Source organism: Protomyctophum parallelum (assembly GCF_964188405.1).
Source record: "Protomyctophum parallelum genome assembly, chromosome: 11".
Classification (NCBI taxonomy): domain Eukaryota; kingdom Metazoa; phylum Chordata; class Actinopteri; order Myctophiformes; family Myctophidae; genus Protomyctophum; species Protomyctophum parallelum.
The window spans coordinates 17318818-17371962 of record NC_139707.1 but is presented as its reverse complement, the minus strand read 5'-3'; the positions used below and the strand labels follow the sequence as shown (position 1 = coordinate 17371962).

Here is a 53145-nt window from a genome sequence, read left to right as displayed (position 1 = left end):
TTCAGTCTTGTCATGTTATTCTACAATACAAATTCACCATAGCCCTAACTTCCATGGGCTTTGACTAGATTCTAAAATGAAAATGCAGGCCTTGCAGTAGGCTACTGTTGCAGTAATTGCAACATCTTGATATGATATAGGGAAAGCTGAAAGAAAATAATCAATTTTCAATGTGATTGAACGGTTTGAATACAAGGGCTGGTGTGTTTAATTTAATAATACAGCATAGAAAAAGTAAACATGGGAGAAGCTCGCTTCTTCACACAGGAAGGAACAAACTCCCAAATGACAATACATCTGCAAATATCGTTAAATTTAATACAAACAATTGGAATTAGATCTCGAGTAAAATAGCATAGTAAGACAAAACTGTTATTTTAGGATAGTAAATACACATGTTTAGAATGTGTTTATAATTACTAATCATCTTTGTAGTCAAATTTAATTTGATTACATTTGGTATTTGTGTAAAAATGTGTACTGTAGTGATACTGTAGTGATTATTATCACCATGGCATTTTGTCCTTGCTCAAGCTTACCCAGTTGGGTAAGCTTGAGCAAGGACAAAATGCCATGTTTATCATTTTTTAGGTAGAGAGAGAGAGAGAGAGAGAGAGAGAGAGAGAGAGAGACTGCATCCTATGATATGCATCCTATGATATGATGCTGCCTGCCCTCTAAGCAGCAAGGTTGCAGGTTAACCCATTGGTCAAAAGTAGATACAGCTTTAGCTTACGCTGATTGGTTGACTGCCATATAACCCCATACGAATACAAAGTCACAGAGGTGACCAAGCAATGCAAGCGTATCACTCTCTCAGTCCTTTCGTCACCCTGCACATTATAATATAGTTGGCATGTCACTGCCCTTTACTATCTGCCTGCCTACTAGCCTACTAGCCAAGACTCCAGGACTGCTGAGGGAACAAGTGGTATTAAAGACTTTAATCCTGATGGATTAAGTATGAATATGCAGAATTGTGTAAAAATGTGTTAAATTAATGCCACCATATTCATGTTTTGAGCAGATGTCAGATATAAAGAAATCGCCTGCATGAGTTCTATTAGTGCTGTGTTCCCTGGTTCCAAAAATAATGTCCAATTCATTCACCTTTGACCTTCCAGTGTCCTCCTCATGGTACAGAGCAGTGGTTCTCAAACATTATCCGGGACAGCCAAATTGATATTTGAAAAGATCTTGTTCAACACTGAAACATTTTTGTTTCAACATTTTCAGAAAATACAATTTTTGCTGCAGGGAACCCAATGGAACCCCCTCTAGAACCCTTGGACGTCCCCAGACCCCACCTTGAGAACCAATGCTAGTATACAGAGTAGACCCTGATAGGCCCATGAAAAGAGAACTGCTGCAGATAACTGCCAAGGGATCATCTTACATCTGCCCGGGTTGTGCAGATAAGATGGGGGAAAAGATTGCGGCTGATCGTTTGCTGTCAAGAATTGAGAATAGAGTGACTGGGCTCTGTCTTCCTACAGTATACCTACATTATATTTACATTTTTCAATCATAGCCAATCTACAAGCTCACACTGCACCACATATAGTGGTGTAAGCTTGTCGATCTTCTACTTTTGCTTCTGTTTTGTTTTTCCTTTGAACATCTTTTGATTGATTTTCGCCTATAATGACATGCCCAAAATAGGAATGTCGGGTTGAAAGCGGATACTGAAAACGCCTGGCCCACAAAAGCACTTAGAAAGTTGAAGGGGAGTGCGTGTAGGTACTGGGCAGAATGTTTTACTTTACTGGAGTATTTTAAAAGTTCTGTACTTTTCCTTCTACTCCACTACATCTCAGAGGCAAATATTGTAATTTTACGCACTACAATTATTTTAAAACTTTAGTTACTACGGTAGTTACTATGTAGATTAAATCACAAACACTTCAGCCCTATACATATTTGCCAATTTAAAATAGCCGATCTACAAGTTCACAATGTGTCACGACGCGACCCATTGTGAGCTTGTAGATCTGCTATTTTGTAAAGGATTTGTATACATTTGAAAAACTTGTGAAATGAGCACTTTTACTTTTGTTCCTTTAAGTAAATTTTTATACCAATAGGCCTGCTTTTGTACTTTTACTCAATTAGCCTACATTTTGAACTTTTACTTTTAACGGAATATTTCTACATTGCAGTATGTAGAAAGGACATTGCAGAAGGGGGGTGTGTGTGTGTGTAGGCACTAGGCAGTATGTAGAAAGGACATTGCAGAAGGGGGGGGTGTGTGTGTGTAGGCACTAGGCAGTATAGCAGTATGTAGAAAGGACATTGCAGAAGGGGGGGGTGTGTGTGTGTGTGTGTAGGCACTAGGCAGTCGGCTCCATTCTGTGGTGAAAGGACATTGCAGAAGGGGGGGGTGTGTGTGTGTGTGTAGGCACTAGGCAGTCGGCTCCGTTCTGTGGTGCAGATGGAGAAGGGGAGGTAAACAGCTCTGTGGCTGTTCTTCCCTATAAAACACATCCAGACATCCTGTTCTGTCTCCTTGGTCTAGTCACAGTCGAACTGTATGGTGGCCTAAGACAAGCTACACAGCCCACACAGTAGAGAGCCAGATATGGCCCACTAAGTTTAACCACATTTCTCAGTGTTGAGGAAATCCCCTGACTTTGTCTAACACGAGGAGGGTTTTGTTAACACGGTGGGAGAGATTACTTCCCAAATGTAATGTAATGATTCCTGTTATTCATAACAATAATAATGATCATCATCATCTCTTAATAAAATATTGGGTAGGTCTACCTATACAACAAATAACAGAAGTGCCCATTCTGGAAATCTGATGCAACAGCTAGGTGATATTTTTGTTTAAAATTATTTTAGCATTTGTTTCACCTATACAGGATCAATCCAGCACTTTTCACTGACTTTTTGCCTGATAATTATGAGTATGACACATAAGACACCTGGCTATTTACAAAATATTTAGCAAGAGACTTTTCTTACCGTTCCAGCCACAATTCCTTAGCTCATGCTGCCCTCTAATGGTCAGTTCTGGTTATCGTCTTAATGTAAGTCTTTCATAGACCAACACTAGAAATGAATACTGGTATGCACAGTAGCAATCCTGCAAACAGGCAAAACATACAACATACATATTTAAACATACATATCTCCCCCATAAATAATATCTATCTCCCCCACACACACACACCACCCATTGACTTTAACCACTTAAAGAAAATGGGTCAAAGTCAACCACTTTGTTAACGGGGATCTCCTGCGAGTTTGTACTTTTACTCCTTTTCCTTTTTTCTCTTAAGTCTTTGCTGAAAATAGACATTCTACTGCAGCTTGTGACACAGCATGTACAGCAGCTATTTTCACCAAACATTTACTTTTATTTTCGGAGACTGTTTGTTAATTAAGAAATGCAGCCTATAGGAATGCTAGGTTCATGTGGTTAAAACATAACTAGGCCTATTGATTAAACCCTACTGATGTCATTTGTTGGAACATTTGGCAGTGATCTGAGATGTGGTCAACTTCGAGGAGGTAGAATGGGGTCTAATAGGAAGTCAGAGAGATAAACATCCTGCATTTCATTACTGTTTGAAACCACAAAGAAAGACTAAAGCTTAACCATGAAAACACTCTCTTGACTTAGTAAATTGGACCTGAGTTGGGTCTTGGACTGATGCTTTCCCTCTACAGTACACCACTGTTTTGCCAAATTAGCTGATCTATAAGCTCACAAGTCACAACACAATGCGATCTGTTGACATATCTCAGATGCAGTTAAAATACCTGGTGGACTGGTAGATTTAGCCCAGGGCATTTTTCAAAGCTTTTGTTTACCAAGGAAGCCAATGTATTCCATAATTCATGCTTGCATAGATCGGCAAAAAATGGATGCTGCTTACGCCATGAGTGTCGAACACCGAAAACAGCCATGAGTGTCAAACACCGAAAACAGATCTACAAGCTCACAATATGTCAAATCATTGCTCTCAACAGTCAACACACCAAGTGCATCCAACCAAAACTAATTTTTAAATTAATGTTTCTCGAATTAGGGAGATTAATTGTGCAAAATATCATACAATTAATTACTTGATTGCTTCCTCTTTGTTTTAAAAGAAAGCCAAAGCTTAACAAATAAATTCTGATGTCGCCGAGCTTAAGGAAATAAGACATCACAAACAGAGTAATGTAATGATTAAATAAAAAAAGTTCAAACAGCCTGTCTCTGTGGAGGCCATCAAAGGCCAATATCATTGTTTATGAATAGATTAAAAGCCACATTGTATGCCTTTGGAAGAAAATATGGCAGGAAATGATTACTGTCTTTGAAAAACCATAACCATTCCTGCATAGCAAGCATACAAAGCACAAAGTGGGTTCAAATGTAATAGTTGAGCCAATTTTGTTCCAATCATCAGTTACATCTGACTGTATTACACTGAATAACACTCAAGATGTATCATCCAGTTTGCCCTCTGAAAATGTTTAGTTAACCAGATATATACTTCGTCATACAAAGTATAATAGCTGAATATAGGAGTGTCACTTCACGACACATGAGCCTGTAGATCTGTTATTTTGTGAGCTTGTAGATCTGTTATTTTCTGTTGAAAGTGGTTAAAATGGCACAATGGACTCTGTTGAAAGGCCTACGTACTGGGATCAGCTGCTTCAAATCGTCTATGAAGAAGCGGGCCTTGGCAGATTATCGGCACCATGCGAGTGTGGCGATCCTGAGCAGACTTCCAAACACACAATCTCCTCCACCTGCTCCCTGTACAGAGTCTACAGACCATGTTCAGAGGCCGGCTTCTTCCAAGTGGGACCAGAGACGAGGGCGTGGCTGCGTTGGACATTTGAAGATGATGCAATATACATGTATCATGATTCATGAACTGCTAAGATGAGCTGCTACACCAAAATGCAACCGAGGTTTACTGATTCGGCAATAGCTCAATCATGGCTTTCAAAGTACACTATAAAATCATTAATATCAAAGTCTGATTATAATGTTTTATGTCTTTTGAATGACTGCTGACTTGTAAGGACGTTATCCAACATTACATTCGGATACAGTAGATATACAGTAAAGAAGGGAAAACATAATGGTTTTGTACCAATAACCTCTGTATACATTCAATTGTTCTACAAACCATAGACGTTATATTCTACTGAAGGCTTAGTTGTCAATCTTCTTTTGGGTACAGTATGCAGTCCAATAAGTTAAATATATTTAGAGGACACATTCAATGCAACATCATACTTTTTGTTAGATACCTGTTGTTATGCAAGTTTTTTGTTGTTATTCAGGAGACAGTAGGAGTAAAGTCCCATGGTTAAACTGCTGTACATGAACGAGATATAAACATGGCCTACTGTAGCATGAATACAGACAAAAACAAGAGACATTCCCTTCTGTTGACATATCTCAGATGCAGTTAAAATACCTGGTGGACTGGTAGATTTAGCCCAAGGCATTTTTCAAAGCATAAGGTAGTTCTTTTGTTTTCCAAAGAAGCCAATGTATTCCATTTCATTTCAATACAGTATCAAAAGTGAACCTGCTTAACTTAAACCCTATACACTCAATTGACTATATTTCCCCCCTTAATGTTTCCCTCCGCACCAAATCTCTTCACCGAAAACAGAAGACAGACAAGCTCACAACACGTCAAATAGCAACACGTCAAAATGAGTTGAAATGTTAATTGATAAAAAATAAAAATAAATAAAAACTAGGCCATGTTTTAAACACTAAATTAAAACAACAAACAACTTCTTAACGGTCAGCCAGTGAGTGAAGCAGAGAATTTCATGACGGTAAATATTAGATTATGAATTGGCTGAAAAAAGTGAAACACACAAAAAGAAATAAATTCACAATATGTGAAACATATTCAGGGATTTACTTCCTTGGCCTATTGGCAGCATCCACAAGAAATATGGACAAAGTCAAAGACCTTCTACACCGTAAAAACTGTAAGTCGAGCAATGAGGCCAGAGCCTATCTCCTGTTTCTGCAGCGTAAGGCAGCTTTGATGTACACCCCCTGGACATGACGCTAGTCTGTCGCAGGGAGTCATTGGGTCCCATTTTTCAAGTCTTTGGTATGACCCGGCCAGGGATCGAACACCCAACATCGCAGTCTCAGGGCGGACAGTCTAACCACAAGGCCACTGTGCTGGTAGCGTAAAAACTGTGAAATCTGGTAACTATTCCAAAATCAAACAAACGGCAGTATGCTTTGGAAAATGGTCGGCAGCAATGTCAAGCATACTGTTAGTTGTGGACAAGACAGACTGTCAGTATGGTGCTTTAAATAGAGTCACGGGTACATGACTCACACCAGAGTTTCTGTCAGGATATCTGTATTAACTGTTGATCTCAGTTGCCATATATGCCACTTCTCACTCTGGCACTGATCAGTGTCAAGGCCAGTCCTTTCTTCTGCCCCAGACACAGCCACAGGGTCCACAGTGTGGGAAGCGGGACTGCTCCTCTGAAGTGGCTGTTCAGGAACTTGTGGGCTCAGACCTCCAGGCTGGTGCATGACAAGGGACGGGTTAGAGTTAGACATACGTCTCTCTCTGAGAGGTTCGGTGTATTGAGGGTCTGTCTCGCCCTTGAGGGGAGCACTGTACGGGTGTCTCTCCCTCTCCGCTATGTCCTCCGAGCTGAAGGCTCCCCATAGGCTGTGTAGTCGCTGAAGTAACGAGGAATCTGACTTGCGCTGTCCTCCTCTCCGTTCTTGAGGCGTACTGCTGCTGCGCATCACCGGGAGGTGAGTCCGGTGTCCTGACACTGCCGGCGACGTCCGGGCTCGCCCGAGAGACAGCTTGCTGTGACTTTGGTGCCTGTTGAGCCCCTCTGACCGTCCATAGCACTGACTTTCCGACACATTGCCATGGGAACCTGAGCAAGACCATTCGTTTACTATCCTACCATCTCTACATTACCATCTACAACAACATGAAAGGAGGATTCTATTACCGGTGAAGCTGTGCTGGTCCACAAAGTCTTGGCTGACATGCCAGGACCCCCAGAAACTGTCATTGTGGTCCTCTTAACAGTCAGAAACAAAAGGGAAGAAGAGACAGAACAAGTGATGCGTCAACATATTTAGCAATATACATATTTCAATACATTATATATCTTCTGTCTAATGCAAAATCATTCTGAGCTCACCCTTACCAATGGTCGGAGAGGTGCATGTATCTCCAGGTCTGTCTGTGGAATGGCCACTGTGTTTGTACTGCGCACGCAGTTTGAAGAGCCTGTCGGAGCTACTGTCAGGGCTACTGTCTCCTTGACACTTGTACAGCAGGCGGTCTGACAGGACAGGAGAGCTGTTGTCATAAGGAGATACCTCTCCACTCGAGACTTTGTTGGAGTCACTTGATAAGCGTCTGTCGTCACTGAGAGAAAAGGACTCTTCTGTTTTCAGAGAGCCTGGGCTTCTGTAAAGATAGACAGACACACACGAAGGGTTCCATGATGCTGTACTGTAGGTACAGTAGGTACTCCTATATGATTAGGGGTTTGGAATTGGCATTCTGACTTACGAAAGCATACCACAAGGGGGCAGTCACAAGGTATAACCACTGACTTCTTTTAGACCAGTGGTTCTAAAAGTGGGGTCCACTTGACCCCAGGGGTCCTTGAGGGGGTTGCCAGCAAAATGTATTAATATAGCAATTTAAGCACTTTGACCTTATAAACACTGGCTATGCTAGCAGATCTACAAGCTCAAAACAATGATCTTGTTGTGATCTTGTACTGTAAATCTATTTTTCTTTTAAATATATCATTTTTTTAAACATTTTAACAACACAAATCTTGTATTTTGAAAGGGGGGTTCCATCTGAAATTCTTAATTTCGGGTTTGACATCAAAAAGTCTGAGAACCACTGTCAAAGACATGTATGCATGCAGCACAGACAGACAGACAGACAGACAGACAGACAGACAGACAGACAGACAGACAGACAGACAGACAGACAAAGGGCAAAACTCACGAGTACTGAGAATCCTTCCTCCTCAGTAAGTAATCCACCACATCAGGATCGGTTTCCAGCAAGCTCATCAGAACCTCATTCTGCAGGTCAGCAGGCACCTGGAGAGGCCAGGAGAGAAATTCCATTGAACCTCGTAACAAGGGCAGACTGCAGCAAGGTTTGATTCCATGCCTTAATTGAGAATCAGACATCAAATGATGACAGGGGTGTCAAATACACTTGGTCCTTGATCCGGACCTTCTAAGCGAACTTTAGGTGTGGAAGTGCCCTAAGTTTCAGCTAATGTCTAAGTACAGTACCTCTGTATGCAACAGAGACAAAATGATTCTGTGCCAATGCTGAATGAAATAATTTTTTTGCCAACACCAATTTCTTCCTCTGGATTTTCTGGTGAAGAGCAGAAACACATATACAGCCCTAGCTAAGGTCACAGACAAACATTGAAATGACTCACTATTTATCTGACACAGCCTGGGAGGAAGCCAGGCCCACTCACTGAGCTCAACTTTACAAGGCTCAGTGGTGAAAAACAAATTGTGGGGATATATTAGCTTTACCGTAATGGAGCTTTGTATTATGGGAGACTATCTGAATGAGCTTAGTCCTTCTCGAAACTTATAAAGCCAATGTTGACATTTCATTACGTGGCTCCGCTCCATTAAGCTTGAGAATTCCCCATAAACGCTTTGTGAGATTTTATGCAAGGGAGAGGAGGAATGGCTATTGAATGCCTGTGTTCCCTCGTGTGTTCTGTGATTCTAATTCAAATGCAATTCATTTGGCACTCCACGGCGCTCATTAAAGATAGCTTACCATAAAAAGAGTCCCGTGGGTGGAGATCATCCTTTGGACCACGCTGATAATGGCTGTGCTCTCCTCCGCGCGGGCAAAACTCTGGACCACAAACTCTTTGTCCGAGTTCTTTTGCTTGCGTAAAAGGTTAGGCCCAAAGATGGTGGCCAAGTTGAGAGATGTCATCTTGTTTCCGGAGTTCTAAACACAACAGGGTGGCAGGTTGACATGTTTGCTATGCACCCCTTCCATGGTGTGCTGCGGGATAGGAAGAGCACCTTCAGCCGTAGACTCACACTCCCCCCGAGGATGCACACGGAACGTTACAGACTTTCTTTTATGCCAACTGCTATCAGCCTACACAATGCGAATGCATAAAAACTGCCTCCCCCCAAATGGTATATGGTCCTTGGTGGTCCTGGTCTTGTGTGATTATGTCCATTTGTGTCTGTTTTGTATTCTTCTGTCTGTCCAGTAGTTTTAGCTTTTATGCGTCACATTATGCTGTTGTAACACTTCAATTTCCCCTCAGGGATTAATAAAGTATATCTCATCTCATCTCACATGTTCACACAAACACTACAGTACAACACAAAACACTAACTCATGAAATTTATTATTAGACAGGTCATGAGTTAGTGTTTTGTGTATGGTTGCGTTGTATGAATGGTGTATGTAATCTATCCATAAATGCATGTCTGTCTGTGTGTGTAATCCTGGCCTGCAGGGAGAATCTCTGGCGCATGCCCGAAGTGCACCCGAATTTCAGCACAGCTTCTAGACACTAAGCTAACAATAGAAATTATTACGCTTGAATTTAGCTAACTTTGATGTTAGAGCAAACATTTCTGGGGTTACCCTCAAATTATGTTGAAGGACAATAATTAGGAAGCTTACTAAAGGTGGCTTTGAACATTTTATTTTTTAAACAATGCTCTATTTTTCTGTCAATTTGAACAAATAGCATAAAAACTGAAATGCAGCCAAAAACAACTCTACAGTATGCGAACATTCAACGAATAATTACAATATTATTGTTGCTGAATTGTTCACCTATTATGACATGCCCAGAATAGGGACACTAGGGTTGGTTAAGAGTCTGAGTGGACAATAGTCTTTCAGGACGCCACAGACCGCCTTCTCTTTTTATCACCAGGCTGCAGCCTGTACTGTAGCCTATATTTCCGTTCGCGCTGATGAAACACCAAGGGATTATAATGCCAACATTCAACACAAGCTGTAAAGCTAACCCAGGTAATGTTGGCCTAATGCGTCACTCTGTCTAAGTGTAAATAAAGTTAAAAAAAAGATTAGCCTGATGAGTGATGGCCATGTTTGAAACAACCTTGGATCAAGACGGTCGACTCATCAGGCTAATCTTTTTTTTATCATCCTCTCCTTGTTGATATATTATACCAATATGCCATTTAGGTCAAAATCATGATATAACTTTATGTTGTGATAATAAGCAGCAGTAGCCTCAGTCAACTACATGTCTTCCGTTCCGTGTGCAACACACTGCCGCCGCCCACCACCACCACCACCACACCACATGCGGTGTTGGATGAAATAAAGTCAATGATAGCTATCGGTGTCTGTGATACGGGTAACGGGTAAATCTTTTGACGGGCGGGACGGATCTGGTTTCGAGCTTTATATAAATCACGGGTAACGGGCGGGTTGCGGAACTGATGATTGACGGGCGGGGCGGGTACGAGTATCGAAAATTGGACCCGTGCAGGATTGATGTGCACCGTCATGGCCCTGTCCCCATGTCCCTTCAGGGACCCCACAATACAACTTTCATTCACTGCTCCAGTAATCCTACACACAAGAGTTTGTAAGCGATCAAAGAGTAATTGACACTAGGGCTGCAAGGGATGCACACGCAGATCCGACACACCAAAGATCCGACATGTGGGAACAACGGTCGGACATGCGGTCGAACATGCGCTGCTCCATGCTTGCGGTTAGGGTTAGGTTAGGGTTTGAGGTAGGTTGTTGGTTTGGTTGACACTCGGACCAATAGTATGTCGGAACTAAAGCCTGTACCTGGGCTTCAACTATCGATTATCTTCTTAGCGAATATTATATCGATTACTTTTTCAATAATCTAATAATCTAGTTATACTTCGTCTTACAACGCAGTGTTTTTGATAATTGATTATAATTATTTTGTATAATCAATTAAATTGATTGGTTTGATTAACTGTCGCCCACCTCTTGTCCGTCGCTGTCGAAGCTATCCTGGGCGTGCGCGGCCACGGTGGACAGGAAGTGCAGGAGACGCTGCAGCGTGTCGCTGTTGCAAGGTGGAAGCAGGTACATCAGCAGCTGGAGCGCCATCTCCTGGTCAGACCAATCCAGCACTGCAGAGGAAGAAGAACCCCATCAATACTAATATAAGCCAGACACAAACAATGTCAATGGGCTCTATGCACACACGCCGTTTTGGAAAGAACTTCGGCCCCCTTCCCTACTTCCTTCACAGGTCAAACAGGCCTGTTGTGGCGCTCTGCGCCTTTAACACTCTCCTGCCCGTGCACTTCGAGAATGAATGGACAGAACGGGAGCACGCTTCGAGGAGTTTGCTGTTGACACTGACAGCTGTCAACTCGGCTGTCCGCTGGTCGTGTCTGTGTGTAGCCTACCTCTGGCTTGTGAGAGACAAACAGTCCGTAGTTTGTAGCCCGCTGTGGGACTAGTCAACACTCAACACCACACCTTCCAAGAAGTGAGTGTTAGTAATTTCCCCGACGGAGTGTGGCTGCTCGTCCGACGCCCGGTTTCCGCTGGCGACGCTGACAACACTGTGTGGTTCATCCCGGATGGTTCGATGAGGAAACGCTAACCGTCATCAACTGTCAGTAAGGGATTACACAGCGCTCTGACCGTGACTGTCTGTCGTTCTGACTGACTTGTTCTTTTATTTGTTTGGGGGAACATTCATTAAACTGTCTGATACTGGTGTTGCATGCCTGAACATTATTTGTGCGTCATATTGGTTCACACGTGAGTGACGTGGGAACTGAACATTGTCTTCAAGAAAACATTTGAACATTTATTATTTGATTTTGGGTTTGGTTTCACTGTTGAACATACAATACACTGCTCACTGGTAAATGAAGTCCTCTGTCTGTTTGTGTTTCCTTTATGATTCTGTATGGAATTATTGTGTGTCTACTGTTTGTTCCAGGGGTTGATATATTTATTTATCTATCTATCCCTTGTACGGTGGTTGGGGCTGTTATTATTTTACCTAATTTGTCAGACTGGGTCTCTGACTGGCACCCCGACGCAAGCTCGCCCCAACAAACCGCTACACTGTAGTGTGCGACTCTGAGAGTGTAAGGGTCCATTTGGTTCCATTTGTACACTCTCAGAGTTATTGGGGTCCTTGAAATTAAAAAAGTTTAAGAACCACTGCACACTAAATGGAACAGAGCCTTTATTAGTATCATCGTTAACACCTGTAGGGAAGTGGTCGGAAGTAGGAAGAGTTATTCTGTGTGCACATAGCCCATTCATAGTACAATATGTGTATATATGTTTGTTGTAAAGATAAATGTCTAAACAAGTAAAAAATAAAATAAATTATATTATCACTGCAAAATCGACAGAGAGAAATTTGGTCAAAATTACCGCAATATATGTGGTCCTATCACCCAGCCTTGTGTGTATGAATGTGTCTGTGCGTGTGTGCAGAGATGGGCAAAATACATTGAAAATGTATTTTGATACAAAATACAAATACTGGGTCAAAAAATGTATCTAAATACAAAATACAAAATACATCTTCCATCCCCATCGAAATACAAATTACAAAATACAAAAAAGTATTTCAAATACGTATTTCAAATACATGTATTTCAAACACTGCCCATCTCTGATGGGCAAAATATATTGAAAATGTATTTTGATACAAAATACAAATACTGGGTCAAAAAATGTATTTAAATACAAAATACATCTCATTTCTTCCATCTCAGCGAAATACAAATTACAAAATACAAAAAAGTATTTCAAATACGTATTTCAAATACATGTATTTCAAATACTGCCCATCTCTGCGTGTGTGAATGTGTGTGCGTGCTCACTGCTCACTCATGGTGTTGATGAAGGCAGTATACAGCTCTCTGGTCAGCAGTGGGTCCGCCATGTCCCTGAGGAACTCTTTGAGCAGCGAGGCCACATCGTGGACACTGTGCTCCTCGTCCAGATGGACGTCCAATCCCTGGTCAAACTCCTCACGGAGCTGTGGTCAACACATTAAGTACAAATGGTTAAATGCACAACTGGTATGATCCCTTTAAATACTGTATACGGTTTACATACTGAATGCAACTCAGGGGTGGACAACCTTATAATAGGTAAAAGTAAATAGGTAAAATGTAAAAGTAATGCAAAAATAATGTATGGGATTTTAAAATGCTGATGACAGCACTTGATCCAGTTTCATGTAGGGTAAACATATACAGAATACTGCTGTCTGGTCCCATCTTGTCAACTGTGGTTGAAAAGTAGCAGTGGCCTAGTAATGCATGTGGATCAGTGATATGCTGCCAGGGTCATTCCTGTTAATTCACACTGCTCCACTCCACATATGATTCATTCACATTCAGGCCACAGTATACTATGAAAGGTTGTTTTTGTCTATGTTTTCAAATTGCTACACGATCAACCAAAAAGCCCCTCAATATCCACCGATTGATCTTAAACACCTGGTTGCCCACACCCCTGAAATAAGAGTATGTCAGCAGGAAACCTACCTGTCGCACTCTCTTCTTAGAACTCCCAACACGGAAAATGCCAACCGTCTGCAGGCCTAGGGACAGTGTACATACACAGTATACTATTTAGGTGGTGATGCCGTTTCAAAATGCGTATGATGAACAACACCACACGCCCATTAGCCACATTAACCCTGGCATCCCTATTTTGGGCATGTCATTATAGGCAAAATTCAAGAATGTTCAGTTAGCAAAATTGCAAATGTATAAGCTTGTGGGAGCATTTTCCATGTGAGTTTGTAGATTGGCAATTTTTGCTGTGCAACACCATCGTACAACAGAGGCATAATCAGGCTTAAGTGGTTAATGTTGAACATACTGTACAAACTACACATTTGTTATTGAATTATATGTTATCCTGCGGGTGCCAGCTGCAATAGACGGCAGGCTAGACGTCATTAAACAGGGCTAGTCTAGGGCGAATGTAGTATTCTTACAGACGCTTAGTCATTTTCAACTTTGATGATGCGTACCGTATTTCTCCAGGTGCTGACAGCAGTTGTCCACCACGCGGGGCACCTGTCTATAAATGGGGTTGAGGCTCAGCTTCTTGTCGCGGCGCTTGTTCCTGTTGCCGGCCGCCTCGGCGGGGAGCGACAGCTGGAGGGCCTCCAGGAGCCGAGACTGGTTATCATCGAGGTCGGTGATGCAATCCACAGACACCCCGCCCTGCCAGAAACAGACGGGTGAAGACGGTACAGTCACGCAGACCTGGTAAACAGTCATGCGGCTGCAAGTGATAACACATGCTGCAGCGGTGTGTGTGACGGCCGAGTGAGCTTCCAGTAACAAGATGAACACAGTATATGTGCCAAAGCCGTCACAAATAATCACAGGGAACCAGTAGCCTCTGCCACCTGGATCCCAATCCAATCCAATCCAATTTACTTTATTTTTTAAAGCACATTTAAAACAACAGTGTTGAACCAAAGTGCTGTACCAAAAAGAGAAAGAAAATCACACCTGTGTGAACTGAGCGGTGAAACTATACATTTCAACATCAAGACATCAATACACTCACTGTCCTACGTGACTTACAGCAATGAATAATAGGATGGCCCAAAACCTCCTACAGCTCAAGATTAGTCATAGGCTTTGAAAGTATTGCCATTCGGCTCTCTCTAGGCCCATTGGCCTCTAATATAAATTACTCCGCTAGAACTCTGGGTGTCTTCTTTGACAACCACATGGACCTTGAGTCCCATGTAAAGAAAGTCACCCAGTCCTGTTTCTTTCACCTACGCAACATTTCACAAATCAAACCAACCCTCACTTCCCAAGACCTCGAAAAAAATCATTCATGCTTTCATCTCTGTCTGTCTTGATTATTGTAATGGATTCTACACCACCCTCGGCCCCTCCTCAATTCATACACTACAATTAGTACAGAATACAGCCGCCAGGATTCTCACAAACACAAACCGCAGATCTCACATTACACCAGTGCTTGCTGCACTCCATTGGTTGCTCGTTAAATCCAGGATCGATTTCAAAATTCTTCTAATAACAGTATAAGCTATAAGGCATTACACGGGCTGGCTCCACTATACATCTCCGAACTACTGCATGCAAAGCCAAATACGAGATCTCTCAGGTCATCTGATGAAGGCCTTCTGATTATTCCTGCAATAAGTCTGTCGACTGTTTTAACAGTTTCCGTGCCTTGAATGGATTACTCCAGGTTAATGTCGCTGCCGTATCGGACATACCCGCCTTTTGTTTTATGTGTTTAATCCGCCGTAATGTAATGAATCAAAAGAAAATCCGTCTTCGTCGCGGAGTATGGACTGGATGCCTTCGCTGTGAATGACGAAACCGGAAATCGTCACATGCTGTGGGCTGCTAGGGCTTCTGGGAAATTGAGGCCAATGGAAATGCATTGGATGCAACGCCTCATTGAAACCAATCTTGTGTGCGTCTTCCGGGTGCACCAAGATGGTGGATGCTACACACAGATCATAACAAACCACGGGAGCTTTTTTTGATGGATTTTCGCGGATTAAAAGCCCAAATAATTCAGCGTATGCTCTAAAGGTAATACAACAATCTCGGCAGTGAAGGGGGGTTGATTAAAATGCGGGTTAATCGTAAAAAACAGTCAAACTGTTAAGAACTTGGTAAAAACGTACTTATTTCGTAAGGATTTTGATGTGTTTTACTGTTGACCACTGTACAGCACTTTGTAACATTGTATTGAAAGGTGCTTTATGAATAAAATGTACGTACTTACTTTACATTTATTGTTATAGTTACTGTACTGTACTCTGATTATTTTTGGAAAGAATCTTCGAGAAATGACAGAGTTACTGCATGGGGGTGGAGGCACCACTCAAAAATACTAAATCAAAATACACCGCTCAAAAATACTAAATCCCTGGAGCTGCGTTGCAGCTTAAGTCTAAGATCTCAGATCTTCTACAGGGGGGACTGGGGGCAGCAAAAAGCCTACAGTATGTTACCCTTCTGCGGGTCCTCGGTGCTGCCTCCGGCGTGCTGGGCAGGGGTGAGTCGTTGGGGGTCTCGGAGGTGGAGCTGAGGGAGGAGTTGCTGCTGGAGAGGTCCTTGTTGTTGTTGGCCCTCTTGGAGGCAGACGTGAGCTGCAGGAAGGACAGCATCAGGTCACTGGGGTCCCTGTGGCCCTCCCGCTGGTGCTCGTGGCGCTGCTTGTGCGCACAGTCATTGGATATGACCTGTGAGAGCGCTATTCCAAACGCCTGAGGCAAAGTGTCTGTTGTGGGGGAGCGCAGGGAGACAAGAAGAGTTCATAGCACTGCATCTGTTGACCAGTGGTGGAAAGTACATTTACTTAAGTACTATACCATGTACAATTTTTTGATATTTGTGCTTTACTTGAGTATTTCCAATTTCCAAAGAAATGTACTTTTACACTACATTTATTTGAAAACTTTAGTTACTCGTTACTTTGTAGATTGTGATTATTATAACAAAACATACATTCAATTTGATGACCTATCAAATTAAAACGCTTGGTGCTCAGGACGAGTATAGTTGTTCTAAGACGTTTAGGCCCCGCTATTTTCCATTTCTAGAATCGGCCCGGTTGCTAGGCCCGGTTATTAGGGCACCGCCCTGCTAGTTGATCTTGCAGATCTGCTACTTTCAAAAGATTCTTATACATTCTGCGTAATGTAAAAGATTCTTAGACATTCTGCGTAATTAATAGTACTTTTAATTTTGGTACTTTAAGTACATTTCGATGCCAATACTTTTGTGCTTTTACTCTATTAAATTTTACTTGTCACAGAGTATTCTATATATTGTAGTATTGATACATACATTTGAGTTAGTACTTTTTCCACCTCTGCTATTGAGCATCTTACACTGTGCATAAGGTCAATGCCAACTTAGATAGATAAGAATAAAATAAAAAAAACGTTTGGCTGGATGCAGGAAACATGTTTAAACATGTTTATTATTATATGTGTGGTTTGTGAGAACCCTAAAGTGAGAATGAACGATATGCCCCCTTAACATCGCCGGCAACAACTGCACAGCCGAACAAAAACAATATGATCCGACCGCCGCATATCCAATTTCCAGCGTCAGAGGGAACACACATACTTTCTGATATGTGTCTCTGTAAACACAGAGCAAAGAGGAAGGGGGCTGACCATGCCTTGAGGACAGGACTATGACGACGGGGCCACCTCTCAAGATTGTTTTTGTTATTCCCTCGACCGCCCCCCCCGCTGACAGAGAAACCCCCACATTCCTGCCCGCGTTGCATTGTCGCCAGTGGGCTGAGGAGCGTGGTAGCTCCGGCCAGGCCAGCATGCAGCCTCTGAAGGATACTTGACTGTATGTTTTCACTCTGTGGGTATAAACAGCGGAGTGCGTCTGCTCCAGTGAGCGCCACACACAGTTCCCTCCGGACGGATCAAAGAGCGCCTTTTCCCACTGTCAACGGCTTGACCAGGCGGAGAGTGTGAGAAAACAAAACCCAGCTGGACGGGGGGAAACAAGCAGTGGCGGAAAGTAACTGAGTACATATACCTAAGTACTGTACTTAAGTACAATTTTGAGGTATTTGTACTTGCGTACTTGAGTATTTCCAATTGCCAGTATTTTTTACTTCTACTCCACTACATCTCAGAGGCAAATATTGTACTTTCACTCCACTACATTTATTTGAAAACTTAAGTTACTAGTTAATTTGTATATTTTCATTATTATTGCAAAACATACAGTAACCACTTCAGTCCCATATACATTTCGGCCGATCTACAAGCTCACAATGTGTTGTGATGCGACGCAAGCTCACAATGCATTGTGAGCTTGTAGATACGGTAGGCAATTTTCTAATTATTTTGATACATTTGAAAACTTTAAATGAGTCATTCTGCATAAAGAGTACTGTCTACTTTTGGTACTTTAATTACATTTTGTACTTTTACTACAGTAAAACGTACACATTTTGTACTTAGTACAAAAGTACATTTAGAATTTTGGACTTTTACTTGTAGTACAAAATGTGAGTACTTTTTCCACCACTCTGCCTGAACAAGACCCAGCTGGACGGGGGACACAAGGGTCCGGCAGGACCTTGTCGCTATCCCACCATCCTAAAAGCGGCTGTGTTTATCTTCACTGGGTTGGAAAGACTAACAATAATATTATCACGGACTGCGTCGTGTAGGCCAGTCTTATCGGTCCGTGAGGAAAAGTAGCACAAAAGATTTCTCATCACTGTCATTACATCATGGTGTAAACATGACGATGATGAATGTCATATTGAGATGCACCGTGGGCATATTGGTGTAAAGGAGTCACACCAAGATTCCCATTACCTTTGTCTTTGCTCTTCTCTTTGGATAATGAATCCAACTTTCTCCGAAGTGACTTCTTACGCTTGTGGCAATCTGAAAAGAGATAAACGGCTTTAATAAAACATGCATACACAGCTGTAAATAACGACACTATTATCTTGTCCTACCTTACCAAACTGTAACACAGAAAGCAAGCCAAAGCAGGCAATGTAATTCATGTCAAGAGATGAAAACCTGGAATGTGAATCCTAATTTATAGTGTATTTATATAATGTTAGTACCTGAATAAAGGCATGCCCGTGCATACCTTGACCTAGATCCTTATTCAATAGGAATCCACATGTACTGTAATTCTGCAAACTGTTAATAAATATTTCAATCAATCAATCAAAATGGTTAAGTTATGAAACCTACAACTGCTGTTTCAAAAGACACTGGAAGAGAAAGTACACACAGCCCCCGCACCCCCCCCCCCCCCCCCCTCCCCCGCACCTCCTACCTCCTACCCACCCACCCAGACCACACGCACGCACGCATGCACCACACACATGTTTTTGAGCAGTGCCTAACAGCTCCAATGACCGGCCGCGTGTGTGCATGTCTGCATGTCTGTCAGTCTGTTTAGAGTACAAACAGCTGTAATACCACTGGCAGCCAGCCAGCCTGCACTGCTCAGTTCACATAGGTGTGATATATATATTTTTTTTAATCACAAAAAAAAATCACAAATCACAAAAAGCTGATCTACAAGCTCACAATGAGTTGTAGATTGGCTAGTTTGGGCTGGTTTCAGCATTCACCGCCAACGATCGCACGGCGAATTATGGACCAGGCTTAAATGAGGTTTCATGTATCATGTGAACAGCAGAAAGCGAAGCTCTCGCCAGATGAGGAAACGTGATGACTGAGGAAAAGGCTGACATGAAACAGATCACAGTGAAGAAAGACAACCTCACTCCATGAAAATAGGGCTGAGACACAAGGGTTCAGCAATGCAATCTATCGTCTATCGCCCAGCGAATAATGTGCCTTTCAAGGTGGAAAACAATTCCAAATTTGCAAATTTCACAATAAAACCAGCAGGACTGGAAGAGTTTCACTCAGGTTTGTCAAGGCGTGCTGTGACAAGCTCGTGAAACACTGACATGCACTAAATGGAAAATGGTTGTATAGGGAAGGGGACAAGTGACAGGGGTGTGCTTTGTTTGTATGTGTCTGTGCACAGTAGAACTGTGAGTGTAAGAATAAACCCACATGGGTCTATACTGGGGTCTCTCAGGGTAAAAGCTGCAATCCTATTATGTCCTACCGGGAATTTCGAAACGTTGTCTCCCGGAAAACAGAACAAATCTCTACCCCTCAGCCAAGAGGCAGTCCCTGCTTGGCATGGGGGGATATTTCACTTATGAGCTTGAGGCAGTACTGCTTTACAACCAGTAGGTATCCTATCTATCTGACAGCAGGGTCTAAAGTTTTCAATGGAAGAGTAGGGAGGGAGACCACCTCCAGCCACTGCAGATGTGCTAGCTGTATTAACAATACTCTACCATATATAGATTGTTTAAAATAACAATGCGTTCATTCAAATAAGCTTCTAGGGGTTTTCAAACTGGTCGTCCGTGGACCACTGGTGGTCCATGTTGGATGTATTGATTGATTGAAAGGATAAAGCCATAAAAAGCACTAAGACCATTTTCAATTCATCAAAACATTCCTAAGCCATTCATTCAATGATGACCAGCTGGGTGGCTGACTCAATTGAGTCTCCTGCTGGAGACTCCACCTCATCTAATTGGCTTTTTGTCACATTCCTAAAAGTGCTTCATGGGGTGTGTAATTGATAGAAAATAAGGCATTTTCATTTTTGGGTGAACTGGTTAAATTAACAATGTGGATTTTACAGTGAGTGAGTTGGCTACAGTATATGTGAGTGCATGAGTGGGTGCATAAGTTCACCATGCACGCACACTCGCGCACACACACACAGACACAAACAAACAACCTTTAGGAAAGGTGATCTGGCAGCCCAGGTCGCAATCCTGGAGCAAGCGGCTGAAGGCGACATCCTGGAGACGAACTCGCTCCAGCTCAGAGAGGCTCTGCAGTGGGACCGGCTTCAGGCCCACAGTACGTCCTGACACGCTGTTCCACGTGAAATCACCCTGAGGACACACACACACACACACACACACACACACACACACACACACACACACACACACACACACACACACACACACACACACACACACACACACACACACACACACACACACACACACACACACACACACACACACACACACACACACACACACACACACACACACACACACACACACACACACACACACACACACACACACACACACACACACACACACACGTTAATTTGCATTTTGGGGACATTGCAATAGCTTACATTCATTCCATATCTCCCTAACCTTCACCATAACCAGCTAGCGCTAAGCCTTATCCTATCCATCTTAAACCTAGCAGGTATACATACTGTATAGTTCTTAATCCTATTCAACTGGAATAAAATCAAATTTCGATCACCAATTTCCGCTCGGCGCAAGATTGCGCAAATGGGCAGCGCCGTTATAATTGCTATCTTCCAACCCGACACAGTTGCCATTTTTGGACACAGCGCCCACGTTGTCTACTCTAAAGTCTAAATACCAAGTAATCTTGCACCTATTTAGCACCAATGGGCGTGTTGGTCTTAAAATTAGGTGTGGTCTGGGGCTATTAGGGCACAAACACTGTATCTTAAGCATAGATTTAGCGTTTGGCATTTACACCAGCTTTTAGTTAGTCTTAACTCACACAGTGCACAGTGACAACACAGCCATTTCCTTACAGACGGTGCATTATTGAGATTAAGATGCGCCGCCTACGAGGTTCACAGTGCGCGTACATATTGGTTTAATTAATGCAAGGCCCAAAACACACCCATGACTTAATACCGTTCGCTAGCGCTGGTCATAACATGCCACCTAACTTCCATGGACACACCACCAACGCATCTTGCGCCTTGCGTTCTGCTCTGTGCACCATAGATCCTTAGTTTAAATAGTCCATTGATGTTAGCCTGCCACCTTTGTACTGTACAGTACATCATCTTGTTTATGTAATCTAACAAATGTTTTCTGTTTCTGAAACTGTAAAACATGTATTATTGTCATTATTGTTATTATTGAAACAAGCCAAGTTTATTTTAGCAAACCTTGTATTCTATTGTACTCTACTTCCATGTGTTTGTCTATAGTGTAGCAGATCTCCCCAAGTCCATAGGGATATCCCTTTGGTCTAGTGGTTAAGATGTTGGACTTCCACGTGGGAGAGTTCAAATCCAAGGCGATACATATGCAAAATGAAGTATTCAATCATGAGAATGATTTTCCATGGCATCATTTTGTGTGTGTGGAAGTTATAATATATAGTAACAAAAGCAAAAGCATAATCTGGTCAGATGTTTTGTGGGAGAACTGATCTCACCCATCACCCATCTTCCAATGCAGCAAACAGATGGACGCAATATACAGTACACAGATTGAATGGAAATTGTAAAGATAAAAGAAATAAATAAAATAACAAACAAAAAAAGCAGAATGATAAATGTATTAACTGATTAATTCATTATATGAGCTAAAGCTAAAGTTTTTGGGCAGAACTGGTTACAAGAATCGCAGAGTTCACTTGTGTGTTCACTTGTTGTGTACTGTGTTGCCATCTTCTATTGTTTCTTGAGTGATTGATCACTCTGCAAATTGAAGAGCAAACAAACTTTCAAACCATAGACTAGAGGGCAAACATCTAAGAAACAAGTTATGCAGCATTACAAAGGACTAGAGCGGTGCCCGTGGGGCCTCTACAGCGGTGACCGCTGGGCACTGGCCTACTTGGAACGATGCATGTTGGAAATGCATGCCCCACCCAGATATTATGTCTGTGTGCCTTTTATGCTTATATATAGAGTTCTTTGTCAGGCATGCCCAAATATGGAGTCTATGCAGACGTCAGAATAATGTCAGAGCAGGCCAACTCCATATATGGACCCTGGCCAGGCAGAGGCCTTTTTGGGGCGGTTCTGGACAAACGTGGGTCTGACAGACTTGACACCGGGCACTGCACCCCCTGCGGTGGTGTGGCACGCGTGTGTCGAATTTGAAGTTGGTGGGCGAGTGGTTCTCGAGTTACGTGGATTACACACATACAGACAGAGACATGGCGCATTTATACATAAGATGAGAAGATCAGGAGCAGAGGTTCTCAAAGTGGGGTCCAAGGGCCCTCAGAGGTCCAAATACATAATTATTCATTTGGGAAAGGTTTGAGAGCCACTGGTCTAGAAGCACAGAATCTAATCTGAAATGCTGGAACTATGAGCATCTCCTTTTAAAATTTAAAATACATGCAAGAGTTTAAACTGCCTTTGATCCAGCATAGTCAAGCCAATCATTTGAGCCAATGCAAAGAGGCTTACCAGATCAGTAACCGGATACGACACTTTACCCATTAAGAAAGTATTAGGCCGGTTGCACTTGATACAGTAGCAAACTGCTGTATAGAACTAATATGTGCACATATTTTACAGGACTATGTGACTATGTATTCTTCAGTCTTTAATTGGTGAAGAAATCAGGCAACAGCCACTCGCACATGTGACCATTTGATCCTGAATCGCCCCTCGACAGCACCACCAGTGAACTGCCCTTGAGCAGGGCAATAATCTGTTATCTGCTCAGTGGTAAAAAAAGAAAAGAAAAGAAAAGATGGGAGTACTCTATGTGCCGAATTATGCCAATACAGTAATCTTCTTTCACACGCAATTACTCCCACAGTGTAGCTCTTTGATTTCCCAGATTAAAGAAATAATATCTTCATTAATTAGTATCCAAAAGCGCCATCGAGATAATCCAGCTCAGGGCTGCCTAGGACCAGTAATGACCTAGTACACAGACTAAAATCCTCAGTGTTAGTTTAACGCTGGACAGCAAATGGCACCTTTCATCAAAAGCTGAAAAACAACCATGAGAGTAGAAGCAAATGGAACCTTATACATTACAGTTCAATTTGGTTCCACTTGTACAGTACATACACAGAGTTAAATTAACCCAGAGGATTTCACAGCGTGAAATACATGCAATCTAATTACAAAATAAATCCAAGCCAAAAACTTAGATCATCATGTCCAGATGAAGCAGTGTTTTGGTACTGAACCGTATGTCCAATACTTTTTAACCAGAAACCAGCTGTCACTCATTGTGTGCTCAGCTGAGAACTGGTATCCTGCCTCTTGCTATTGAGCTAGGTCCGTTCTCAGCTGTGCCAGAAGAGAATAGGATGCATGCAATGTATGCAGGGTTTCCTAATTCCTGCACAATGTTATTGGCATTGCGCCGCACCATGCTTGAATTAAATCCGCCATGCTTAGCTGCAAAAAAAAAAGAATCATGGTGTGTGATATGAAATGTCCAGTACAATTTTCGCCTGAAGGTCCCCCCCTGTGCCCAGCACCATGCCAAAGCAGGAAACACTTTATTGTAAACTTTATGGTGATTTGAGGGTTTATCATATTTGATGCAGCAACTAAAACCTGAGCTATTCTGGGAAGACGATGGCCAGAAGTTGGAGTGGTTATTTAATCATGGAGTATTTAAGACGGCACAGTTTGTTTCTAAAGCCTGGAGTAGAAGACAATCTCTATGTCCGGTCTCCTGTTACAGGTTCAATTTTTTATTTTACATCGTATACTTATAATTATTTATAACATGGCTTGGTTGAATGGTAAAAATAAATGGTAAATGGTGCATTTAAATAGCGCCTTTATCCAAGGCACTTTACATAGATTGTGCATTACATTCCCCCATTCACACACACATTCATACACAGATGGCGGCAGAAACCATGCAAGGCAACAAACAGCACATCAGGAGCAATTAGGGGTTCAGTGTCTTGCTCAAGGACACTTCGGCACTAAATCTGGGGGAGCTGGGTTCGAACTGGCAACCTTGCAGTTACCATCCGGCCTCTGAGCCACCGCCACCACCCTGAATGCTTTTGGTCAATCGCAGAATTCAGCGGTGTGTTATTTCTAGATAATGAACACTCAGCTCTATAACAGACCGATGCCTAATCAAACCAGCTGCACCCTGTTTGATTTACTGCTGGTCCCACATGACAGCCAACTAAACACACACACAATGTCATTTACAGCTAAACATTGCTCTCAAAAATGTTTTTGAAAACATTTGAGAAATATACGAAGCAGTACCCAAAAATGTATTCTATTTGATCAACTAATTTCCTTGTTTTCCGACAGTGCTGCAGCTGGGCAGACGCCGGACAGTTTTGTTGTGTTTTGGGTCAATTTACTTAGTTACTTATCAAGATGACGCAATCAAGCCAGCAGGCTCTACTGGAGCCTACTGGCTGCGATTAGGAAACCCAGAAGTGAAATTACTGCCGCCGAAGCAAAAACATTGTGAAACTGACTTATGTGGCCAGTTAAGACTGATATGAGGTTAGGGGAATTAAGTGGCCAGTTAAGTCCACTACCCAGACCTTCTCTGCAGTAGAAACATGTACTTATTAATCTCCTTGCATGCCAGCCAATAATAAATGTCAAATAACACCAGCTTGCGTGTTGTCCACACAGCTGTGAGTTATCAACACATCAAGGAGCTTTATAAAAGTAAAAATTTAAAACACAGACATTATGGAAACTACTAAAAAATATGTAATAAGGGACTCAGCAAACAGTGCAGATCTATCAGCACTGCATCATCATTGTGTGTGCCCGGGTGAAGCAGTTAAAAAATATGGCTACACAGTAAAAACCCAGTGTTAATGCAATAATGCCAGGAAGAAAAGAAAAGAAAGAAAGGATGAAGGAAAGGATCAAGAAGAAAAGGGTGGCCACTGGCCAACCACAAAGAGTCCCAAGAGTAATGGATGTTTTCAGGCCAAATGTGTACACAGAAGTGCAGCATTTATCATAGCAGCTCATCAACAAAAGAAATCACACTGAAATAACTAATGGAAGCAGTCTGTCATACTGGATAGTTTTTCATTATGCTGAGACAAGATGCAAGTGGAGGAAAGGAAATGGACGTTTTCTACTTTCCCTTCTATTAATTTCTGCTTAAGATCCAGTGGAAAATATTCAGGAAAGAGGACAAATCCTTAAATTACCTGAATGCTACCTGTAGTACTGTACTGTACTGATAACCCGTACAATTTAAAGAGTGCCACAATTTTTGTATTTTTCCAGCTTTTCATGTGTCTATGGGGTGACAGTACTTCATTAGACACCCTGGAGTCGTTTTTATGTCCAATGGTGTAATAACTTTGTATTTAGGGTTTCTTCCTGGAGGCTGAACACTTGATGGTCAAACGGGCCAATGAAGTAAACACGGATAGTGTGACGTAAAAAAATTGCACACACACACGCACCTCCCCCTCTATACATATTTTTTAAATACGACAACCTCTGTGGGCGGAGCTGCCTGCCACATACACACGTGTGAACTGAACGGCGCAGCCAGCCAGTTTGCTGCTCTGTGTCTAACTGTGTGGCAGATTTTCAAACAGTCATTTCACACATTACCAGTTGACAGCAGAGCACCAGTTCGTTAGATTGGAAGCAAGTAAATGTTCACGTCGGGTCCTCAGGATTAATCAAGGAAACCACAACAAACCAGCCTTATAGCCTATACCTGCTCTGCTGTATAGTTGCTCATGCTCTTCTCAAGGAGTAGGTTGTTTCTTTTATAATCACAGTGGTCGGGCTTTGATACAGAGTGTAGTGTCACAGTGTGCATTCTTGTTGGCTGTTGTAGTCAATATGTAGGTCCTAATACAATACTTATACAAGGCTGTAAAGTCAAGAATTAGAAGTAGGTTGTGTCGCGCTGGAAGTCATGTTGCCATGTCTGGCTATTACAAGCGACTTGGGCTTGTTTTCATATAAGTAACTTTCAGGGGAGATGAGGTTGACTTGACCAATGGTTCATGTGAAGGACCCTCAGATTAATATGTTGTTAAAAGGATTGGTGTTGTTGAAACGTTTTAATAAATAGTCACAGCAATTTCTGTGACTTATGTTTGTGGACCTGGCCGCTTGTTTCTTTAAATCTGGCGACTTTTGCTGAAACTCAATGCAGTCAGATAAAGGACTGTTTTAATGCCAGGGTGCTTAGCTGGAGGAAATCAATAGCCTACAATATATTGTAGGCTAAATGATCTATCAAACTAATTGTTTCTGCTGTTAAACTATGATTTAATTGGATGATGAGCTGAGCTGATTGCGACAATAGGGTCAATATAATTGGAGGAAATAAATAAATGATTATAAGAAATCTGAAAAAACAGATCTGATATGGTATGGATGGTGGCAGTATAAGTGCATAATGGTGCTTATACGATATCTCAGAAATATGGGAAGTGTTCACTTATAACTTTTTTTTACATTACAGACACCAATTAGTCATTTTGTAAACAAAAGGGCAGAGCCATGGGCTGTCCTTTTATAAGGAGGGGGAGGGACTAGGACAAGTGGGTGGTCTTAAAGGAGGAGGCGGAGGGACTGGATTAGGTGGGTGGTGCTACGGTTAAACTCACGCATACCTAATGAACTGGTGGGTGTGTCCACATAAAACCATCATTTTAACAAATACTGTACACTTTTTTGAAAGAATTATACCTCATATACACCTAAATACACCTGATTTAAGTGTGGAAAGAAATCACGGCACTCCATCTTTAACTGATTCTGAGTTGCATTGATTGACATATTGGCTGATCTGTAAGCCACAGCCACAGTTAATTCCAGATGGGTGCTGATTGGATATCTGCTTTCAATTAAGCCAATAGGAAGTGAATTTACTCTCTTTTTGACACACAGCGATGATATCCAAGTTCATCTGCCTCTCATCTCAAAGGGACTTAATACTGTCTCAATAAAAAAACGTGGGGTGCTAAGGACGTGTATAGGCTTCTCTTTGGGTCCTTTTTAATGATATAAAACGTGATCGCTGTAATCCATGTTTTGACAGCTCGCGTTGCTAGGCAACGCCTTGCACACAGCTCCTGGACATGTTTTGGGCATGTGCACATCATTCACTTCCGGTTTTGGGGGGAAGTGGAAGGCAGGGTTTTTCAGAGTAAACTCTGCCCAACTGCTTCACACTCGAGCACCTTTATTTTGACAAACTCTGGCAGCATCATAACTTAAGTGTTAAAGGTACCCTTGTTGGCCCGGCCGGTGGCCTAGCGAAAGAGCAAAGCAAAAACAAAAAGTGCACTCAAAATTATACCACTTCAAACAAGGCAGAGTTTCCATTTGTAGCCATATGTGGCATGTTCAGAAACCTATTATCTAGTTAATGATTTCCCTTGTACATAGTTATGTGAAATTAAAAGTGTCTGTTATAATAACCCATTTACGAAATCTGTTCAGACATTCCACTAGTGTGAGTACATAATGGGAGTGGAGAGTTTCATCATATCAGATATGAGAGGGTGAGGGGAGCTCTAATCATCGTACATCATCATCACGAATGGTGGTCCCTTATTGGCCAAGGGTTCCCACCGACATATGTGCCGATTTGCTCAGACACATTACATATGACCTACCGGTAATTTCTCCATTCATTGTCAATGCAATGGCATTTAATGTTTGTGTTCAGACAACACAAACATTAAACACTATAGCTGTTTATAGGAGGGGCCAGCGCCCCTCAATAATACAGTATAGTAAGTGTATGTAAGTCTAAGTGATTTTGTTTTGTTTTGTACTCCATTTTAGTAGTGGCACAGTTCAGGCACTAGCTATATTAGTTGTTAATAAATCAATCTACCAGCTCATGTTGTGAGCTTGTAGATTGATGTGGCTATTTCCGGCAAAGAGATCTGGTGTAGATCGAGAGTACAGTGCAACTCAGGTCCATTTTACTAACCATTACAACTACAAGTCATAATCGCGACATGCGTCTACTGAGGTTGGCATTGGCAATGGTGACGTCATGTGTGAAGTAATGATAAACAGTCATGTGTCATATCACTCACTCAGGTGTCAGTTTATTGGGTACTTAGGCCTATGGCAATTCTGTTGAGCCTGAACAAGTCTGATCATTATCTAACTCAGTGTTTCCCAGGCTTTTCTGGATCAGGCCCATTTGAAAATCTTGAAAGCAAAAATGTTAATGATCAATCAATTGATTGCGTTCCGGCTGGGATCAATTGCCTATAGTGGTTGGTGGGCAATGGGTGGCAATGGGTATATGAAAGAAGAAAGATTGACTCACTTTTATTCGGCTGTTAATATTTTTAAACTGTTGCAGCACAGCTTTAGCAGAAGAAAATGGTACCACAGGCATAAATTATGTCTCATTTGTACCACAGTCTCATTTGTACCACAGGCATAAATTATGTCCCATTTAAAAACACAAATGGAATGCAATACAATATACTGTACATGCCATGGCAAGTACAACTGATATACCAGTTGTTATTTACACTTTCTTCCTTTGCTAATTGGATTGAAGCTTCAAGGGGAGCTTGATGACCCAATCTATTTAGAGTTGCTTCATGTGACTTCATGTGACCACTGTGACCAGCCTTTGACATCAGTCATCGTAAATATCTCAAAACGTATATTATGTAAAAGACAATTAGTGGAGGCACAGCGCTTGGAATTAGCTCCAGACAGACAAACAGACCCTATCATAGCTATAGCCTCTTGCAGTGACACAGGAAAAAGGAAAATAAATCGACACTGATTAAGTGATTATCTAATAATAACTACCCAAAACAAACACTGTAGTATTCCCGCCAATGGCCGCCATGCACGATTCAGTGCACCCACTAGAACTGCTAACCCACACTTTCAAGTGGTAGTAGCGGTGCCTTCCTTTGATTCATTGTGGTCTGAAATGCAACACTCTGGCTGTCATTCAGGAAAACACAATGAGCGGAAAGGTACTTTATACAATATAGTGAGATAGACAGCCCAGATTACAGTAATCAACCACACTTGAGCAACATCCATTGTGGTGATGAACATGTCTCTCTGCAAAGGAAGCTATTGAGTAGAACGTTTGGGAATTTTCCAATGAAGAACAATGTAAACACATCAACACTTCTAGTTTGACTGCATAGTTTACCGGTAATGATTTTGTCTGCTGAATTACACAAAAAGGTGATATTAGGGCTGGAAATAAAATATTATGGAAATTAAATCACAAAATAAAATCACCTACAGGACCACGGCCAGGGTGCCGGCCCGGTTCCGGCGAGCCGCCCCACGTCCAAAATGGTAGAGAAATGAGAGTTACGATGTGGGGGTCCCTCTACTGTACCCTCTAGGACTGTACTGTACTGTACTGTACTGTACTGTACTGTACCGTCACACCCGAAATCATCATATATACAGTTAATATGTGCGTGTGTGTTTGTGTGTGTTAGGTTGCACACAGGTGGTGAAAAGCAATCGTGCAATTCGTGCTCATACCTTAGAGTATATATGAATAGAGACGGCACCGGATTTCTCCTCCCATCCACTTGCATTAAGTTGCTCAAAAGCGCATGAGGCGATTTCACTCCTCCTTCCGGGTAAGAACAGAGTGCATTCTGGGATGGATTGGACCAAACTCATGAACACGCTGGCCGTTGATTATCATTGCACGTGTTCACGTATGAAACAGCGGCGTTCACGTTTGAAACAGCGTTCACGTGTCATCATGAACGTGCACAGTGATAGTCAACGGACCAGCGCGTTCATGAGTTTGGCCTAGCCCCATATGTGCCCTCTCCCTACGCTCATTCTGTAGCTCCGAGATGAGGTCACACACTGGGCCCCTCCCACCGCGTTTCAGAAACGGCGCAAGTTTCCGCAAGAAACGTTTCTTATCCTTACCACACCATTAATCCAAAACGTGTAGGGCCCATGTAGGTTTACACTAATTCACATTTAGGAGCGGCCCAGAAAATCCAACTCGCCATTTGAACTGAGCCTTTACGTCCCGTCTTTTGTCAGTCGCTTCCATGTTTATCAAGGAAGTGTGCGTGTGCGCGTGCATGTCGAGTGAACTGAAGTCAGTTGGAAATTTTCGACCAGGGGAGGCGCTAAAGCTTTTCAACTTCCTTGATAAACATGGAAGCGACTGACAAAAGACGGGACGTAAAGGCTCAGTTCAAATGGCGAGTTTGGGCCACTCCTAAATTTGAATTAGTGTAAACCTACATGGGCCCTACACGTTTTGGATTAATGGTGTGGTAAGGATAAGAAACGTTTCTTGCGGAAACTTGCGCCGTTTCTGAAACGCGGTGGGAGGGGCCCAGTGTGTGACCTCATCTCGGAGCTACAGAATGAGCGTAGGGAGAGGGCACATATGGGGCTAGAGTTTGGCCCAGCACTGCGCTACTAAATTCGGCAACTATGTCCATTTCCCTCAGGGTTTCCTCCGGGTGCCGTCTCTATTCATATATAATCTAAGGCTCATACCCACCCAGCTAGGCAGGCACCCACACACATACAGTAGCTCCGTAAGGGAGTGGTTGCACCACTCAAAAATATCGTGTTGTGTGGAGATAATAACATAATTAAAAAATATATAATAATAATAATAATAATAATAAATAGCGCAAATACGTATTGTGAGCTTGCATGTAGATCGGCTATTTTTGCTATTGGTGAGCATTTAATGAACCAGGAAAAGACAACACTTATGCCATATCACAATACAATATCCAAAATCCCAGACATACCGGTTTCACAATATCAATATAGTATCAATATACATATAGCCTAGCCCTACTGTAGATGATATGCTCTCCCCTTATGTTCAATTCTAGACATAAGACTTTACATATAAAAGGGTCGGGATATTTCACTTTCAAACATGCTTGAGGTCATTTTTACATCTACTAAGGATTTTATGAGCACCCCGAACAGTTTTTAAGTTATTTGATAGTGTTTAGATATTTACTTAATTCATATACGTTTTTCAATTCAACTTTTAGGCCTATAGCAGGCCTAAATGAAAAAACTCAATTCCTCCTCATGCATTAACCCATTTCGGACAGACGCCGATAGATACAATAGCATGTACATAACTACAAGAAGCCCAAAAGGGGTTCCCGTCCTGAATTACAATATCTGTCACCAGAACAAGGAACAGGTGTTTTCAATGAATCTATCGTGATTAAAATTGAGTTTTAAGTCACAATGGGTTTGTATATCTATAGGAAGGGGGGGGGGTCAAATAAAGTGAATATAAAATATCTATATACTGAATCAAGCAACTTAAAAACTGTGGCTGGGGTCCTAACAAAGGCCTGAGTACATCGTAGACAGACACTAAAATGACCCCAAACATATTTTGAAGTGAAAAATCCCTTTAGGGTCAATCAATCAATCAATCAATCAGTCAGTCAATCAATCAACCTGGAAGGTTATGTAAACATTGAATCTTGACAATGTGCTGATAACCCTGTTGTTTTCTTTAAGTCAAGGAATACCAACATCACTGGTGGATAATTTGTTGACAGGTTCACATTAGCTCAGTCAAGTCAATCTAACAAATTTAAGAAAAAGGTAAAAGTGACACATGCTGCTGTGCATATTATGGCAACATCACATTTTCCCATCCAAGAAAATGACGCCAGAAAAAGGTTGGCCTTCAAATTCTTCAATGACTCATATCCTTAGTTCCTTACCCTGCCACAGTATACCGGTACTGTATACAAATGCATTTGTCTAAAATTCAGTACTTTTCACTTCCTGACAAGGCCTGGCAGCAAAGTGTTTACCATTGTTTTATTTGACGTCAAGGTGCTTCTGGGGCAATGACTAGGAAGTCACTAACGCAAGCACTAACGCAAGCAATAACAAAGCAAGGGTCTCAAGAAAACTTGTAACGTGAGTGGTCAAACAGGTCTACATGAGGAAGGTGCTGGTGAGAGCACTGAGAGGTAGCCTAGTAATTACAGTGGTGTCCATAACAAATATACTAGAAAGCTCAGGGCATGCTATAAACCAAGTTGTAATGTACCTATTATTGAAAATCAGTAATCCCTGTAATTGAAACAATGATTTCCCCAGAGCTACGTAATGGGTCCAGCACTGGTTAGTTTTAAGTTATCTAAATGAATGCGTTGATTACCGCCATACAAGATGATACACTCCCACAACGTGTCCGATGGCCTGGGACACCGTCGTACGACGGACGCAGTATAAATTGGGCTACATGAGAAAACAACATTCTCCTCAGTGGTAACTGAATTGAAGTTTACACTCAAAGTTACAAGTAAACTCATGACACTATCAGAGACACATAAATTTGTCCTACTCACAAGATAAGCGATGCCCCTGTCCAGATGGGGGTCCCCCATGGCCAGATGACATCGATATAGATTCGCCACGGACGCGCACTTAATGGAGACTTGGAGACAAATATGCGCTCTCTCTGCAAAGTGCAGAGTGCAAAGTTCACGAACGCCGGGTTTTTTGAAGAAATGTCAAAGCCTATACAATATACATGCTTACAAATGTTGACTGTGTCATCAACATCCTAATGTGCCCAGGGGAGGACTGACACAAGTTCCTTCACGGCTTCACGGCTTCACCCACTGATACTAGAGTGGACGAAATGCAATTGCAATCCATGGGCTGGGCGGGGCTCATGGGAGAGTGGTAGCTACAGTATGATTCAGAAACCATTCCAGTCTGTTTAGTCACATCGATAATAATCAAAATAAAACAGACCAAAAAGTCTAGAAAACTGTTAATACAATTATTTATGTTGTATATTACAATACTGCCATAATCCATAAACCATATTGCTGTCGGTTAATCGGTTAATCAATTAACATAAATGTAAACAAATGGGTAGCCAAAAGATTGCATAAAATGTTATGTTTTTATCCTTTAGGTTGAACTGAATTTAATTGATATGGGCTCTTGTTAAAAGCACAGACAACAGGCAGATGATTTGTAAACTCTAGGCTTGCTATATGAATGCATTAAGAAAGTTCCACATTACATGTTTTTGATTCACAAATCAAACTCTTTAACCTAATGTGTTCAAAACAGTTCCCAAATACAATAATAACTAAATAACTAAATTGTATAGAACAAATCATGACGTTGGCCTACATGTGGCTGATTTGTGAATTCTGTCCTATCCTATTGCTTCCAACACAAGCAGGGTCCAGCTCGAGCTACATAATACAACTACATGGAATGTACAGTTTGCAGGAATCTGCAAACTGTACATTCCATGTAGTTTTATTATGTAGCAATGTTAGTGCATTGCTAGTGCTACATACTAAGTATAAAACATGTCAAGTAGGCCTATAATGTTCACCCAAGTAAAAATCAATAGCTCTACTAGGGGTAGTGTGTGTGGGATGCCTCCTGGAGTGCTGGAATGAGCTAGTTTGTTATCACAGTGCAGCGTGCTGATATATTCAGCAAGGCTTTGCCTTATAAACAGGAAGCAATCTGTTAGACAATAACAAACCAACTGGAGGGCGATGTTAGGTAGAGGAATCCTGACCCATTTTGGTACTGCAAACTACCTGACTTTTTAACCACTTGAACCACAGCATCTCTATGGGGGATTAACATTCACTCAAAATAGGTAAATAGAGGGTTTAAATGGGGGGGGGGGGGGAGTGCAATCTACAAGGTCACAATGTGTCGCGATGTGACACGTTGTGAGCTTGTATATCGTCTATTTTTATAATGTGCACACTCCAATCTGTCTGGAAAGTTGCTATGTAAAGTAAAATAACATGAAGCATACTGTTATGAATATCTGGGATTATGAACACCTGGTTCATAATCTGAGATTATGTTCATAATCTGAGATTATGAACCAGGTGTTGCATAGCGGTCAGGGCAGGTGATGCTGATTCCCCTGCACAGCCTAGCGCTAATCTACAGTAAGTAGTTTAACAACAGCTGGAGTTGAACAGCTGCAGCAGCAGCAGCAGCAGCCAGGAAAGCACTGCAACAACATTTCATTCATCACTCTAGCTAGTATTACAGTGTTTGACCAGCTACACCGGTTCTGGTTCACCAAGATGATACATTAGCATGTATTAAATTAGTTTAAAAACACAAGTTCCTGTTATGCTCTGTGTGTGTTGTGTGCTAATGCATTTGCCTTTGTAAGAGCTGAGCAGCCATGCACAGAGTAGCTTGCAGTTTCTGCAAGCTAACCCTCCTCCAGGCTGTCTCTCTCTATATCTCTCTCTCTCCCTTGCTCACTCTCCTCCTAGAGCTCTGAGGAATGCAGATGACATTCCATCCTAACACTCCAGGAGCTACACACAGTCCTACAAAAACCTCCACTATCTCTATCTCTATATCTTATCTCTATATCATCAAAAGGTGCCTATGCTGCCTGAAAGGCAGGACCTCCGATCTGCATTAGAAGGATCTAGCAGCTAGATCCTTACAGTCACAGTATGTGTAACTGCAAGATGCATGATGCACTGTTGCAATTGCAAAAAAAAAAGGTTTTAGTCAAATTTGGAGTGTCTAGCCTCGCTTAGTGCGTCTACAAATACATCTTGTGAGCTACATTTCATGAATGATGTATAACCAGCAGAATGAGACAAGAAGATATTTAGTGGGTTAAGCATGTTTCTGAGCCCCAATACCCAGAGATATGAGCTAAAGGTCAGAAAGAAACCTTAGTGAACCAGAATTGTAATTCATTTCAGCTGGGATAGAGATTCACCTTCCACCAATCTAACAGAACAGGTGAAAACATTTCATTTCACAGACATTTGGTATACAGAACATTTTTCCAACGCTAGAATGAGTTGAAGAATGTTTGAGCAGATTATAATACATAGATAATACATACATTTAGGCTGTTTAGCTAATTAACATGACCTCTAATGCCAATTGTAACGTCTCAGAACGTACTATAATATGACACATGGCTCCCTCTAAAGGTTGTATAATAACTTGCAGACACTGCTTGACTAGTTTGTGAAAATTGTGTTCAAAAAGAGGGGAATCAAAGCAACATGTACATATTTCCAAAGCTCATTTCACATTACATAACATTGAACTAATTAATTAATTAATCTAATGTTCTATCTAATGTTATCTAATCATCTATGATAAGAATAATTTTTAAGGCAAAAACAAAACACACCATGGTAAATGATGACTGCAGGTTTTGAAGAACAAAGCAATGCTTGCCATTGAATGCCAACTCAAAAGAAAGAAAAAATCAGCTTAAATTAATAAAAATAATCATAACCAGTAAGGGTTTGATGAGGTCAGATAAACATAATGGAATGTCAGAACAGGTCAGCTCCATATATGGAGAAGGGTGGCAGCGGGGGCGTCCTGAGTGTACAGGGTTTGATGAGGGCCCAGGTAGGGTCGGGCCTTAATTTTCGGGCCTGTTGCCAGCACACAACACCATGCGTTGATGCCATGTGTGCATATGTGCAAGCACCCAACACTATATCCATACAAAAACACAATACAATACAGGTAAAAGAAAGACAGAGTGTATAGTGTCCATAACTTTGGGGCGGGCCGGTCTAGAGTTCGAATGAACAGGTATCAGTCAAAAGGGAGACATCGAAGAGGAAGGAAGGATCAACATAAGGAATGTCAGTACAGGTCAGCTCCATCTATGGAGATCTAAGGGTTTGAGGTCAGATGTAGAGTTTCTGTCATCAGGGATCTCTATCCCTGATGATGTCATGTGATGTCACGAGGCATGACCATATGTAGGCGTGGGGTGACGGACGGACGGATGGACTGACTGACGGGAAATGCACGTTTTTATAGTAAATGCGACCTGCAGTCGCATCGCAATTAACAGATTCTAGAAAGGCGTGTGGATCAGAACGAAATGCATCACAGCCATATGACACTCACTTTTATAGTAACCATAACATTATACAGTAGTTGAGGGTATTTAAATTATTGCTAAAATCGGCTCCAGTATAAGATTGAAGAAATATGGATGGAAAAAGAAACCTCACACATACTGTAAGTAATGCTTCATGTTTAATTGTTTAATTGTCCTGTGTAAGATAATGTTATTCTATTGTTAGTCTAGTGCTTGTTTGTCAAGGGAGTGGAATAATCTGGAGAGGAGTGATCATTATCCCCACAGCAAGCAAGTCACAGCAGCACACCCTATCCTGTAGTGATGAGCTCCTGAGCACAGTTTCCTCCCAATTAAGCAACATGGATCCTTTGTGCAACTTTATACTTTGTTAGATGTGACACATTTTCAGAGTGAGCATATGATGACTGACTGATGATACTCTTCTCTCTCTCTCTTTTGCTCTCTCTCTCCCTTCTAACACATTCAGTGTATCCAGGACACCTCTGGGAATATATATTTAGAAGTCTTTTATGGCCAAAACCAACATTAATGCTGAGCTGTGAACAATCACGCAATACTGTTTTTCACCCTCCAGCCCACTACATCTTATGCCAATAATGGGTGAACGACTGAACGTGGAAGAGTTTTGAGGATGAAAATACCATTGGATTTACTCAGGGGGATCTGTTTTGAAGCCTACATACAGTATGTATTGTAACACAATGTGATGGGTCAGACTCATGACACTGTGCAAACACAGTAATTCTATCACAGTGAATGAACCAACAAATCTGATCACATCAATTCTTTTGAAACCCAAGTCTTGTTGTCCACCCCACCCGTTGTTTTTTTTCTCTCGTATCGGAGGCAGAGGGAAGTGAATGTCATGGCACTTATAGTAGTGTATGCAAGCAAGCAGGTTTAGTTCCATGCCATACAAACGAAGTCTCCTGTGGGAAGAAATATGTGCCTGGGGGAACGTAGCCAAGCTGATTCTTGGCTATGTTCATTCTGCTCTGCTGTGAGAAATAAGAGTTGAGGCTTACTTCATGTAAACCAGATGTCTCTTTGCTTTACATTTCGGCTTAGTCCACTCAGACCCTGAGTGAGTAGAGTAGACCCCTTACAGGGCACAATGATACTCACCGTAAGGACATAAATAAAAGAATACAGTGCATGATCTCTTTGCCTTTGTAGTGTGGGAAACCACTCTGACACTCTACTGTTCTCTTTGAGCAAAGGAAAAGGAAACAATAATGGATAACAATAGGATTCTTAATAGGACTGGTTGTTAAAGTTAGGGATCTTTAACAACCAGTCCTATTAAGAATCCTGTTCTATTCTGGTGTCAGGACTGGTAAACTGGATATGGAGCCATTCTTTCATAAATGAATGGTAAATGGTCTTTGGCATTTATAATGTGCTTTTATATAGTCTTCTGACTACTGAAAGCACTTTACAATAGGCTATACCTCACATTCACACAGCAATGGCGAAGACAATTGCACAAACCTGCTCACTTGGAGCAGTGAGGAGTTCAGTGTGTTGCTCAAGGACACTTTGATATGATGGCAGGAGAAGCTTGGGAATAAACCAGGAACCTTCCAGCTCCAGATGGCCACTCTACCTCCTGAGTCCTGATGCCTCAAATTAATCAGTGAATTAAATATTATTTTGAATGATCTTGTTTATTAACTATAAATTAACCAAGGCCATGTGCTGTTATGAAGCAGAACAAAACAATTTGTGTGTGTGTGTGTGGGTGTGTGTGTGTGTGTGTGTGTGTGTGTGTGTGTGTTAATTTAAAGGGAGCGAGATTCATTCAGAACTTCTAATAGCTTTTTAAAGGATGCTCCTGCACTATCTGACCTTTTTTTCCAGAAGTATAAAGGAACGTGTATTAGGCTTCGGGCTAATACTATAATATATATGCAAGGGAAGGAAAATGTTTACCATTGAGAAAACACGATCAATTCCAGATTCAGAACCACCTCCACACATCTGTGATTGTAATAAAAGCTAGCTACATCCGGTCCAGTTTGAATTTAAGAGCTTGCTCATGATAAAATAAAAAGCTTGCACATTGCTGACCGTGTGTAATGGAAATGCATGGATCGGGCAAGCAGAATCTAAAAAGACGCAGATATGCTTCGAGTCTTAGGACTTACCAATAATCATGGGGTATTGATTGACACATGTGCAGAGGTCTACCATTCAGCTAGATGGCTGGAATGCATTCTTGTTTAATTTTTTTTGTTACCCACCCGCAGCAATACATGGCAGGGGATATTGTAATATCCTCTGTCCTCTATATTTACTTCTATGAACAAAATAACTAAATAGCCCCGAAGAGATGATTACCTTTTGGTAAAAAACAAAAATCATCACAGGAATACACATCTCAAGAATGGACAGATGTAGAAAGAAACTAGACAAAGTGCCAATCGGCACAGGTCTCCACCAGGGCAGGTCAGGTTGTGGCCTCATGGTGGCGCTATAACAGGCTGTTGAGGAAGATTTGGGCCGGAGGTTTGTGTTGGAGGGATGCAGGTACAATGTTTTTCCATGTGTGCATACATAAGTTGTATACAGATCGATGCAGTTATAGCTAAAAACAGGAATTGGCCTGTTATAGCGCCACCGTGAGGCTGATTTTGAGGAAAAAATTGTGGCATGTCGTCCTCAGCCTAGTGAAAATGTGCGTGTATAATTTAACGGAAATTGCACACTGTGTTTGTGATTTGTGGCCTTTTTTCGAAATGGACGAATCGTGTGAGCTTTGGAAGCCAATCTTAGCCAATCAGGATGTAAGATGGGAAATGGTGCCGCTCCGTGTTGATCACATGACTATGGAGATAGTGTATACCGATTTGTGTGAAATTTGGATAAAATCTGAAGGAGTAATAATAGAAAATGTGTTTTACATATGTCGGCCTCCTGGTGGCGCTATAAAGAGCAGATGTGAAAAATTCCAGGCAAAGGTTTTTCCTTGGCCTCTAGGGAGTTGGCATACAAAGTTATCCACAGATCCGTGCAGTTAGAGGTAAAAACACTTTTCGGCCAGTTATAGCGCCACCTTGAGTCTGAGTTGAAATTGTTCATGTGGCATTTCGTCCTGGGCCTAGTGGGAATGTGGGTGCACAATTTCAGGGAAATCACGCGATGTGTTCATGATTTGCAGCATTTTGTTTGAAACTGAGCACTCCTGTGAACTTTGGAAGCCAATCTTAACCAATCAGGATGGAGTGTGAGAAATCTGAAAGACCGGTTTCGTTGAATGGCTCTAGAGAGACTGTGTACCAATTTGCGTGATGTTTGGACAAAATCTGTAGGTGTACTGTGCAAAAACTTGTTTTGCACAAAGCAGCCTCCTGGTGGCGCTATAACAGGCCGTTCTGGAAAGTTTGGGGCAGAGGTTCATCGTTGGCATCCAGGGAGTGTGTGTGCAAAATTTGGCATCGACCAGGTTAACGGTGGCCGAGATTAGCTGCTCACGGACACACGGACGGACGGACGGACACACGGACGGACGGAGTGCAAAACATACTCTCCCCACATGCCTTCGGCCTGGTGGAGACAAATATGCTGGTGTACTGTAGGTAGGGTTTTATTGTTCATGTTTCAGAACCCCAAGGTTTCAGTGACATTTCTAGATAATACTGTGTATAGTACTAACTATATGTAATCGGCTCCTGCATGCATGTTCTCTGCAAGAGAGAGCGATTGCCATACAGGTCTTTCAACAAACAGTCAGGTGGTTATTGACCCCCCCCCCCCCCCCCACACACACACACACACACACACACACACACACACACACACACACACAGTACCAGTACTCTTTATACAAAACCTGAGGAATTACATTTCCATTGAGTGAAAAAACACAGGTATGACAAGTGGTCCCTGCCATGCCATAAACAATACATACAGACAATTCTGTTCTTATGAGTCCTGGCAGGGAAGCCTGAGATCCAGGACATACTGACATCTCATAAAAGGAGAGTCCTAGAGAGAGAGCTGGAGCTCTGAGTGGGGGTGGAGCTGCAGTGTTTCATGCAAAGGGCATAACAATGTCAACCCGACTTCACTATTGTTATTGCAACGGTCTCTTAGATACAGTCGCCCCTGACCAGATGACTGGTTGGGATATTTATTTACACGCCCAACACATGTGACTTTAATTACTGAACTAAAGTAAGGTGTGCATCTGGTTGGCCACTCTTGTCAGTCTAAGTAGGCATCGTGTTCATGTGAGTAGTGGGAAGACGCCCACACCCTGTGCACTGAGGGCATGGCCACTTTGGGAATATGGTGAATGGAATAAGACTAGAATTGATCACTAAGCAACATGTAGACCCCAATGGTTTATATTTACTAGTATCTGTGCAATGGGATGCGTATAATTTGTAGCAATGCACAAGAATGTGGACATCGAGAGACATCGAGAAGCATCCAAGCTGCCCTGGCATATAAGTCATATTAAATATCATTGCCGTCAGACTGCTCTCTCCACTATTCATCAGCTTCAATCAGATTTATAGTGATTACATTTCTAAGGGTTCTGGCAGAAAGATCTGGGTTCTTGCAGACGACTGCAGGAGAGACCAGATACCTGGTATTCATTACAAGCCTATTATAATGTCACTTCCATAATAAGTCTCCATTACACTAAACAAATACTGTAACCATGAAGACCATCTTTAACACAACAGTAGATACTAGGGAGGGACTGTGCCAACACGTACTGTACACAATACATACAAAACTACTGTGCATAAATGTATTTCTATTTCATTTTATAATTAACAATAAACAGGAAGAATTTCCATTATAATGGATTTTGAATTAAGCCATGGAGTGGTATGCATTCTCAATGGCAATAGCACAAACTTTGGTATGCTACTAGTCCTACATACTTACACCTAGTACATCCCCTGACATTCTGGAGAAAGAACAATTCAAACTTTGGCTGCCTCAGTCAATTAAAGTGAAGAGTGTCTTTCTTTACATCTTGTTTTAAAAGAAGGCAATTAAAAGCCTGACCTCAAGTGGAATCTCTGTCTGAAGGAAACAATGCTTTGCTGCTGAGGCATAATGTTTCACGAGGACGTGGCTTTGCTGGCTCATCAGCAAGAAGTTATTTTAACCTTTTATGTGCTCAGAACCGGCCCCGTTTTAGAAGACTATTAGCTCTGGTCCATAGCCCTAATGCTAATTCTGCCCTGCATTAAGGCTATGGGACCAATGGTGTCTAGCTCTCGCATGAAATGCAGACCAGCCACTTCTGTAGCGGGAATATAAAGAACATTTTACCTACTCACCAATACAAAGACTGTTTGTATAATAAGAAAGCCTACTTTCCTTAGTGGACGCACTCTGAGCCCCCCACCACACGTATAATGTACTTTTTGGCCAGAAAGCGATATATCTTCCACCGGAAAAGAAATACTTTTAGTTACTCCACTGCGCCCTCTACCGATATTGCCTAGAGAAAAACCTCATCGGAAAGACTTTTCCGTTGGGTGAAACAATCCCTTTCTGGCCAAAAAGTGTATATTATACGTGTGGTGGGGGGCTCAGAGTGCGTCCACTAAGGAAAGTAGGCTTTCTAATTACACAACCCGTCTCAGTATTGGTGAGTAGGTAAAACGTTCTTTATTTTCCCGCTACAGAAGAGAGGCTGGTCTGCATTTCATGCGAGAGCTATAGACGCCATCGGTCCCATAGCCTTAATGCAGGGCAGAATTAGCATTAGGGCTATGGACCAGAGCTAGAAGACTATGTCAATTCATACTCCATTTAGTGCTAAGAGAATGTAACTTCATACTCCATTTAGTGCTAAGACAATATGAATAATGTAATCAAACCCACATAATCACAATTATCAGAACCATTTTATTTGGCCATGTATATACTGCATTTGCACATAATAAGAAATGGGACTGGGTGGGTTGTAATGAACAGGAACATTATGTGAAAACATGTTTTGAAGTCATTGATGTTACGTTGCGTTGATGTTCAGTAGCACATTTGAAGCCTGAAACAGCAGTATTACGATACCTATCTCTAACTCAAAGTTAGACTGTTTCCTAAATTATCACATGACACAAATGGTAAATCTGGTTGTAAACGCCTGGCTTATTATAGGCACAATGAATACAAAAACTTGTACATTAGTTTACTGTGCATTTGAGTTGAGCTCAATGTTTTCAAGAACAGCTACACAGTGAGCTAGTTTAAACTTGTAATATCTTTAAAGAGGCTATGAAAAAAACATAAAGACCCCTGTATAGCAACCCAGCATTACATCATGCTTGAGGGAATTCAAAACATTTCCTGAATTTAGAGCTTTCAGGGAGCTATTGAGTCATATAGTAAAGAGGCTCCCGAGAAAGTTCTCTTCCTATGATAATTGCTTGTGTGTAAATGAAAACAACCATGCATTACAATAAAATCTCTTCAGTGAGATACTATTGTCACTGTAGGGCAGAAAACTTTCATCTCCGATGTGATTTTTTCATAAATAAATTACCCATTATATATTTTGTTGAGTAGAGAAAATAGACAAGGTTACCCAATCTTCAAGGTTACTACATGCTGCTGCTACACGGCATGTTGTGAGCTTGTAGATCTGTTATTTTAGATTTATTTTAGAGACTACATGCTCAAAATAGGGATGGCAGGTTTAAAGCGGTTTAGTCTGAGTTTTATAAATATTTATACCAATTAAAAGTAGGCCTACTGTATTACAAGAGCTTGTGACTAACTATATCCTTGGAACACAGGTTATTTTTTTCCTGAAAAGTAAAGATTTGAACAGGCTACAAGGTTTACGCCAGACAGTGGTGTTATGCAGTGATTGATTGGAATTCTTATTTCACAGTATGCAGAATGGGTACATTTCAAACAAAAGCACAAGTCAATACAAAACTCTTACTGTGGACCACACCATGATTAAGCAAAGGGGATGGGGGGACTCAGACTTTATTTATCGGGGTGAATTGCCGCCCTCCGTAGGTGCTCTTTGAGAGCGGTTTTGAAGGAGTCAGGGATTCACATGTGTCTTAATGGCTGTTGGTAGGGCGTTCCACATTTTAGTGGCATAGGAGCGAAATGGATTGAAATTGAAACCCTTGTTTGAGCTGAATCTGAGTTGCATGTGGTTTGTTGAGCTCCCCCTGGTGGGGGTCATCCCTATGTTCCCCAGGTTCTATGTTCCCCACTTACCTTAGGGTTTAGGGTTAGCGTTAGGTTTCTGGTTTAAGGACTTCAGTGTTTTGTACTATACAATTGTACAGTCGATAGTACAGAACAAAGAATGTTTGTTTTTGCCATCTTTGTTGAAGAGTCTGAGCAATTATGTTTTAGTTTATTTTATGCCAGTGTTAGTTTTTAGTTGGCTAAGACTAGATAGTTTAAGTAGCCTAAGCAGGCCTAAAGTTCAATGGATTGTTCAAAGACTGAGCTTAAATCAGAATTAGCTACTAAAAGTAACACAAGACTAAGTTGCTAAAATACTTTTAGTCTTACTAGAATTACAAAGATTACTTGGTTAGGTTTCTGGTTTAGGTTTATTCTAAGTGGGGAACAAAGAACCTTTTTTGCATGGTGGGGAACATAGAACCTGGGAAACATAGGTACGCTCCCCTCTGGTGTTGTGAGTGCGGACTTCGTTGACGTTATAGACAGTTACATATCTTCACTATCTTGATGGTGTAGCGAATCTTGTAGACTAGACCCATTGCAAGATGCTGTACTCTGTCGTCAACGTCAACCCTAAACCATTCCAGCCTATCAAAATGGGTAGGGTGAGGTGGGTTCGGGGAATAGCCTGACCAGTTGATTTTGGGAAGTCTCAAGCCTTGTTTTAAGGGCCTTTGAGTACGACCAAGAGGTGCATGCATATAGTCAAAGAAACCATGTACAAGAGCTCCTGGGTTTTCAAGGTGTTTTTGTTGACCAGTGAGGAGATCCTGCATGTACAGGAATCTTGTTCTTTGGTTGACTTTTTTTATTACGTTGGTGACCATTTTATTAAGGGAAAGATGTGCCTCCGGGATGGAACCTCAGTAGGTAGGTAATTTCATCATTACGTGTGATATTGTCAATTTGTCACCCACAATAGTGGAATAGTCTCAATCCCTATTTTTGCATTTCGTTCTACGTGTGTAAGATTCAAATGGCACTGTTGGCCTACAATAAAAAAGCTAATAAATTTCTACTCAAATAGCACAATAATAGGCTATAGGCCTATACTGTAACTGTACACAAGCACGTGACAGGATGTTCTTCTAGCAATCAGTGATATCTGGTCGAAGACTAAATTAAATACAATCTTGTTTGTGATCAAAACAATTGCTTACAAACACACATCCTCTCGCTCTCTTTCTCAGTAGCCTACTCACATGCGCAGGCATGTGCGCACGCACGCACACGCCCAACCACGCGCGCGCGCGCGCACACACACACACACACACACACACACACACACACACACACATACACACACACACACACACACACACACACACACACACACACACACACACAGAGATCGTGTTCCTTTAATTTTTTTAAAGCTCTTATTAATATTAGCCTATGTCTTAAAATAACCTAAAAGTTACTTCTGGATCCTACTACACATTATTTGTTATTGACAGGCACAGGCTGCTTCATGATTGCATATATACCAGGCAAATGAAACTATAAATCATCGACTGCTTCAGGTGAGCCAGAGACCGTCATCATCATCGGCAACGCGCCGTCAGAAGTAGGTTAACCTTACCTATGATTTATTTGATTACGCGTCGCGAATGGTTACATAACATTTCATACCGGTATTCCGTTGGCAAGAACATTTGATTAGGCTAGAAATAAAATAACGAGTCAGAGTGAGACGGGTGTCCTCAGATATCGATCACCACTGGTGAGCGACTCCCCCTGGTCGTGATCGAGGTGAGGTGCGCGCAAACAAAGTTTGACATGATGACAACAAGTGACAACAACATCACCAGGTGGATTTCGATTTTTCGAATTTGTTATCTCTGGTCACTGACCTTATCCGATGTCTCTTCGACTTCAGTGCCATAATGTCGCATCAGTGTTGGGTCCAAACTGATACTCTGCCTCAGTTTATGCTTGGAAACCGTTTTGCAGCTTGCTGGAAACATTGGAGAGCACGGGAAAACACTGTTGAACAAACCTTGCGCATGCATTATTCCTTTCGCTGATTGAATTTGAAACACACCGCGAATTGAAATATTATGGCTCCGTGGGAGAGGGCCCCAAAAGAAACCTCTATTTGAAGTTTTACGAATGGTCCTTAATTGGCGCATCAGCACTCAGCATGCTGCCTGCGCCCTCTCAGTAGCCATGAGCGCCTGTCCTGTCGGAGATCCTGCTCTCACTGTAGTGTAGCCTCCCCCTCGGTACCCTGGCTTTTATTTTCGTTCGCGTGCGGCTGAGGAAAGTGGATAGACTGGATACGCACGTCCCACGCCCCTCCAACAGCAGTAGTAGACCTTTTAAAAAACTTTTACCAGCGAAGCTACGTCCCAGACTCCCACGCCCCTCCAACAGCAGTAGGCTAGGCCTTTTTCAAAACTTACCAGCGTCAATCAAAAAGCTAACTATAGGCGAACAAGGGCCAGCTTGAAATTCATACCAGAAATTCATAATAAAAACATGTCATATTAGAGTGTGTGACTGTGGCCATAACCCAGAATAGCAATAGCATATACTATCACCCACCCAATACAACAGCAAACTGTGCAGATAGGCTAGGCCTACTGGAGCCAAACATTAAGTCTCATTAAAATGTGCAAATTACAATTAGAACAACTTACAAACCGAGATTAGATTAAATGGAATTCACATATTAAATAGTAAGCAATAACATATTTTGCAGTAGACTAGGCTACTCAACTTTCCTATGCGAATGTGTGGGTTGAGTTGAGCAGCTTCAGCTATACATCTGTATTGTCATATTATTATATAGGTAGGCCTACATTTTATCATATTGCAATTGTATAGTTTACAGTTGTCTGAAAGACAATGATCATTTTGAAATATGCAGTAAAATTTGGATTGTTCATTTAATCCTGAAAGCATAAAAAAAATGAACCTGTCAAGTGAATGCACAAAAAAAGCTAAACTGCAAGTCATACTCTTTTTGTAGAGATATGAACCCCCGTGGAAGAAACAATGAATGTATTGTTGAAATGATCTAGCCAGAGTCTTAATTATCACCTTGAGATTTGAGCCAAATAAATGGATTAGAAATAATGTGTGTGAGAAAGGTGGAACGATGCCTATTGGTCACCACCACAGCTTCAGAGCTTCTTCAGTGAGATGCTCGGCATGTAGTGCCACACGGGATCATGGCTCTTCCTGTGGGAGCCCAGGGGAAGGGACCTGTCTGATAACAAGACATGTGAACCAGCGGTGCATGGTCACGATAAGCCTTCATCAGATACCAGAGTCCGCCAAACAGACAGGGGAAGTGGTGATAACAGAGCCGCTTTGATCTACTTATTTGGTAGCAAGGTTTGGACTGCAGTGAGACTCCTCGCTCGCAGATTCTCATCAGACTTCCCGTCATGTCATTTCTCTGCAGGATAACTACTTCCTCAGGAGTGGATATCCATTGAACATGCAAAGCATGCAACAGGAAGACAAGACTGGTCCATGGAACCTACAAGTATGTGTTCAAATATCACATCTATATACTTCAATCATTTAGGATTGAATAATAACCTTTTTGTCATTTCTCTACAGTATCACTGTTAAAAAAAATGTCATTATGCCTTGTCAGACCCTGCAATTCCTACTCATGAGCATAACCATCAATGAGCAGTCTACACAGAGATACTGTTAGTGTTCTCATGCAGTATAGGAACAGTCACTAAACACTGAGTTAAACTGCAGCAAATGAAGACAAACACGAAGTATGATTTGACCTCTTGACTGCTCTTCCTCATTACAGGACGGTGAAAACTGCAAACATTCAGGGTCTGTTCAAAATTGACAGCATTCCAAGCATTTCACAAAATTCACAGTAAAAAGAAACGTACCAGGTGAGTATAGCTAAATGACCTACACACTCTTCAAGGCAATTAGCAGGATCACCTGTGCTGAGTGTGCGCTACTATGCTCTGCAGCAGCAAACATTGTTAAATAATTAACTTCCCAAACACAGATGGTTAACATAACTGAAATCAACAAAATAACTTACAGCATTGCCTCTAAAATACTTCCAAGTGTGTTAGATGGGACTAACAGTGCGCTTTAACATCAGCACCGCTGTACTTCTCTCAAATCTCTCTTCCTTGTTGACTTCCCAATTGTCCCGCCTCCCGCACTGCGATTGGCTAGCTGCACATTGCTGTATCTGGGCTCAGACATTTTAGAAACACAGTTTTAAAGAGGAAACATGTATTCTTATTTAGAAATTAACCAAATCTAAGATTGGGCCATAACAGGAGGTATTAAATAGACCCATCCATGATGGCCCGGACGGTTAGCTGGGCACCTAGGCTGCTAAGCCAGCCTGACGGCGTGCTGTGGGTTCGACTCCCGATCCCGACGGCCTTTGCCGTGTGTCTTCCCCCCGTCTCTCTCCCCATTTCCTGTCAAATTACTTTCAAACTATCAATAAAGGCAGAAAAAGCCAAAAATAAATCACACCCGTGTGAAGTGAGTGGTGTAACTCCGTGTGGCGGTCCCCGGGGCGTCGCCGGAAGTTCCAGACCCACAGGAACGCGCCCAGGGGGGTGCCGGCCTGGTTCCGGCACGCCGCCCCTCGTCCGAAACGGTCCAGAAATGATAGTTACCGTGTGGGGGTCCCCATAACATCCAGACCCCCAGGAACGCGTCCAGGGCGGCGGCCTGGTTCCGGCGAGCCGCCCCACGTACGAAATGGTTGAGAAATGACAGAGTTACCGTGTGGGGGTCTCTCTACTTTACTGTACTGTACCCGTCACTGTATTGTACCGTCACACCCGAAATCATCATATATACAGTTAATATGTGTGTGTGTGTGTGTGTGTGTTAGGCTGCACAACAGTGACACTTGGTGGTGAAAACCAAATGCAATTTTCAGGCTCGGACAGACCCAGGCAGCCAGGGACCTAGGCAGGGACACACATAGCTGTCTATAGGAGTGGTTGCACCACTCAAAAATCACACCTGTGTGAAGTCAGTGGTGCAGCTCCGTGCTGGCCTGGTTCCGGCAAGCCGCCCCACGTCCGAAACGGTCCAGAAATGACAGTTACCGTGTGGGGGTCCCCAAAACATCCAGACTCCCAGGAACGCGCCTAGGGGGCCGGCCCGGTTCCGGCGAGACGCCCTGCGTCCAAAATGGTTGAGAAATGACAGAGTTATCGTGTGGGGTTCCCCAGGGGTTCCCTCTCTCTATGTCGTCCTCAGACGAGCCCTCCATCGGCGTCTCCAGTCATCTCGGTTCTCCATACATCTGGCCAGCTCCTTTGTGCTTTCCGCACCAGTATCTTTCTTTAGTACGTCCACGTAGGTAGGTGTTGGACGTCCTCTCGATCGATGCCCGTGTGTTGGTTCCCACAGTACAAGCTTTTTGGCCGGGAGTTCTTGATGTCGGTGGCAGTGGCCAGCTAGTCTCATCCTCCTTACTGCTATCTTCTCTGTTATCCTCTACTGTACTGTACTGTACCCCTCACTGTACTGTACTGTCACACCCAAAATCTTCATAATATACAGTTAATGTGTGTTAGGCTGCACAACAGTGACACTTGGTGGTGAAAACCAACCAATTTTCAGGCTCGGACAGACCCAGGCAGCCAGGGACCCACGGACCCAGACAGGGACACACATAGCGGTCTCACAGCTAGAAGGTCCTGGGTTTGATTCCCACTCGGGACGGTGGCGGCGTGTTTCCTCGGCCACGTCATCAGTGCCCATACCCAAGGCGGGGTTGGCGAAATGGCCTTTCTTTTTTTCCTAATATATTTTTTATCCCACGATTTTGTAGCCCATTTTTCACCCCGGTGTCAATCATCTAATGTGATCCTGGGCTCTACACACCCTCCGCCAACCTGGGGAGAGCAACGGACTTAACTCATGCTTCCTTCATGCTTGAGTGTCCAAGTTGCTCCTTTACACCTGACAGGGGGGAGTTTCCCTGGTTGGACGTAGCGCATGGAAGGAACACGTTATTCCAACCAGTTCCTTTCCCCTCCATCAGGCGCCAGGGGGAGGCAGTTTAGAGACCAGGATTACTGCATGTTTTTGTGAGGGTGCCTACCCTAGGGGACACGGGGAGAACATGCAAACTCCACACAGAAAGGCCCTTTCGCCAACCCCGCCTTCGGGTATGGGCACTGATGACGCGGAGGAGGAAACACGCCGCCAGCACCCACAGCGTCCCGAGCGGGAATCGAACCCAGGACCTTCTAGCTGTGAGGCGACAGCACTACGAACTGTGCCACCGTGCCCCTCAGCGAAATGGCCTTTCTGTGTGGAGTTTGCATGTTCTCCCTACATGTGTTCCCTAGGGTAGGTACCCTCACAAAAACATGCAGTAATCCTAGTCTCTAAACTGCCTCCCCCTGGCCAGCCGGGGCGCCTGATGGAGGGGAAAGGAACTGGTTGGAATAACGTGTCCAACCAGGGAAACTCCCCCCTGTCAGGTGTAAAGGAGCAACTTGGACACTCAGGCATAAAGGAAGCATGAGTTCAAGTCCGTTGCTCTCCCCATGTCCCCCATATATGGGGACTAGGTTGGCGGAGGGTGTGTTGAGCCCAGGATCACATTAGATAATTGACACACGGGTGAAAAATGGGCTACAAAATCACGGGATAAAAATATTAAAAATAAATAAAAATAAATAAATAGACCCATGACACAACTGCATTAAAACATCCAGCATGTACGTGGTCGGCCAATCAGAAGCCGTAACTATGACGTGCAGCTAGCCAGTCGCGATGGGACATTGGGAAGTGAGGTAGAGAATTTCAGAGAAGCCAAAACATTGATTAACAGCATTTCAAGCATTTCACAGTAAAAAGATCACTCTTCAGGGCAATTAGCAGGATGACATACACTTGTGCTGAGTGTGCTCTAAGCAGCAAACATTGTTAAATAATTAACTTCCCAAATTCCAAATAAAACATGTACACAGTCAAAGTGGTCACGTAAGGGATAACACCAAAAAAACAATGGTGAACGATATAGTTATAGTCATTTTTATAGTTGTTATTATAGTGCTCAATGTGAACAGCCCTTAACCCTGGTGTCCCTATTTTGGGTACATTTCATTCATCAATCATTAAAGAACTACATTTTCCACTGTTTTCACCTTAAACAAATTCTAAAATAAATAGCAGATCTAGACACTCACAATGTTGGGAGCTTGTAGAAAGGCTATTTTTGCTATGTATACTGGGCTTTTTTCCTTTATGAATCAGAACCCTGAAACTATTAACCTCATCTAGTTTAGAATACAACAAATGCAGTTCTCCACTTTGAACACTTGTGTGTGCTGGTGTATTCTTTCATAGAATTATTGTGTAGAAAGCACAGGGCATCATACTGGCTATGCAGCTACTGAGGATTGTGAGGAATAGCTGTGTAGCTGAATGCAATTGTAGATGTAGGTGTAGGCTTTTTAAAACCACACAGTGATGCAGACATGATGTAATTTGATTGCATCTTTGTGCCTGTCTTCATGTGTGTCTCCTGTTTCATTCTTGTTACTGTAAATGATGCAGAATAGGGGGTCGGGGCTTTGTTTAATCCATTATAACCAATGTACATTATTGCATCTGCAAGTTGTGCATGTTTAATACAACTGAAACCATGCATGAGTCAGACGGCAAGCCATTCCAGGCGATTATGAAATGTGACCTGTAAATACCGGTACTGTTAAATATTTACGGATCTCGGATTAGATTTTTAAAGTTGCATTTTCCCGTAGAGCTTTTCAGCAGAATGTAAATTCAGGAAATTAGCATACTGTAGCCCAAAAGTATGCTTAAACAATCAGTATATTGAATTACATAAGCCTGTGTGTGGTTTGTGCCACACTGCATAGTAAGGGAACGTCTGCCGATAGAGTATGAAATACAATGCATTTGACTTTTAGAAGCTGAGATGCTAAACAAAACAATATTTCAGTCCATTTAGCAGGGCGTGAGAGTGCAGAAGTGATCCGATTGTTGAGTGCTATGATTACACCGATTACCGGACCTCACACTCAATAGCACATCTGTCCTATAATGATGGGGAAAATGGGAGTCATGGTGAGAACAAAATGCAATCTAGATGTCAGACAAAATCCTGATTAACCACTTACAGAAGCAGCCCCTGAGCCAGTGCAAGGCCACTCCATCTCACATTCCCACTCAGTCTGATCTGTGAAACATAACTGGCCACTATCTATTGATTTTTCACTCTTCTCAATATCCCCTTACCGTTGATAGAATTTACGTCAGACTATCAATGTTTCAAGGAGTCCTGTCCTCCTATTGCAAGGATCTTTTCACGAGAATACCGGGCACACTCTGAGCTCGCCCTCCATTAGCTCTGGTAGTGTGTGCCTGCCTTGGAGAGAAGACATGGAGATTGACAATACATGTTGTGAAACTGCAAACTGTGATAACAGTACCTCGGACAGGCATCAAGAGCAGGAGAGGTAAGTTTGCCATTGCTGTCCCCCCTCCAACCTACTATACTTCTAAATCAAATTATGATGTGTATGTGTGTGTGTGTGTGTGTGTATGTGTGTGTGTGAGTGCGCGTGTGCGTACACGTGTGTGCACTGTGCAAGTGTGCGTACGCGCGTACGTGCATGTGGTGTGTCTGCGTGCGTTTCTGTGTGTACTTGCATAATCTATTTTGGGTTGTAGCAAATCAATTGTTTATCCTGTATAACAATGTAGTTGAGCCTTTCATGATCACATTATAATGGCATAAAATGTATCAGGACATTATTCAGTCAGGAAGATTGTTGCTGTTAAAGCCTAAATTCTTAGCTATCCATATGCTGGAACCTGTAATGATTCTCAGAAACTTGTCTACTTGAAAGTGATCAATCAAACATAATTCATGGCATTATACGTGTAATATGTTCGGAATCAGAACATTATCGCCATCAGAACTATAGATTCATAGTCCAGCCTGCAGCCCGGCTTCATTCTAAGAGACAGCATCTGTTTGTGACCTTACAGCTTTCCATGGACACATTGATTATTCTCCCACGTTACAGATAATTGCTGGATGCTGTGAATCCTATCCTCCCAGGGCAGCAGGGAGGAGCTTTTGTAGTGTTGTTGACACGAGAGCTGCTATCTGATTTGAGGAATATGATATCCTGGAATCTCATTGACTGTGATTGACTGCGGTGTACTTCCTGTATGAGTAAAGTCTAAACAGTTTTTGAAAGTGTTTTGCGTTTTGGAGTTGCGGCAAGTCTGCTTAGCTTGAGCCACTTTTAAGAAATGATCATGATAAATTAGATTCTGGAAAAACAATGTTTTCTCTACGCACGGCAATTAATGTTTATGTTCAGCTTAAACAGCGAGAACAACTTTCAGGTGACCATAAGCTCTTTGGCGAACGCTATTCGTTTTTAATCTTGTTTAATAAATTATGATTAATAGCATATTTTCAAACATTATCCTGTCATGGCAAAAAGTGATAATCACTATTAATGACATAAATCACATCATTAGAGTAAATGTACTTTGATGGATTTTACAAATACATTAGCAACATTTAGTGGAGCTGAGCTTTTCTCTAGCAGCTGTTGTTATGATAATACCACTTTTCCTGTTCTGCACGGAACTACTCTCATTTTATGCAAATGACTGCATCTACTGTTTGTTCTGCTCCATAAACTCTGTCATCTTCTGATGAGAAAGT

General features: G+C 42.2%; 1 protein-coding gene across 2 annotated transcripts; it reads right to left on the bottom strand.

The window, feature by feature from the left end:
• Nucleotides 1–5022: 5022 nt before the first annotated feature.
• LOC310866670 (rho GTPase-activating protein 6) lies at nucleotides 5023–45566 on the bottom strand. 2 transcript variants are annotated; one of them, XM_083776370.1, is made up of 13 exons: nucleotides 45308–45566; nucleotides 20372–20531; nucleotides 18391–18462; nucleotides 16042–16310; nucleotides 14056–14251; nucleotides 13562–13617; nucleotides 12897–13047; nucleotides 11013–11161; nucleotides 8814–8993; nucleotides 8001–8098; nucleotides 7177–7442; nucleotides 6976–7047; nucleotides 5023–6897 (listed from the first exon to the last, which is right to left on the bottom strand). In XM_083776370.1, exons 1-13 carry the CDS (start codon nucleotides 45464–45466, stop codon nucleotides 6326–6328), a joined length of 2400 nt encoding a protein of 799 aa, XP_083632496.1. In that variant the 5' UTR covers nucleotides 45467–45566; the 3' UTR covers nucleotides 5023–6325. The 2 variants fall into 2 exon arrangements, with proteins under 2 accessions (XP_083632496.1, XP_083632497.1); XM_083776371.1 differs by lacking the exon at nucleotides 45308–45566 and adding an exon at nucleotides 32731–32989.
• Between the last annotated feature and the right edge of the window lie 7579 nt (nucleotides 45567–53145).

What these genes read in the sequence shown, in the direction of transcription:
- LOC310866670 (XM_083776370.1), bottom strand. Translation starts at nt 45,466, where the DNA reads ATGCATGCGCAAGGTTTGTTCAACAGTGTTTTCCCGTGCTCTCCAATG. An exon ending in CTAAGAAGAGAGTGCGACAG is followed by an intron (nt 13,048 to 13,561) that starts GTAGGTTTCCTG and finishes TGTTGACCACAG; the next exon opens with CTCCGTGAGGAGTTTGACCA. An exon ending in GGACCAGCACAGCTTCACCG is followed by an intron (nt 6,898 to 6,975) that starts GTAATAGAATCC and finishes GGTCTTGCTCAG; the next exon opens with GTTCCCATGGCAATGTGTCG.